The following is a 71,885-nucleotide window of genomic DNA, read 5'->3' as shown; positions in this document are numbered from 1 at the left end:
AGGAGATGATGCAATGTGCTTTCTATTCAGATGATGGTGGATGATTTGAAGATGGGATACTAACTTATAGAAATTGTTGGGATAAATGGATAATAGTATTGGGTCTGAAATCTTTACAGTAGGTTTCTAGCAATATTAGCGGCTCACTGTAATTTTTGTAGCTTCGAAATAATTAGTTTGCTAAATAGATAATAAAGTCCTTTTGCGAATAAAGATTAAATTGATAAAATAGGATAAAGAAGTAACTCGGGTTTGTATAACTAAAACAATTGTTGGGAAATGACGTCTTATTCGCCAACAGTGATACGTAGATAAGTACGATCGTCGTTAGAACTAGCTCGTTAACTCGAGAGGCATACGTCGTACTTTACGAGTCAAGATTGTAGTTGATTAATTATGTTTTTGCATTTGCATCGCATTGCATCTCATATAGGTATGATGATGGATCGACGGATCAATTGAATGATGACTGTGAATCCGAAGATGGTGTGATGGTATTCTCTCCAGGAGATGATGCAATGGGCTTGTTATTCAGCTGATGGTGGATGATCTAAAGATGCAGATACTAACTTTTGATATATATCTTACCCAGGCAAGCCCCGGTGCATAACCCCTACTTTTCTGCACTTTAAATTATATTTGTGCATTAAGTTTTAAGGAGTTGAATGAAACCAACTTGCATATATATATCTTTATCCTATGAGTCTTACTAGTATGACAGGATCGTGTAGATTGCTATGCTACAGGACTCCGGTAGAAGTCGAGTCATTGTCTGTCACTCGAGAGAGATAGGAAATATATTACTGTATTATTATCACTTGGAATATACAAATTGTGAAAGGAAAAATGGAGATCGGGCAGGGATATGGTTTGGGTATTGGTGGGTGTAAGAGGTTGTGTCCTATGGCCAATGGGGCATAGCTTGGTTACACTATTTTCCCTGTCTGTGTCGGTTAAGGACTGGCCATTGTGTTGGGTTTTATGCAGGTCACAGACTTATTATCTCGAGCACATACTTGGGTATGGGCGTAGGGAAGACTTGTTACTCTCTTATCGTGGGTTCCAGCTCTTTCCGAACCGACTTTTAGGGTGGTTTTTGGCTAGAGGTCCTTGCACTTGTACTGAGTCCAGGACTCAGGGGCGGGGGCTTGGAGTCCAAGTTTGGATGGGGACCTAGGACCACATGATAGGAGGGTAGTGGATAGGTCCTACTTGTGCCTAGGGTACAAGCGGGGCGTGTGTTTCAGGGGTACCTAGCTGGGTACATTGATTCGCGAATTGCTGGGCAATCCAGTATGGCTTGTCTATAGTCTAGCAACGTAGTAAGAACTGGAAGATGAAAGATGGTAAAATGATTCTGACTGCTTACCACCTGCTTGAAAGTAGCACATGTGCTTACATAGAATGGTTAGTTAATGAACTAATGATGACTGCTAATAAAATCGAATATAAGGATGCACATTTAGTAATGCTCCTATAGATGCAATAATCCCACAAGTCAGATAGCCTTACATACCCTTAGAGTCTTTTTCTTTCCTCCTATCAGGTAAGTCTTGCTGAGTACAATTGAGTACTCAAGGTTTTATTTCCCCCTATTGCCGGTGATAGGTGGATACTAGAGATGACCCTTGTGTGTGGATTCCTCCTAGTGGGCTCAGAGAGGATCCCTTTACGCTACGATCATAGTTTTTATTTATAACTCTCACTAAATGTTTTTATAAATGAAAGTTTTATAGTCTGTTGTCATAGTTTATATATCAATGCTTCATCATGTCAGGAATAGATATTTATTTCCGCTATAACTCTTATCACATGTTTATATTCTGTTGTTCTATTAAATTATTCATAACTCTGATAACATGATTACATTCTGCTGTTATAACAATAAATATTATACTCTGATGTTGCATGAAAAGTAATGTAAGAAATGGCTAAAATGTTGTAAGCTTTATTCTCTCATTTATGATCCTGATGGAAAAATGTGGATTTTCAGGGTTCTCCCTTAGGGTGTGCCCGACGGAACTGCGTAATTTGGTGTCCTCCATTGGGTACTTAGTGTTGAATGGAAGACAAGTACTCCTAGGAGGCATTAGATTAGTCGGTTCAGCCATAACATAGGTCCTTCGACTAAACCTAACATGCCTTAGGTAATTAAAGGAATCAACAAACACATGGATGTGGCATGTGAATAAGATAGGTTCCTCCTAGTAGTGTGGCCACATAGCAAATTGTGTTGCACCTTCTCCATAGTATCCTCCCATTGTTGGTGGTGGTGGTGGCGGCGTGTAACACCCTAAAATTTTAACTTTTGAAAATAGGATTTAAAATGATTATTTTGGTATTTGATGTGCTCATTAAACATAGGAAAAATAATAATTTTCATTAAATTAAAATACAATATAGGGTTTAGCAACACTGCTGATGTATTCATGCCATTGCATTGGATTTATTGAGATGAGTGGTTTTGACCAAAAATTCAAAATGAATTCAAATGCTTTTGAAAGAAGTTGAAAAGTGCTTTCAAATAAAGGAAAATGAAAAAAAATATACCACTCCCCTCACTCTTTTGGCCCAAAGGCCCTTGGCCTCTCTCTCCCCAACTCCTCTGTCTTTTGGCCTAGAAGACTAGTAGCTAGCCAGCCCACTCGGCCTCCCATCCCATAGACCCTAGCCAAGCAGGCCACCGGAGCCCTACTCCTTTCCCCTCATCCGCTGCCTGCTCCCGCTTTTCCCGTCTCCTCTCTCCCCATGGCCTAGCAAGAGCCAAAGACCACACGTGCCTCCTCTCTTCCTCTGAATGGCTAATGCCTTGGCCCCACTCCCTTTCTCGCTAATGTCCTAGGCCCACTGGTCAGCTCCTTCCCCTTTCTTCCACCTCATGCCCGAGCAGGGCTCTAGCCGTAACCGCATGAGCGGAAGCCCCTATCTGCCCTGGACTCTTGGCATGAGCGCCATGCCTAGGCCCTATACATCCGAGCCCTCAGCCTCTACCTAGCTCCCATGCGACGCCACTTTGTGCCCTAGCCGCCGCACCCTAGCGCCGCCGTCGTTGTTTTGGTCCGCCATTCTATAGCTTCGCCGCCGCTCCGAGCTGTTTACAGAGCCTCATGTCAAGGTAAGAAAGTCACAGGTGCCGCATATGCCCTCTCTCTTGCTACCTATTGTGTGTGCACTTGCTGAAGCTATGCCGGACTTCCTGAGCCGCTCAAGCAAGTCCTAAGCCACCTTGGTGCCCTCGCGTCCCTCTCCAACCCCACGGATGAGTTCGTCAGTCTTCTTCTCTACCTCCCTATGTTTTTTCCGTCGAGTTTGGAGTTCAGAAGCTCACTCCTGATGGGATTCCGATGAGGTGCTCGCCATTGTCAATGGAGCACCGCTATGCGAAGCCACCATAGCCGTCCATCACGTGATCAACATCCCATATTCAAAGATACCCTTTCGACTGCCATCTTGCTAAAGACCCTTGCTCTTTTCTATTATTGAACCCACCATCCCTGGTTTCTTTCAAAAGGATCCGTACCTTTTATTTAAATAGTGCCCATAGTCCTTGGCCAGATTTAAAGATCAGATTTTATTTATTTTAATTCAAAAATCAAGTTCCATCTATTTACAAAATTGCCACTACCTTTAGTAGGCCATATCTTCTCCGTTTTAACTCCGATTTGACCCGTTCAAGTTGTGTTAGGTTCGTAATGACATAATCTACGTGTTAGTAACATTGTTTAGCATGTCTAGAGCTTTTGAATAAAATAGTAATGTGATTAATCTATATGAAGCTATTTTTTCAATTAAAAGCAACTTAGGCTTTTTACCTCTATCTTTTGTAAATAAAATAAGATTAATCTTATATTGGTTTTCTAATACAAATATAATTTGGCTTAAAACAATTTAGATATTCTTATGTATGTTTTATAATTAAAATAAATGAAGCCTAAAGTTTTCTTTTTCATGTATAAAGCAAATCTATCGGCAAATGTATCTTTTTTACCGTAGCTCCGATTAGAGTGCTTTTCGTGTCTGTGTGTTCGTAATAACATGTAGAGCATCCTTAAAAATATTTTCACTTGCTGTTTATTATGTTTGGTGTACTATTCTAATTTAGATCTATTGTTGCTTCGTGTATGATTGCATGGATGCTTGTGTGGTGCTTTATGATCATATCCAGTCGATGAGCTTTGCGTTGGTGATATAGAAGAAGTTGGTGATCTAGAAGAAGTCCTTTGGAGGTTACAATTTAGTAGAATAAGGATCGGTGTTTTCAGGAAAGTATAGCATGGGATCTTCCTTGTTGCCCTATATACCTTTATTCATTTAATTCATGTTGCATGTGTCTACCTTGACTACCACTAAGGATTTCCTAGTACTTTGTACCTTGTGCCTTGATACCTATGGGGTATTGCATTGGGTAGTATGATGCTAGTGCTCAACTACAACTATGATCTTGTAACTTGACTAATGGTATATGCAATAAACACTAAAAGATGCTTTTTAGCAACATGGAACAAGGGGGCTAGAGCATTGGGCTATTTTTACGGTGCTCTAGATTCCTCTCCCTAAGGACTTATATGTAAGTGACCATCCGAGACTTACAGTACAACTGTGAGGGATACATAGCTCTAGTTTTAGCTCAGTATGAGGACCTTTTCTAGCTTGTTAGAGGTTACCTTTATTGGCGTAAGAATGGCTTGCTGAATTGGGTATAGGATAGCCTCTACTCTTATGTGTATAGCCATGATGGAATTATGCCATTCGACAATGGGAATTCCTATATCTATTTGCCGAGTGAATCTAATGGCCCTAACTTGTTAGATGAACCTTTGAAAGGCTTCATAGTGAACCCTACCGACCTTCCTTGGTAGTGGGTCAAGAGGCTGATCACCTCGGGCGAAAAGGGTAAATCACGACTCACAGTGAAAGTGTACAACCTCTGCAGAGTGTAAAACTGGTATATCAGCCGTGCTCATGGTCACGAGCAGCCTTGGAACATTTATGAAATAGATGATGAACACTGATGATACTAATGATAAAGATGCTCACTAATGATTATTGTTTATGCTATTCATTATTCATGTTTACCTGATCATGTATTTATATGGGCTTGTGAATAAACTTGTTGCCACCCAAATGCTAAAAGATGACTCATTAAAAGCTAATCGTAGTTAAACTAGTGATAGCCTTTTACGCCTCATGAACCCCATGTTATATTTGTTGAGTACGACATGTACTTATGCTTGCTTTATTTTTCAATTATTTGGATAAAAATTCCGGATGGGTACTAGATTGCTAGAGTTTTGAGGAATTAGGCTTGTGATCAACCAGTCAGTTGTCCCTGTGGAATTGGAGTCTTCACCCGAAGATCAGAGTTGTCTTTCTGCTATTTGCTATCTAAGGTTATATCCTTTATACTAAGTATGTTATATATTGAGCATTGTCTTTTGATATTACCCTTATTTGTAGCTATATGTGAGATTTGACTTCCTGGGCTCCCATATGGTGTGTATCTGGTTTTGTTCTTAAAACCAAGTGCTACACGAGGGTGGTGGCGGAGTCCCCTTGTTCTTATGATTAGGGCAGGTGCAGTATGGATCATTGTAGAGTGCCTCATGTGAATCAGCGCCTTTGTTGTTGCCATCGTCTTCGTCGTCCTTGTAACCACTGCTAACTTCCATTTCTAGCTCGAAGATACGGTCCTACAGGTAGTAGATGTACTGCTGATGCGGATAAATTAGACAAAGATTGACCCACCTAGTGAACCCATAGTTTTCTTCAGACTTGTTAGACTAGCAATAAGTATGTCATGTAAGTTTTAGTGCAATCGAGAAACATATTTAACAAACAAATAGTAATAGTAATTACCCATGCTCATGGGCATTTGAAGAAGCAATGGCCTCCATCCATCCCCTTGGTGAACATCTACACTAAGTAGTCCTCACCATGCATGCATTTGGGCCAATCTTCTTTTTGGTTATCGTATCCTCTGAGAGGGCACTCTTTGGTGAAATCACTCTTGCTCTCGGGGGAAAACTGATCAACTAGTTCCTCAAAGAAATTAGGACCAAGAGACCCCTCCCACACTATGGGAATTCCCTTCATCCCCCCCCTTTCCTCTCCCACTACTGAAACCCTTTCCTCTAGATGACCCTCCAGACATTCATACTCCAACGAAAGCAAATACTAGTTTTGGTTTTGGTTAGCAATGCATATATATAGGCGAAGGCAGGTTTACTATCCGTTGTATTGTGTATCCACTGTTCCTAGAAGGCCTACTTAGAATCACTGAAAAGTCTACATCGAAGGACAATGGAAAGCCTAGATTCCTTGACTGAAAAGCCTATTCAAATTCAATCATTGTTTCAAGGCAGACTGAAAAGCCTATTTCAAAGATCAACTGAAATGGCTACATTCGTATGCGCAATCAATGCATCTGTAAAAGTCTATGTACGATACGACGGTGACATGATAAATCACTGTAAAGGCTAGATGCTATAGGTGTACTGCACACATGTACTTTAACTAGAAAATTTTGGCAGAGTTTCTCCTATATTTTGATGCAATCCATACACAAATATGACATGAATATATAACCTCAATACAACATGTTTAGATATACAAATATATACCACATTAATCTCAAACCATACACATGAGCATATTAATAGTGCACATAGTCCATAATTATAGTCCATAATAAAAGTCCATACAACACATAATAGCTCAAAATAAAAGTCCATGAAGTCCATAACAGTCCATAATAACATCTACCACAAAAGCCTACTACAAAGACTACCACAAAGTCTACCAAAAGCCCTCAATGCCTCCTAGTCTTACCCTTACCCTCATGGCCAAGAGCGTCGGTGCCTGGAGTGAAAGGGTTAGGTGGACGGCGTCGCCTAGTGCCTGCAGGTTGGGTAGGTTGAGTCGACAGAGCATCCTGAAGCTGAGATGGTCCAAGCTCCTCATAACCACGCTCGTCCTCATTCTCACCTCCGTGGCCCTGAAAAGTATCCACAGTGGCGCAGGACGAGCTCTGGCCTCCCAAAGAGGTACCTCCATGAGTAGAAGTACCGAGCCGTACACTCGTGTTCGATAGTCCTGTGGCTGGTGCGTGTGCCTCCATCACCGCTCTAGTCCCACAACCACAACAAGCAGCAGCATGACCCAGCCGACGTGCTAACCTCTGGATTTCAAAATTTTATTAGTCACACACAATTCAATAAGGTTTGCATGTCAAACTAGTGGATGTTGTTGTTCAAACTTACTGTAAGAAAGTTATGTGTCATTGTCCTATCGTGTACGCCTATTTTTTAGAAGTGTTCGATGTCAAGCACGGACTGTTTCAAAGTGTTGCCCTGCAAACAACAGCATTAACAGTTACACTGCTAAAATTAGAGGAACCATGGTCTATATGCATTGCTATTAAGTGTTCATTAGCTAAAACTATAGATATCATGGTCTTTATGTGGTACTAGTAAGTTCTAAATCTCTTAAAACATAGCTATCTTGGTATTAAGTGTTGATTCGCTAAAATTATAGATATAATGGTCTTTATGTGTTACCAATAAGTTCTAAATCTCTAAAAATATAGCTATCTTCGTATTTAAATGATGGGATTAGAGTTGACATTACCACTCGGTCCAAGACAGGTGCAGCCTCCACCTACGTCCCTACCCTCATTGCAAGGTCGTACGACGTATCTTCATCATCTGAGGACTCAATGTTGGCATAGTATGCTTGGGTCCATTGCCCCTTTAGCTTGGTCCTTGTTGCACGTGTGTACCAAGATAGGTACGCTCTGAAGTTGTTTTTTGTGCGCGGCTAGTCGTTGACATACAAGTTCTCATGTAGGAGTTCCCAATTGTCGATGTAGTCACGATGGAAGGTCTCGAAGTCCATCTACTTTTTCTACTTCTGGCGATCGATCCTGTAGGTAAAATAAATGAATATGTAAATTTTTAGGCCCAAACACAATATCTTAACAAAATGAAATTCAGTAGCAGGCCATAAACTTATAGAGGATAACATTACGCATGGCTTAAAAAGCAAACAATTTTTTGAATAGTTTGAAGACGCTTACTTGTGCAAGTCTATGGATGTCGAGAACGTCTTGACGGGCCACTCCTACCTCAATCCAAACTGGCATGCAACCATGTGTGGTAGGTGGAACTCAACCATGTAGAAATAGATCAGCGGAGCACCGCATCAGGTACAAGTCTTCATCCTAGCTTGCACATGGTGCTCAACCCAATGTGCTGGAACTGTTGGTTGTCATACGGCTCCCAAGTAACCTGCTAATGATTTATTAGTGAATTAGTGCTTACATTGCAAAAATAAATTAGTATGTCAAACGCAACTAACTCACCATCCCCGGCGTAAGTGTGTCAAGCTCAGTTGCCGAACTTGATGTAGGCGCAGTTTACTACGGACGATGGGACCCTTCACCTAGTCCCAAAGGCATGCATACGTTGGGCGATGTCGCATGCCAGGCACCTGTAACTAGTCACAAGGAGGCAGAACTGTGGGCCGTCCCACCGGTAGATGTGACCACATCCAAAGCTGAAGCAGGTAAACACAGCCTCCTAGCGAGGAGTTCTACGAACTCCGGTGGCACTGCCTCGCAAAGCTGGCGATATAGGAACCCCAACACTCCAGAAGCCTAGCTATAGCCCCCTCGCCGTGTCCTAGTCAGTGAGATAGGGGAGGTACATTCTGGACGCGGTGTCTCCCGTCTCATTGGGGAAGAGAACACAACCAAACAGGATGCATGATCCATGCCCTGCAGTAGTAGTTAATTGTATGCTCGTCTGCAAAGTCAGGACACTGACCAAAGTTCTGCCTTAGCCAGCTGATGAGTACTTTAGAGGTGTGGGTACTTGGTGTCTCTGGAGGAACCTCTCTCCTGAGGAAGAGCTGCACTCAAGCTCTCCAACCACTAGCAGCGCACTGGACGATAACTGGCCAGCCTCTTATAAGGAGACCGACGAACTTCTGCACGTCCTAAAGAGTAATGGTCATCTCACCGTAAGGAAGGTGGAAGCTGTGAGTCTCTAGCCTCGACCTATAAAACAAAGACCAAGTACTACAGTCATGTGCTCATCAACAAGCAAAAATATAAATGTAAGTGGATTAGTTCATAGTTCTTTTACCTGTCGACCAGAGCTGAGATCGCCATGGGGTTGATGGCGAGCAACCCACGAAGAACCTGGAATGATACAATGTCTAGGCCAGCCCACACAAGGATAGGAATGTACCTATCATCGTATCGCATGTCCTCGAACCTATCATGGGTTCGAGGACAAAGAGGGTGCAGTTCCTATAAACAACGGAATTTATTAGATTAATTCGTGAACACAAATACATATGCAGTGCAAAAAAATAAAGAAGTAGGACTTAATAAGCTACCTCCTCCGTGATTAGTCATCCTTGGTGGTGCTCCTCATAGTACGGCTCTAGTAGGTGGAATGGCTCCATCCTAAAAAAAATTGAGAAAGTCCAAATTAGTTAAATGTAAAGAAATAATGAACTCTTCCATACTAGTAAACATGCTTCTCAAATTGGACAATTAAAAAATGAAGTATAGTGAATAGCATCGGCAATTCATAAATGAGGTTCATTTGTTATTTGCACCTGACTAAGCGGCCAATGGCATGTACATGAATTATGCCCAAGTCTCCCGCATTTGCCACATTGGTTCTACTCGGGGTCAGTAAGAAAGGGGGTTGCTCTGCCTCGTCTCATTCTACCGAAAACCTAGTCCATGACCATATTGTGTCTCGTCCTCTTCCTGGTTCCACGTTTGTCCCAATGTGTACCTGGGTCCGCAATTGCATTGAACATTGTAGGCAACTGCTCATACCCCTCCTCCCAGTCCCCATATATCATCTTCCAGGCCCGTTGCTTTGCCCCCCATTCTTTCCCATACTTTATGTCATACTTAAATATCTCCTTAGTCATCTCCATAATTGTCCTAACCTTCAAGTTGGGATGACCCTTCAATGTTGTGAACAACCTTCTCGCAATGAGGGTAGAGGTCAACTGTCGATGCTTCTGATTTACATCTTTCTTGGCACAAGTGTGTGGACCTACAATTTTGATTATCTTGAACTTCCCTGTGGCCTTCTGTTTCCGAGCATAGACCCTCCAATTGCAATCTGCATTCTCGCACACCACTATGTAACAGTGCTCCACATAGTGTAGGGTTGAGATGGCGAACTAGAGGGGGGTGAATAGTCCTTTCTAAAATTAATCACGTCAGCTAACCAAAACAAGTGCGGAATTAGAACTATCGGTCTAGCCAAGACTATACCCCTCTATCTATGTTCTCTAGCACCTTCCAAAGATACTAATTAAGCAACAAAGGTGTCGGCTAGCTAGAGCTCACCTAACCAATTCTAGGAGCAATGTCACACAAACCTATGCCACTAGTACTTTAAGCAACAAGGGAGCTCCTACACATGCTAGTAAGCAAAAGCACAAAGCCAACTAAGCTCACTAGCAATGCTCAATAGCAAGGCAATCAATGCCAAATTAGAGAGCGCAAATACTTAGCTACACAAACTAAGCAAAGTGACTAACAAGGTTACACAAACCTAATTAGCCACGCAAGGGAGCTACTTCTATGCTACACAAGCAAGAAGGTAACTAGTAAGCTACACAAGCTAACTAATTACAAGAGCAACTGCACAAGCACAATGTATATAAAAGTAATCACAAGCTTGTGTAAAGGGGATTGCAAACCAACGGGAAGAACAAGGTTGACACGGTGATTTTTTCCCAAGGTTCACATGCTTGCCAACACGATACGTCCCCGTTGTGTCGACCGCTCATTTGGTGGTTCGGCAGCTAATTGGCATCACCCGCCAAGCCCACACATCGGGCGCCGCAAGAACCTACCCCAAAAGTGAGGGTAGCTCAATGACACGCTCAACTAGAGTTGTTATTCGCGGCTCCCGCGGGGCGAGCACAATGCCCCTCACAAAGCTCTTCTCCGGAGCACCGCACAAGCTTCTTGCGGGCTTCGATGGAGACCACCACCAAGCCATCTAGGAGGTGGCAACCTCCAAGAGTAACAAGCACCACCGGCTTGCAACTCAATCACCTAGTGCCACTCAATGCAACCTCACGATGCAATCGCACTAGAATCGCTCTCCCGCACAATTGGATGATCACTATCAAGCATATGTGAGATGGAGGGCTCCCAAGCACTACTACACAAGCCACCAAGGCTCTAGTGTGCTCAGCTTGTCTAAGCTTATGGCCAAAGGCCAACCACGGCTCCTATTTATAACCCCATGAACAAAAAGAGCCGTTACCCCTTCACCGGGCAAAAGTCAGGATGATCGGATGCTCTGGTTAGATCGACCAGACGCTAGACCCCAGCGTCCCATCGTGCGATGCATGCCATGTGTCCTCTTCTTTAAACGCTGATCGCCCGTTCTCAATGGTCATCCGTCGAAAGGACGTAGCAGCTTGAACTGACCGAACGCAGCAACCCTAGTGTCCGGTCGTTTCTGGTAAGGTACCAGACATGACCGGACGCTTCCGGTCGGTCCCAATCAGACGCACCACCAGCGTCCGGTCACTTCCAGCTTCTCTGCTCTACCTACGTCATCACACGTCACCCTGACCGGATGCATATGGCCAGCGTCCGGTCACTTCTAGCACCAGCGTCCGGTCGATGACCGACACCTGCCCACTGACTGCCACTATTGACCGGACGCTGGAACCCAGCGTCCGGTCACTGCATGACCAGAGTCCGGTCCACTCTGTGGGACCCTATCTTTCCTATATAGGGTGCCGATGGAGTTTCTAACCCTTCTCGCCACCGTTTCATCGCCAAGTTGATCCACATCAACTCCAACTCCAACTCCTTTGTAAATGTGCTAACACCACCAAGTGTACACCATCATGTGTATGTATGTCAGCATTTTCACAATCATTTTCCAAAGGATTAGCCACTCAACTTGCCACGCCACTAGATCCTAGCGATGATGCAAAGTTAGATCACTCGAGTGGCACTAGATGACCGATATACAAACAAGTTTGCCCCTCTTGATAGTATGGCCATCTGTCCTAAACCCAGTCATCAACTTCTCTACACACCTATGACCGATAAAATGAAATGCCCTAGGTTATACCTTTGCCTTGCGCATTCCATTCCATCTCCTCCAATGTCGATGCAACACATGCACCAACATGATCAACAATGATATGATCCACTTCATATCATCACGTGATCATATTGGTTCATCGATCTTGACTTCACTTGCTTTTCACCATTGCCTTCGTCCATCGGCACCAAGTCTTGCTCAAGCTTCACCGCCACGCAGTCCATCGCTCCAAAGCCTTCGACTTGCCCTTCATGCTTGCAACCGATCCATCAAGCCAAGTCATGTCTTGATCTTCTCCACCTTGGTCACATGACTCAATGTCATGTCTCATGTGCAATGAGCTCCTTCATCATCACATGTGTGAGCTTTGCAACATCTCCAAGCCATTTTCACCTTCATGGCATATGTTGCTCACACATATGTACCTATGGACTAATCACATGTGTATCTCACATAAACACAATTAGTCCACCTAGGTTGTCACTCAATTACTAAAACCACACAAGGACCTTTCAATCTCCTCATTTTTGGTAATTGTTGACAACTCTACAAAGATATGGAAATTAAGCTCTTTTAGATTCATGTTGCTTGTCCAAGCAATTTTACCATGTGAAAATGATTTTGGACAAGTACCACAAACCCGAGATGGTTGTATTAGCTTCCCCTAAATATGTGCTTGAGTGTTTGATTTGAAGCTCGCACATATGCATAGATTAAAATTGTGGGAGAGCAATTACTACTAAATGATGCTAAGGTGTATAGAATAAACCTTTGAAGCGTGTACCAATCGGAGTTGCACCTTTAAGTTCATCCTTAGCACCATGGTTAGCTAGATATCACTTGGAAATAAAATCACTAGATACCTCATGAGATCAACATTAAAACCAAGGTACTAGCATTGCTTGAAAAGCATACCAAGTGTCTAGCTATCATCCTATGCATGCTAGTTATCAAATCATCATTCAAGTTCTACAACTAGCATACACCACACAAGCATGCATATTGAATTTGAAAGCTTATGCAATGCAAGCAAGCACATGAATATGCACATATCAAATGCAATCAATCAAAGTTCATGAGCTTGCTCCCCCTACTTGTGTGCTTCTCTTGTCCAAGAATTTTGATCCATCTCTTTTCTTCAATGTTGCTCCCTCTTTGTCCATGTCCATGTCCATGTCCATGTCCAACCTCTACTTCTTTGAGCTTTTATATCTTATCTCTCCCCCTTGTACAATCTCAATCTCAAATCTTTCATATCTTTATACAATCTCTCTCCCTTTGTCATCAATTTCCATAAAAGGTGTGCTTCTCATTGATGCAAAGGTATGCATTTGGGGTAGATGGTTGAGTCTTGAATCTTGCATTTTTTATGGACATCCACTTGTATCTTGTGTAGGGCTTCTTGAGATACCACACATAAGATTTTTGATCATGAGATCAATTTGTGGGACACCTCCCCCTATATGATAGCATGGGTCATACATTTGGTACACTTGAGCTCTTGTAGGTGAGGGATGCATTCTTCATTTGATGATCACTTAAAGTTGAGGATCACTTGTGGAACCATCATCTTGCATGATTGATACCATGTGTAGATGTGATACTTGAAAGAATCTTCTAGTATGGAACCACTTGTTGGATTTATCAATAAAAACTATTTCTTGAACATTTGCTATCTTCATGAGTACCACTTATAGGATATCACTTGTGAGTTGATCTAGACATCACTTGTAGATTCTTGATGAAATACTTGAGTCTATATACCACTTGTAACAAACAAACTAGATATCCATTTGCATTGTTGTCTTGTGCTTGTACTCTTATCACTATCATGAGCTTCTATGGTTGACTTGAACTAAATTGATTTGCTTAAGTTTCCAAGTCCGGTTTGAACCAATGACAAGCTTCTTCACACCTCTTACAAGGGTTATCTTGCCAATGTTGTACTTGTCACTTGTTGGCAATCCAAATTAAATGAAGTACTTGGGTTCACTAGCTCATGAATAAATTCATATACTAACCACTAGATCAACTAATCATTTAAGCAATAGTGGTAGGTTATGAATTTAAACATTTTATTTGTTATGCATGATCCTATGAAGTATGAACTATATGCACTAACCGCATACTAGTAAGGGATGAAATGATCATGCACATTACAATGATACCTTTGCTATGTTGGAGTAGAGGATAGTCACATAGATTCCAATTCATTACTCCAATAGCAATGTGAAGTCCAATTATAAGCTTGATGAAGACCAATAGATACCGTTTTGAATTCCATTCTTCACCCATATGAAATGAATACCACTTATGATCAAGTGCACTTTCTTGTTGTGATTGGCTTGCTTTATCTTTTGATTCAGCATCAATTTGAGAATACTACTTGAAATATCATGACTAGCTCTCTTTTGGGTGTTGCTTGTTTTTCTTGATCAACCCTTTTGATTGCTTCAACTAAGCATCTCAAATGTTCCTTGGATCACCACTTCCATGTTAGCCTTCTAAGTACCACACTTGGTTCACCTACACATAGGCGGCAAGCCCCTACACTAGGGAGAAGTGACCTCTCTCCAAGAATCATTCTTGATACTCACTTGAAATGACTTGATTGATTGATCCAAGTGATGGACTTAACTTAGTGAGTAACCTTGATTCCTTCTTTAAGTCCTTTTCTTTCTTCTTGTTTAAGTCCTTTTCTTTCTACCAAATGATTTCCAATAGCCACTAGAACTTAAACTTCAACTTCATCTTGAGTTTGATCTTGATCTTTCAATTTGAGTACCGAATGTGTGCAAAGTACACTCCACAATCAAATAGCCTTGTACTCTTTGCTTGTCATGCTTCTAGATCATCTCAAAACCAAACTTAGGTACCTCAATTACTTATAAACATGTTTCCAACTTGAGGACCTTTCAATCAAAGTGACTCTAGGTCAATCCAACATTTGTCACTTTTCTAACAGATTTTGTACCCTTCAAAGGAATAAGCATATTTCCCAAAGTACAAATTCAAATACTACGAAATTTGGTGGAGGTGTGCATTACTAAGTTATCTAGTAGCTGTAAAAATTTGAGACTCATTTGACTTTTAGATTGCTACCAGACTTCAATTCTTCCACCACTGCTACATGCTGAAAACTGCTGCACTATAGCTGACAAGATCCACTCCAAAACATGAAGCATTTCTTATCCAATTCTCATAAAAATTTTACAGCATCTTATACCATAAGTCTAGAGCATGACACCAATTTTTATGCCAATCCAATAAGTGTTGATTACTCAAACATGGCTAAGATCACAGCTAGCTCAGATTCTCAATTATAGGATAGATTTCAATCACTTGAGCTATACTTCATCAAATATGAATCAAACTTGAAACTAACTCGTTTAAATACTTTCACAAGACATAAATCTATTTAATCCACTTACTAAATGTCATCTTATGAACTTATCCAACACAAATCAATCCAAACTTGACGACTAATCAATTATCCATTCAATCATCTCATAGCAAGCAACATTGCATATTTATCCAATTTAATCAACTCATATGCACCCAAATGAAATGATCAACAAGAGATATTCCTTGGTTAGCTCATGATCATCCAACTAGCAAGCTTCAACTCAATTATTTGCAAGTCATCAAGTGTATCCAATGAATCACCAATAACTTGAATTTGTCACTTGTATGTTGTAGCACATTTGGACTTCACTCAATTTGTCATGGCATTGGGACAATGATCATCTCTTAGCAATACTTGGCCCAACTATATGATCAACAAGGTGAATATCATTTGAACCAAGTCTCCAATGCCGATGGTACCTACAAACAATCATCCACTTTTTGATGGTACCCAAACAACTTTGGGTCCTCTCAAGTTAGGTGCAACATACTTAGGCATAGCCTTAGTATGAATAGCGAGATGTTTTGCAATAGCAACCATAGAGGTACCATTACCATCCTTTCTAAGCATATTATTATCAACAATTGAAATAGGCTTAGAAATGTCACCTAGGGGACATGAATGTGCCATGTGTCCCCTTTCCCGGCATGAGTAGCCCTTTCTCTTTGCTTGAGCCTTCTCTTCTTTGCTCATGTGGTGCTTCTCATTGCCTTGCCTCTCATGGATTGCTTGAGCCTTCTTCTCAAGCTTGGTAGGACACTTAGAGGCAAAGTGTCCCACACTTAAAGCACTTGATGTGAGCATAATCTTTCTTCTCATCTTCATTCTTGCTCATCATCTTGGCATCTTGAGTTTGCATTGGATGCCTTGCCTTTCCACCCCTTCTTGTTTTCTTCTTCTTTATCATCAAATCACCACCATCTTCATGGTTGATCTTGATTTGAACTTGGGGTGTCCTCTCTTGCTCAACTTGTGGCTTTGGTTGAGGCTTCACTTGTTGCTTCACCAATTGCTTGGTTGGGCACATTGAGGTAAGATGACCCCAAGTGCGGCACTTGAAGCACTTGACATGCTTTAGCCTCTCTTCTTCTTTTATATTCTTGATCTTCTCAATGTTAGGGTAACCATTTGCATGGTGTCCTGCTTCATGACACCGGTAGCACATGGTATGAGAGAGCTTTCTTTGTTGTAGCTTCTTCATCTTTCTCTCTCTCTTTCTTTCACCCTTTGTCATCTTCTTCTTGAAGCCAAGGCCACACTTGTCACCATAGTTTCTTTGAGTCTTCAACATATGCTCAAAGGTGACTTTTGAGTTGTAGCACCTCTCTAACTTGTTGCTCAAATTCTTCACTTCATGTTTTAGCTCATTGTTCTCCTTCAAAAGGTTAGTCTCACAAGACATAGAAGTAGAACAAGCATCTAATTGTGAAGAACATGGCATTTCTAATAAATCATCACAAGAGGTGGATACATGCTTCTTTCCTACATCACAAGGGTTAGCAACAATATGTGATTGATCAATTGACCCATGTGATGAGCTATCACTAGTTTTAGTTTTTCCATTAGAAATCTCCTTAGTGAGAAAAGCATGGTCCTGTACCAAGTTATCATGAGCAACACTAAGTTCCTCATGAGCCAATTTTAGTTCCTCATGTGAACATGTAGTGACATAAAGTAGATGCTTTTGTCGTTCACATGTGTTCTTTAGAAAAGAGTTTTCAATTTTCAATTTCTCAGTTTTAGCCATCTCTTTCTCTAAAGCTTTGATCATGCAACCATATCTATCTAGAAGCTCCTCATATGAATCAAGATCAATCACATTTGCATTAGATACCTTAGTGTCACCTTGCGACATGAAGCAATGTGATATAGTTGGAGAGCTTGAAGAAACATCACTCTCATACCTCGAGCATGATCCATCATTATCACCATCAAGTGTGCATGGAGTAGCATCATCATTGGCATCACTTGTGGCATCATCATCAATCTTGTCAAGTGATCTTGTGATATGATCATTATCATCATCACTTGACCATGAGGTGGAGCAATCTTTCTCAATCACCACATTGTGATCATGCTCGACACACTCATGTGCCTCCTTCTTGGGCTCATCATCATCATCGGAGACCGTCCCATAATTCTCATTGAGATAACTCCAAATCTCATGGGCGGTCTTCATATCAATGATCTCTCCAAAGATATTATTATGCAAGGATCTATACATGATGTTACTAGCTTGGATATCGAGATCTAGGCATTTCTCTCGTGCTTGAGTTAGATTATCTTCATCCAACACATGAGAAAAGCCTACATCTACCATCCACCACATTTGAGGGCAAATAAACTTAAAATTGCATATCATCCAATTTTTCTATCGTGTAAAGTGTGTGTCATCAAAAATGTGTGGACAATCAACATCTAGCCCATAAGCCGCCATACTCTTGGGTCGGTGAAGACCACAAACGAGAGACCTAGCTCTGATACCACTTGTAGGGTCGAGATGATGGACTAGAGGGGGGGGTGAATAGTCCTTTCTAAAATTAATTGCATCGGCTAACCGAAACAAGTGCGGAATTAGAACTATCGGTCTAGCAAAGACTACACCCCTCTATCTATGTTCTCTAGCACCTTCCAAAGATACTAATTAAGCAACAAAGGTGTCGGGCTAGCTAGAGCTCACCTAACCAATTCTAGGAGCAAGGTCACACAAACCTATGCCACTAGTACTTTAAGCAACAAGGGAGCTCCTACACATGCTAGTAAGCAAAAGCACAAAGCCAACTAAGCTCACTAGCAATGCTCAATAACAAGGCAATCAATGCCAAATTAGAGAGCACAAATACTTAGCTACACAAACTAAGCAAAGTGACTAATAAGGTTACACAAACCTAATTAGCCACGCAAGGGAGCTACTTCTATGCTATACAAGCAAGAAGGTAACTAGTAAGCTACACAAGCTAACTAATTACAAGAGCAACTACACAAGCACAATGTATATAAAAGTAATCACAAGCTTGTGTAAAGGGGATTGCAAACCAACGGGAAGAACAAGGTTGACATGGTGATTTTCTCCCGAGGTTCACATGCTTGCCAACACGCTACGTCCCCGTTGTGTCGACCGCTCACTTGGTGGTTCAGCGGCTAATTGACATCACCCGCCAAGCCCGCACGTCGGGCGCCGCAAGAACCTACCCCGAAAGTGAGGATAGCTCAATGACACGCTCAACTAGAGTTGCTCTTCGTGGCTCCCACGGGGCGAGCACAATGCCCCTCACAAAGCTCTTCTCCAGAGCACCGCACAAGCTTCTTGCGGGCTTCGACGGAGACCACCACCAAGACGTCTAGGAGGTGGCAACCTCCAAGAGTAACAAGCACCACCGGCTTGCAACTCGATCACCTAGTGCCACTCAATGCAACATCACGATGCAATCACACTAGAATCGCTCTCTCGCACAATCGGATGATCACTATCAAGCATATGTGAGATGGAGGGCTCCCAAGCACTACTACACAAGCCACCAAGGCTCTAGTGTGCTCAGCTTGTCTAAGCTTATGGCCAAAGGCCGACCACAACTCCAATTTATTACCCCATGAACAAATAGAGCCGTTACCCCTTCACTGGGCAAAAGTCAGGACAACCAGATGCTCCGGTCAGATCGACCGGACGCTGGACCCCAGCGTCCGGCCATGCGATGCATGCCATGTGTCCTCTTCTTTAAATGCTAATCGCCCGTTCTCAACGGTCATCTGTTGACCGGACGTAGCAGCTTGAACTAACCGGACGCAGCAACCCCAGTGTCCGGTCGTTTCTAGTAAGGTACCAGACATGACCGGACACGTCCGGTCGGTCGCGATCGGATGCACCACCAGCGTCCGGTCACTTCCAACTTCTCTACTCTACCTGCGTCATCACACGTCACCCTGACCGGACGCATACGGCCAGCGTCCGGTCACTTCCAGCACCAGCGTCCGGTCGATGACCGATGCCTGCCCGCTGACTGCCACTACTGACCGGACGCTGGAACCCAGTGTCCAGTCACTGCGTGACCAGAGTCTGGTCCACTTTGTGGGACCCTATCTTTCCTATATAGGGCGCCAGTGGCACCGTCGGACTGTCCACACTCTACGGGCGGACACTCCACCGGTGGAGTTCCTAACCCTTCTCGCCACTGTTTCATCGCCAAGATGATCCACATCAACTCCAACTCCATCTCCTTTGTAAATATGCCAACACCACCAAGTGTACACCATCATGTGTATGTATGTTAGCATTTTCACAATCATTTTCCAAATGATTAGCCACTCAACTTGCCACGCCACTCGATCCTAGCGATGATGCAAAGTTAGATCACTTGAGTGGCACTAGATGACCGATATGCAAACAAGTTTGCCCCTCTTGATAGTACGGCCATTTGTCCTAAACCCGGTCATCAACTTCTCTACACACCTATGACCGGTAAAATGAAATGCCCTAGGTTATACATTTGCCTTGCGCATTCCATTCCATCTCCTCCAATGTCGATGCAACACATGCACCAACATGATCAACAATGATATGATCCACTTCATATCATCATGTGATCATATTGGTTCATCGATCCTGACTTCACTTGCTTTTCATCGTTGCCTTCGTCCATCGGCACCAAGTCTTGCTCAAGCTTCACCGCCACGCGGTCCATTGCTCCAAGCCTTCGACTTGCCCTTCACGCTTGCAACTGATCCATCAAGCCAAGTCATGTCTTGATCTTCTCCACCTTGATCACATGACTCAATGTCATGTCTCATGTGCAATGAGCTCCTTCATCATCACATGTGTGAGCTTTGCAACATCTCCAAGCCATTTTCACCTTCATGGCATATGTTGCTCACACATATGTACCTGTGGACTAATCACCTGTGTATCTCACATAAACACAATTAGTCCACCTAGGTTGTCACTCAATTACCAAAACCACACAAGGACCTTTCACATAGGAGTGCCTCACCTTGAATGGTCTTTTACAACTCACAGAATATTCCTGTAACCACCTTCTCAAGGTGCGCAAGTCCTTGAAGACCATGCCGTTCTGAAATTCCATGCAGTCACCAGCCTCAGGAGCCTCTAGCAGTTCGTCATCTCTTCCTTCTCCATAAGCATGTTGAGAATGACTGAGGTCGTTGAATTCATGAACTAGTGGATCACAATCAGGACACAAACGCCTGTTGTGCTCCATTTCTGGTTCGCTCAAAGGTGCAACTGGGCGGTCATCATCAGAATCAACTGCTCTTATTGTGCCATAAGGATCCTCATCATCCACACTATTAGAGGCTATGAACCCTGGGTCCACGTTGGTTGATGGAGGCACAGGAGGACAACCATCATTATCAGGATTGTCTCCTGCATATAAAGCACAAATATGGATACAATTGAGACAAAGGAATGGAATGAAAGAAGAATAACGAAAGCGAAAGTGCTACTACGTCACTTACTTGGATGATTCTGGGTCAAAGGGGTCTCCTGAGGGGCAGCAACTCCATCATCGGACCGACATACTGCACGAACATCAGGATGTACTCCAACCTCATTCAGGGGCGGATTGAGCATCGAGCACCAGAACCACATCTTCCACATCCACCTCGCGGTTGGGTAACGGAGGGTCAGAAGGTGCCGGATTCCCCGGTTCTGGAGAGAACCCATGAGGGGGTGAATGCCCATTAGGGGGTGAATACCCATTAGGGGTGAGATCATTGGACAACTTCCGCACAACCAAATCCAAACATTGAAACTCGTTCTTCATGACAGTTTTGACATATTTGTCCCATTGAGCCTCTGATGCAATTGGGACCAACTGCCTAAAAATATGGCTTGATTTACCATAGTGAAGTACCCCCTCAACTGAGATGACATCCTCATTTGAATTGTAATGAAGCTCATCACGAGCACTACCAAACAACTCAGAAAACAACGGCCGATAATCGAACATGAGAGGCACCCTTTGCATTCCAACAAAACTGACATTCCCAAACTCATCTTCCTCCACACTTCCTCCATGATACAGGGTGACTACGTTGTCCATCTAGTTGGTATGCACAACATCAAAGTTACTACGAGTTTAACTAATAAGGGTATAACTAAATTACATATATAATTAAGTATTCCACAGTCTACCTAAATAAATAAGTATCTAAACTACCTAGCTATCTATCTAACTATATAACTAATTTTACTAACTACAGTTATTACAAGTACTACCTATATATAACTTAATTACCTAACTATCTAACTTACAAATAAACTAAATAACTAAATTAACTATGTACAAAAGTATATAAATAACTAACAATCAAAGAATCTATCCAAATTACCTAAATATATAACCTCTACATAACTAAATTGTCTCACTAAATACCTAAATTAACTAACTAAATTACATCACTATGTAACTAAATTAGCTAACTAAACTATCTAAACTAACTAAATTGTAAAACAATTTAAAAAAAAATTAAAAACATACCTGAGGCTGCCGGCCGGCCGAGGATAGGGGTGGCTGCGGCCGGTGGGGGGGGGGGGCGGCGGTGGCGCCAGGCATTGCCACCGGCGGCTGGCTAGCCGGCGCCGGATGCCCGGGAGAGGCGGGGGCCGCCCTCGCCGATAGTGCACGCGGAGGAGGACGATGGGGCGACGAGGGCGGCCGAGGGAGCGGAGAAGGGCGCGGAGCCCCTCGGAGCTGGTGCCACGGACTGCTGCGGTGGCGCTGCCGGCCGGAGGTGGTGGCGCGGGCGGCCGGAGGCTGGTGGCGCGGGCCGCAGCTAGAAAACATAGAGAAAGAGAGAGAAGGCGCGGGAGGCGGTCAGTCGGAGTGGAGAGTAGGAAGAAGAAGACTGGCTCGTGGTATAGGTATAAGACCTCGGCGCCAAGATATGTGGCTCCAAGATCGGCGCCAAGATTTGTGCCGCCAACCTACCTACCACTGTCAGCGCCACTTGGATGCCGCGTTTTTCCCTGGTCAGGCATCTCGGCGCCAAGACCTACGGCGCCGAGACGTGTCACCTCGGCGCCGTAGGCCACAGCGCCGACCCACAGGGTCCAAAGATCAGTTTACGTCGCCCAGGGGGTTAAACGTAAATTTTCTTCAAAATAAAGGGCTAAATTGCAAAAAATTAAGTCAAAGCCACAGCACAGGCCGCCTCAACAAAAACCTGTGACACCCTAGCTCAGATCCACCAGATGCTGCATAATAAGGCCGCACCATAGCGTGCCTCTGCCCGAATCCTGCATCGATATGTCCAATTTTGCAGCTCATCTCTCTCCACCTTATGCTGCACAGACCCCGCTGAATTGTAACACAAACCAAAAAAAGGGCAACCTAGCAACTCCACCTAGCTATATCAAATCGCAGAAATAGTAGGGGACGAATCGGATTGAAGTAACAACAAAGATTTGGTTTTTGTTGCCCCTATAAGGATGAACTAATCCAAGGCCAGATCTGCACTTCCTGGGCCAACCGAGCGGAAGAGGGCTGAGACAACACCCATAAAAAGATATAGGGAAAGGAGTAGAGCGCTGTGAAGCGGGCATGGTGTGGTGTAAGAGACAAACCTTGAGGGTTGTGTTCAGGTGACCATGTCATGTGCCGCTAACAGCTATCAGGAAAAACAGGCTGCACGGAGGAAGATTGAAGCACTCATCGACTGTCACTTAAAATAAAATGGCAGGACTGTGATGCGACTGGGTTGGTAGACAAGGTAACCGACTGGCATATTTATTATTAAACAGCCCTGGAATTTTGGTGGTATTGAAGTGAATTAAGATTGTTTGATGGTATAGTTCTAAAATTGAGATGTTTCAATGTCACAGATCCAATAAAAGGAGATATTTTGCACAATACGTACACATTGGTGATTATTACAAGAATGCTGATTGCAGGACATTATTAAACATAACTATCTAGACCAGCAAGCTACATGCATGTGGCTGCTTCTGATCTGCAAGCTTCACACGCACGGGACGCCCATCCAAAATCTGAAAAATTGATCCAACATGAACAGTTATCATGCATCGATGATTGGCTAATTAGCTATTAAAAAATTAAGTAAGCACCAATAAATCTGTACCTGTCCATTCAGCTTAGCAATAGCTTGTTCCTGCTCATGATCGACTAGGGTCGCCATGGTCACAAACCCGAACCCTCGTGAACGCTTGGTTTTTATGTGGTACATGACCCTTGCTTCTGCTACTTTGCCATACTTGCTGAAGAACTGTCCCAATCGATAGCTATCCACATTCCGTGGCAGATTGCCCACATAAATCCTGAAATAAGGCCCGAATCGTGGCCCTCCTGCAGCCTTTGTGTGTGAAGGCTCAAGCCTCTCTCTAATTTCCTGCAAGCAAATGAATGTTACTAATAAATGCTTGGATAAGGAGAATATATGATATGATAAACAGATTAGCTGTTGGACAAGGTAGAAGCTAAGATATCTAACTTTTTGCGCTATGAAACGAAAACAGCTAATAGCCGGAGATCTGCGGAGATTGCCGCTAAACTGGGCTTATTTTAGCGGCAGCCAAAATTTTCACGGGCCCAGAAAATGAGTCAACGGCCCATCTTATCCCAATTTCCCCCCACCCCCACCGTAACCTAGCAACCCTAGCTCACTCCCACGCTCGTGACCCGTCTCTCTCGGTCTCTCACTCTCTCTACCGCAGAAAAGGAGGCGGCGGCGGAGGCGGCTTCTGCTTCGGCGGCGGCGGCTGTGGCGCGCCGGCGAGGGCCCCCCAAGCGGCGTGGCCAGCCGGAGGTCCAACTTCAAGCTAGCCCCCCCCCCCCCCTTCTGATTCGGCGGCGGCGGCTGCGGCGCGCCGGCGAGGGGCCCCCAAGCGGCGTGGCCAGCCGGAGGTCCAACTTCAAGCTAGCCCTCCCCCCCTTCTGATTCGGCGGCGGCGGCTGCGGCGCGCCGGCGAGGGGCCCCCAAGCGGCGCGGCCAGCCGGAGGTCCAACTTCAAGCGAGCACACCCCCCCCCCCCCTCCCGAAGCGGCGCAGCTAGCCGGAGCTTCAAGCAGCGCGGCCAGCTGGAGATCCAAGTGGCGCTGGCGGCGGTGTGCATCATGAGTACGGGTGAGGCAGCACGAGCAGTTCTTCGTCTTCCCCAACCCCAAGCAGCGGCTTCATCTTCAGTTCTTCCTCTTCCCCAACCCTAAGCAGCAGCAACAACGGCACAAGTCGCCGGACACCATGACAGATCAACAAAGTAACTTTATTCTCTTTTGATCTGCTAGTTTTGAACTTTTGATTTTGTTCTCTGTATTTTGTAGCCTGCGTGAACTGGTTATGTTATGGTTATGAAGTTATGCCAAGGTCATGTCTTTTTCTTTCTATTTTTTTGCAAAAACAGCTAAATGGCATAGCTGCAGCTATCTCCCGCTATAGCCGCGCTTAGCTGTTCAGAAGGCCAGCAGCTAAGACGCATAGCCGGCGATTTAAAACTTTGAAACAGATACGATGATACTGTTGTTCTTCTAGAAACACTACAAATTCAGTATAAATAGTTAAAGATGAGATCGTGCAAGCTAAGATTTGCACTTGATTACCTCAGTTGAAGCGATGGAAGGTTGTGGTGGCGTGACCCACATGCAGGCGTCGTCGTCCCATTCAGCCGGGAGCTGCTCGACGAATTCCGACCTATCGTCCTGGAAGCTGTACTTGAACACACGGCACAGCTTGATGGCCATCTTGCTCCAGATGCCCCCATAGAGCTCGCTCTTCATGACGAAATAGGCGCAGCCACCACTGCTCACGCCAAACCGTGCGGCATCCACAGCAAAGCTGCTTGGCCTCCCAAGGAACATGACGCGATCAGCCAAGCTCCGGCCGTCCCTCTTCACCCACTGTGTTTCTCCGCCTTCTGCCTGCTGCAGCACGTGGACTGAAACCGACAGCCCGTCCACAAAGCTGCCCACGGTATGGCGGTAACCTTGCGTATGATTGGCTAGGACATTTGCGAGAAGAAGCTCGCCTCGAGACTCCAAGAGGTAGCTGGACTGCAACGCTTTGCCATATTCAGATGGCAATGGGGTATCGGTAACCCACTCCTCCCACCAGTGGACCTGCCTCGTCTCGATGCAGGAGGAAGACCAGTAACCGTTCGCGTATGACGATCTTCCCATCGTGATGGGCAATGCAGCTGTTTATGGAGGATATGCCGTGGTACTCTTTACGCACCATTGTCCACTGCCGCATCGCCCGGACGCAGGAGGGCAGCATTGAACGGCCACAGGTAATACCACCTGCAGCGGACGGGAACAATCAAATATAGAAAGATTGTGCCGTCGCCGGAGACCACGCCGTTGGCGTGGTCCACCCACCACTTGGTCTCTTGGTCACATGAAAAGGGCGGTAGGGGTAGGGGTGTGCCCAATGCAGATGCAGATTCAGTGAGAGGGTCGGTGAGGCCGCCGGAACAGATACTGGTGAGGGTAGAGATCACAGTGCCGTCTACCAGGCTGATCACCCACCTCCAATCTGGAACCGATGTATCAGTGGCGGCGCCGGTGCCACGGCGAGTCGACTTGGACGAGGAGAAGACGCAGCGAGCCTTCCGGTGCTTGGTGGAGTCCGGCGGCGCGAGCAGCCATGGCAGGAACGCGGGATAGCACTGCGCTGGCGGAAGCGTGTCGCGCCAGGGCTTGCACGTGGCGTGGAAGCGGACGTAGTCGGTGGTGGCGTGGAGGCGGCGCGAGATGTCACGAAGGAGATCCAAAGGGAGGTCCGCCCATGGCCGCCAAAGCGCGTCGTCCGGCAGAACTGCTGCGACGGACATCACGGATCCCTCGGCTGCGTCGTGGTTTGAGGTCTTCCTATATTATCGAGTTCCGATTCTTAACGTCAAGGGCTGGGCTGGGCTGTTCTCTGGGCCGTCAGGACTCATGACTTGCTAGGCGTCTAGCAATTTTCTCTTGACAGCATGGCTCAAGTTGAAGGTTCAAGTTCCAAATAACAATATACTTAATTCCCCTAAAAAATTAAAAATATACTTAATAATCCTTTTATATTTTATAAAGGCATGTGGTCTAGTGGTTGGCGGAAACCATCCCTGCCGATCACGGAACCTGCGCCGACCACCCCCCAATTCCGCCGTATACGACCAGCAGCGATGCAGACAGCCCAGGTCAGCCCAAGTTACGTAAGTTTTTTTTTTTTTTTTTTTTGGGAAAATGGTGTTCTTGCCCTTATGCATGAGTCCAATTGTGATTTTATCCTTGTTGTTTTCTCAACTTTGTAATTTTGCCCTTGCTATATTTTGAATTGAATCATCCGTTTGCCCCTGATTTGGATGCAGTCAGATGGTCATGGAATAAATGAATTAAAATAATTCAAAAATCTGAAAAAAGAAAGGCGAAAAGACCAAATTGCCCCTTATCCTTATATTCAGCCTCCATAAGGAAATTGTGCCTTTCTCACGGGCCGGCTGCATCGACCGGGGCGTCGGGAGCATCCGGCAGCGGCGGCGTTGGCAGCGCACAGTGCGCGATGCGGCAACGGCTCCCGGCGGCGGGGCTCGGCACGTGCTGCGCGGTGTGGGGGCGCGCGAGGGCCGCGGGGCTTGGCACGCGACGCGCGGTGCGGGGGCTTCAGGCATGCAGCGCTCGGAAGCAGCCGCGGCTCGGTCGCTCGGGCGCGGACGTGCGGTGGCCGGCGTACGGTGGCAGGCGGCGGCGGTCGTGCTGGTGCTGCCTACGGCCCGGAGCCGTCGCCCTCCCGCGCACCGCGTCTCTGGTGGCCGCGCCATGGCTGGACGGTCGACGATGTCGGAGTCGCTGTCGAGCACCTCACGATGAAGCCGAGGTCATCCGCCGCCGCTGCCCTGCCCTGCGGCTCCGCCCAAGGCCGAGCGCCACCGCGCTCGCCTCCGTTGGCCGGATCCGAGGTTGCGCTGCTCTGCTTCCCCCATCCCTCTTGCCCTTCTGCTTCCCTGCTTCTCTCTCTTCTCTCCATTCCGCGTCGAGCGCTCTGCTCTTCCCCTCCCCTTGCTGCCTCTTTTGGAAGAGGACGGCCGCAGGTCGCCGGGGCAGTCGCTGGTGCTCCCCGGTCTTAACGCCGCCCTCTAGTCTCCCACCGCCTTTCTCTCCCTCTCTCTTGCTCTGTCTGATCTCTTCCGTAGACCACTCAGAAGGAAAAGGAGCAGATGCGCCTCGCCGACGGCACCCAATGCCCAGCTCTCAGCATCGTCGCCAGGGCCAACTAGGGCGCGCCACCTCGCCCCGTGGACCCCGCGCGTCAGTGGCTCTGTCTTCCTCTTCCCCTGTCCATAGACTCAGCTCACATAGGCTAAAGACAGAGAGCGCATGGTTCACCGATCGGTGCATAAAAGCAGCAGCAACAGAGCGCCCACCTGCCTCGGCCAGACAGGGGCAAAATCGCAATTAGGCATAATAAACGAGGGGCAAAATCGCATGGGTATTCATGTCCTTTTGTACAAAGTTTAACACGGTTAGTGGTGGATGACGGAGCAGGGGCAAACTGGTGCTTCGTAAATGGCACAGTAGGGGTAAATTCACAAAGTCAAAAAAATAGGGGCAAAATCACAGTTTCGACACAAAACAAGGGTACAAACGCAAGAGCCCCTTTTTTTCTATTTCTATTTCTTTTCTTTCTACTATTTCTTTTTTGATGTCTACGAGTAGAAATATGATGTTCTACGATGTATTTTATGATGTTCAATAAGTATATGGCGATGTTGTAGGACATTTTTTTATGTTCGGTAGCGTTTTTTCTTCTTTTTATTTCAATCTAATTAATTACTTCACTAATTTTATTATTTTATTTTATATTTTCATGATTTTTGTAATGTTCACACAATATACTTACTATGTTCTATGCTATATTTAGCAATGTTTCTATAGTATTAATATGATGTTTTACGATGTATTTGTAATGTCCGGTAGTATTTTTTTTCTTTTTATTTGACTATAATTAATTACTTCACTAATTTTATTTTTAATTTTTTACATTTCATGATATAAATGTTCCTGTAGTGAAGTAATTAATTATAGTCAAATAAAAAGAAAAAAATTCTACCGGACATTACAAATACATCGTAAAACATCACATTAATACTATAGGAACATCGCTAAATATAGCATAGAACATAATAAGTATACTGTGTGAACATCACAAAAATCATGAAAATATAAAATAAAATAATAAAATTAGTGAAGTAATTAATTAGAGTGAAATAAAAAGAAGAAAAAACGCTACCAAAAATAAAAAAAATGTCCTACAACATCGACATATACTTATTGAACATCACAAAATACATCGTAGAACATCGTATTTCTACTCGTGGACATCGAAAAAGAAATAGTAGAAAGAAAAGAAATAGAAATAGAAAAAAAGGGGCTCTTGCGTTTGTATCCTTGTTTTGTGTCGAAACTGTGATTTTGCCCCTATTTTTTTGACTTTGTGAATTTACCCCTACTGTGCCATTCACGAAGTACCAGTTTGCCCATGCTCCGTCATCCACCACTAACCGTGTTAAACTTTGTACAAAAGGACATGAATACCCATGCGATTTTGCCCCTCGTTTATTATGCCTAATTGCGATTTTGCCCCTGTCTGGCCGAGGCAGGTGGGCGCTCTGTTGCTGCTGCTTTTATGCACCGATCGGTGAACCATGCGCTCTCTGTCTTTAGCCTATGTGAGCCGAGTCTATGGACAGGGGAAGAGGAAGACAGAGCCACTGACGCGCGGGGTCCACGGGGCGAGGTGGCGCGCCCTAGTTGGCCCTGGCAACGATGCTGAGAGCTGGGCATTGGGTGCCGTCGGCGAGGCGCATCTGCTCCTTTTCCTTCTGAGTGGTCTACGGAAGAGATCAGACAGAGCAAGAGAGAGGGAGAGAAAGGCGGTGGGAGACTAGAGGGCGGCGTTAAGACCGGGGAGCACCAGCGACTGCCCCGGCGACCTGTGGCCGTCGTCTTCCAAAAGAGGCAGCAAGGGGAGGGGAAGAGCAGAGCGCTCGACGCGGAATGGAGAGAAGAGAGAGAAGCAGGGAAGCAGAAGGGCAAGAGGGATGGGGGAAGCAGAGCAGCGCAACCTCGGATCCGGCCAACGGAGGCGAGCGCGGTGGCGCTCGGCCTTGGGCGGAGCTGCAGGGCAGGGCAGCGGCGGCGGATGACCTCGGCTTCATCGCGAGGTGCTCGACAGCGACTCCGACATCGTCGACCGTCCAGCCATGGCGCGGCCACCAGAGATGCGGTGCGTGGGAGGGCGACGGCTCCGGGCCGTAGGCAGCACCAGCACGATCGCCGCCGCCTGCCACCGTACGCCGGCCACCGCACGTCCGCGCCCGAGCGACCGAGCCGCGGCTGCTTCCGAGCGCTGCATGCCTGAAGCCCCCGCACCGCGCGTCGCGTGCCAAGCCCCGCGGCCCTCGCGCGCCCCCACACCGCGCACCACGTGCCGAGCCCCGCCGCCGGGAGCCGTTGCCGCATCGCGCACTGTGCGCTGCCAACGCCGCCGCTGCCGGATGCTCCCGACGCCCCGGTCGATGCAGCCGGCCCGTGAGAAAGGCACAATTTCCTTATGGAGGCTGAATATAAGGATAAGGGGCAATTTGGTCTTTTCGCCTTTCTTTTTTCAGATTTTTGAATTATTTTAATTCATTTATTCCATGACCATCTGACTGCATCCAAATCAGGGGCAAACGGATGATTCAATTCAAAATATAGCAAGGGCAAAATTACAAAGTTGAGAAAACAACAAGGATAAAATCACAATTGGACTCATGCATAAGGACAAGAACACCATTTCCCCCAAAAAAAAAAAAAAAACTTACGTAACTTGGGCTGACTGGGCTGTCTGCATCGCTGCTGGTCGTATACGAGCGGAGATTGGGGGGTGGTCGGCGCAGGTTTTCCGTGATCGGCAGGGATGGTTTCCGCCAACCACTAGACCACATGCCTTTTATAAAATATAAAAGGATTATTAAGTATATTTTTAATTTTTTAGGGGAATTAAGTATATTGTTATTTGGAACCTGAACCTTCAACTTGAGCCATGCTGTCAAGAGAAAATTGCTAGACGCCTAGCAAGTCCTGAGTCCTGACGGCCCAGAGAACAGCCCAGCCCAGCCCAGCCCTTGACGTTAAGAATCGGAACTCGATAATATAGGAAGACCTCAAACCACGACGCAGCCGAGGGATCCGTGATGTCCGTCGCAGCAGTTCTGCCGGACGACGCGCTTTGGCGGCCATGGGCGGACCTCCCTTTGGATCTCCTTCGTGACATCTCGCGCCGCCTCCACGCCACCACCGACTACGTCCGCTTCCACGCCACGTGCAAGCCCTGGCGCGACACGCTTCCGCCAGCGCAGTGCTATCCCGCGTTCCTGCCATGGCTGCTCGCGCCGCCGGACTCCACCAAGCACCGGAAGGCTCGCTGCGTCTTCTCCTCGTCCAAGTCGACTCGCCGTGGCACCGGCGCCGCCACTGATACATCGGTTCCAGATTGGAGGTGGGTGATCAGCCTGGTAGACGGCACTGTGATCTCTACCCTCACCAGTATCTGTTCCGGCGGCCTCACCGACCCTCTCACTGAATCTGCATCTGCATTGGGCACACCCCTACCCCTACCGCCCTTTTCATGTGACCAAGAGACCAAGTGGTGGGTGGACCACGCCAACGGCGTGGTCTCCGGCGACGGCACAATCTTTCTATATTTGATTGTTCCCGTCCGCTGCAGGTGGTATTACCTGTGGCCGTTCAATGCTGCCCTCCTGCGTCCGGGCGATGCGGCGTGGACAATGGTGCGTAAAGAGTACCACGGCATATCCTCCATAAACAGCTGCATTGCCCATCACGATGGGAAGATCGTCATACGCAACGGTTACTGGTCTTCCTCCTGCATCGAGACGAGGCAGGTCCACTGGTGGGAGGAGTGGGTTACCGATACCCCATTGCCATCTGAATATGGCAAAGCGTTGCAGTCCAGCTACCTCTTGGAGTCTCGAGGCGAGCTTCTTCTCGCAAATGTCCTAGCCAATCATACGCAAGGTTACCGCCATACCGTGGGCAGCTTTGTGGACGGGCTGTCGGTTTCAGTCCATGTGCTGAAGCAGGCAGAAGGCGGAGAAACACAGTGGGTGAAGAGGGACGGCCGGAGCTTGGCTGATCGCGTCATGTTCCTTGGGAGGCCAAGCAGCTTTGCTGTGGATGCCGCACGGTTTGGCGTGAGCAGTGGTGGCTGCGCCTATTTCGTCATGAAGAGCGAGCTCTATGGGGGCATCTGGAGCAAGATGGCCATCAAGCTGTGCCGTGTGTTCAAGTACAGCTTCCAGGACGATAGGTCGGAATTCGTCGAGCAGCTCCCGGCTGAATGGGACGACGACGCCTGCATGTGGGTCACGCCACCACAACCTTCCATCGCTTCAACTGAGGTAATCAAGTGCAAATCTTAGCTTGCACGATCTCATCTTTAACTATTTATACTGAATTTGTAGTGTTTCTAGAAGAACAACAGTATCATCGTATCTGTTTCAAAGTTTTAAATCGCCGGCTATGCGTCTTAGCTGCTGGCCTTCTGAACAGCTAAGCGCGGCTATAGCGGGAGATAGCTGCAGCTATGCCATTTAGCTGTTTTTGCAAAAAAATAGAAAGAAAAAGACATGACCTTGGCATAACTTCATAACCATAACTAATTGATACATAACCAGTTCACGCAGGCTACAAAATACAGAGAACAAAATCAAAAGTTCAAAACTAGCAGATCAAAAGAGAATAAAGTTACTTTGTTGATCTGTCATGGTGTCCGGCGACTTGTGCCGTTGTTGCTGCTGCTTAGGGTTGGGGAAGAGGAAGAACTGAAGATGAAGCCGCTGCTTGGGGTTGGGGAAGACGAAGAACTGCTCGTGCTGCCTCACCCGTACTCATGATGCACACCGCCGCCAGCGCCACTTGGATCTCCAGCTGGCCGCGCTGCTTGAAGCTCCGGCTAGCTGCGCCGCTTCGGGAGGGGGGGGGGGGTGTGCTCGCTTGAAGTTGGACCTCCGGCTGGCCGCGCCGCTTGGGGGCCCCTCGCCGGCGCGCCGCAGCCGCTGCCGCCGAATCAGAAGGGGGGGAGGGCTAGCTTGAAGTTGGACCTCCGGCTGGCCACGCCGCTTGGGGGCCCCTCGCCGGCGCGCCGCAGCCGCCGCCGCCGAATCAGAAGGGGGGGGGGGGGGCTAGCTTGAAGTTGGACCTCCGGCTGGCCACGCCGCTTGGGGGCCCCTCGCCGGCGCGCCACAGCCGCCGCCGACGAAGCAGAAGCCGCCTCCGCCGCCGCCTCCTTTTCTACGGTAGAGAGAGTGAGAGACCGAGAGAGACGGGTCACGAGCGTGGGAGTGAGCTAGGGTTGCTAGGTTACGGTGGGGGTGGGGGGAAATTGGGATAAGATGGGCCGTTGACTCATTTTCTGGGCCCGTGAAAATTTTGGCTGCCGCTAAAATAAGCCCAGTTTAGCGGCAATCTCCGCAGATCTCCGGCTATTAGCTGTTTTCGTTTCATAGCGCAAAAAGTTAGATATCTTAGCTTCTACCTTGTCCAACAGCTAATCTGTTTATCATATCATATATTCTCCTTATCCAAGCATTTATTAGTAACATTCATTTGCTTGCAGGAAATTAGAGAGAGGCTTGAGCCTTCACACACAAAGGCTGCAGGAGGGCCACGATTCGGGCCTTATTTCAGGATTTATGTGGGCAATCTGCCACGGAATGTGGATAGCTATCGATTGGGACAGTTCTTCAGCAAGTATGGCAAAGTAGCAGAAGCAAGGGTCATGTACCACATAAAAACCAAGCGTTCACGAGGGTTCGGGTTTGTGACCATGGCGACCCTAGTCGATCATGAGCAGGAACAAGCTATTGCTAAGCTGAATGGACAGGTACAGATTTATTGGTGCTTACTTAATTTTTTAATAGCTAATTAGCCAATCATCGATGCATGATAACTGTTCATGTTGGATCAATTTTTCAGATTTTGGATGGGCGTCCCGTGCGTGTGAAGCTTGCAGATCAGAAGCAGCCACATGCATGTAGCTTGCTGGTCTAGATAGTTATGTTTAATAACGTCCTGCAATCAGCATTCTTGTAATAATCACCAATGTGTACGTATTGTGCAAAACATCTCCTTTTATTGGATCTGTGACATTGAAACATCTCAATTTTAGAACTATACCATCAAACAATCTTAATTCACTTCAATACCACCAAAATTCCAGGGCTGTTTAATAATAAATATGCCAGTCGGTTACCTTGTCTACCAACCCAGTCGCATCACAGTCCTGCCATTTTATTTTAAGTGACAGTCGATGAGTGCTTCAATCTTCCTCCGTGCAGCCTGTTTTTCCTGGTAGCTGTTAGCGGCACATGACATGGTCACCTCAACACAACCCTCAAGGTTTGTCTCTTACACCACACCATGCCCGCTTCACAGCGCTCTACTCCTTTCCCTATATCTTTTTATGGGTGTTGTCTCAGCCCTCTTCCGCTCGGTTGGCCCAGGAAGTGCAGATCTGGCCTTGGATTAGTTCATCCTTATAGGGGCAACAAAAACCAAATATTTGTTGTTACTTCAATCCGATTCGTCCCCTACTATTTCTGCGATTTGATATAGCTAGGTGGAGTTGCTAGGTTGCCCTTTTTTTGGTTTGTGTTACAATTCAGCGGGGTCTGTGCAGCATAAGGTGGAGAGAGATGAGCTGCAAAATTGGACATATCGATGCAGGATTCGGGCAGAGGCACGCTATGGTGCGGCCTTATTATGCAGCATCTGGTGGATCTGAGCTAGGGTGTCACAGGTTTTTGTTGAGGCGGCCTGTGCTGTGGCTTTGACTTAATTTTTTGCAATTTAGCCCTTTATTTTGAAGAAAATTTACGTTTAACCCCCTGGGCGACGTAAACTGATCTTTGGACCCTGTGGGTCGGCGCTGTGGCCTACGGCGCCGAGGTGACATGTCTCGGCGCCGTAGGTCTTGGCGCCGAGATGCCTGACCGGGAAAAACGCGGCATCCAAGTGGTGCTGACGTGGTAGGTAGGTTGGCGGCACTAATCTTGGCGCCGATCTTGGAGCCACATATCTTGGCGCCGAGGTCTTATACCTATACCACGAGCCGTCTTCTTCTTCCTACTCTCCACTCCGACGACCGCCTCCCGCGCCTTCTCTCTCTTTCTCTATGTTTTCTAGCTGCGGCCCGCGCCACCGCCTCCGACCGCCCGCGCCACCACCTCCGGTCGGCAGCGCCACCGCAGCAGTCCGTGGCACCAGCTCCGAGGGGCTCCGCGCCCTTCTCCGCTCCCTCGGCCGCCCTCGTCGCCCCATCGTCCTCCTCCGCGTGCACTATCGGCGAGGGCAGCCCCCGCCTCTCCCGGGCGTCCGCGCCGGCTAGCCAGCCGCCGGTGGCCATGCCTGGCGCCACCGCCGCCCACCCCCCCACCGGCCGCAGCCACCCCTATCCTCGGCCGGCCGGCAGCCTCAGGTATGTTTTTATTTTTTTAAATTGTTTTACAATTTAGTTAGTTTAGATAGTTTAGTTAGCTAATTTAGTTATATAGTGATGTAATTTAGTTAGTTAATTTAGGTATTTAGTGAGACAATTTAGTTATGTAGAGGTTATATATTTAGGTAATTTGGATAGATTCTTTGATTGTTAGTTATTTATATACTTTTGTACATAGTTAATTTAGTTATTTAGTTTATTTGTAAGTTAGATAGTTAGGTAATTAAGTTATATATAGGTAGTACTTGTAATAACTGTAGTTAGTAAAATTAGTTATATAGTTAGATAGATAGCTAGGTAGTTTAGATACTTATTTATTTAGGTAGACTGTGGAATACTTAATTATATATGTAATTTAGTTATACCCTTATTAGTTAAACTCGTAGTAACTTTGATGTTGTGCATACCAACTAGATGGACAACGTAGTCACCCTGTATCATGGAGGAAGTGTGGAGGAAGATGAGTTTGGGAATGTCAGTTTTGTTGGAATGCAAAGGGTGCCTCTCATGTTCGATTATCGGCCGTTGTTTTCTGAGTTGTTTGGTAGTGCTCGTGATGAGCTTCATTACAATTCAAATGAGGATGTCATCTCAGTTGAGGGGGTACTTCACTATGGTAAATCAAGCCATATTTTTAGGCAGTTGGTCCCAAGCATCAGAGGCTCAATGGGATAAATATGTCAAAACTGTCATGAAGAACGAGTTTCAATGTTTGGATTTGGTTGTGCGGAAGTTGTCCAATGATCTCACCCCTAATGGGTATTCACCCCCTAATGGGCATTCACCCCCTCATGGGTTCTCTCCAGAACCAGGGAATCCGGCACCTTCTGACCCTCCGTTACCCAACCGCGAGGTGGATGTGGAAGATGTGGTTCTGGTGCTCGATGCTCAATCCGCCCCCGAATGAGGTTGGAGTACATCCCGATGTTCGTGCAGTATGTCGGTCCGATGATGGAGTTGCTGCCCCTCAGGAGACCCCTTTGACCCAGAATCATCCAAGTAAGTGATGTAGTAACACTTTCGCTTTCGTTATTCTTCTTTCATTCCATTCCTTTGTCTCAATTGTATCCATATTTGTGCTTTATATGCAGGAGACAATCCTGATAATGATGGTTGTCCTCCTGTGCCTCCATCATCCAACGTGGACCCAGGGTTCATAGCCTCTAACAGTGTGGATGATGAGGATCCTTATGGCACAACAAGAGCAGTTGATTCTGATGATGACCGCCTAGTTGCACCTTTGAGCGAACAAGAAATGGAGCTCATCAGGCGTTTGTGTCCTGATCGTGATCCACTAGTTCATGAATTCAGCGACCTCAGTCATTCTCAACATGCTTATGGAGAAGGAAGAGATGACGAACTACTAGAGGCTCTTGAGGCCGATGACAGCGTGGAAATTCAGAACGGCATGGTCTTCAAGGACTTGCCCACCTTGAGAAGGTGGTTATAGGAATATTCTATGAGACGTAAAAGACCATTCAAGGTGAGGCACTCCTATGTGGAGCACCGTTACACAGTGGTGTGCGAGAATGCAGATTGCAATTGGAGGGTCTATGCTCGGAAACAGAAGGCCACAGGGAAGTTCAAGATAATCAAAATTGTAGGTCCACACTTGTGCCAAGAAAGATCTAAATCAGAAGCATCCTGTAAGGAAAATGGACCCTAGGCCCATTTACTTTGGATTTTGGTGTTTGATGACCAACATAACCAAATTGGACTAATAAATTTGCAAGTGTTTGTTTTGTAGTCCAACAGGGTGCAAGACGTGACTTGGACGAAGGCGGCTGTAACACCCCAAGTGTTTATCACCAGTTAAGCAATGGATTTAAACTCAAACATGGCATCTTAAGTGGTGATGAAGATGTCAAGGTCAAACCTATGGAAATGAGCCCCAACCTAAACTTGGATATTGCACCCTTGCTTTACATATAGGTCTTTTCAAGATATATGCTTGGCTGGTGTTATTGGAATATCTTCATGTGTCTCACGTCAATACCCATCTATATGGATCACTAGAAAAGTTTCATGAAGTTTGGAATCAAAAAGTCACATGAAATGATAAGTCATATCTTTGCATTAATTGCTTTATCAAGTGGATGGAAACCTATGAAGTCAACCAAACCTTGCAACCTTGCCCAAATGACTCTATATGAACTCTACAACAAAAGTCATGAAAGGTTCAGGTTGAGCAGGTGGCCAGAAAATGCTCCAATAGATCAAAAAGGGTGATTTAAGCTTTATAGTGATGCGACTTTGACTTGGTTTGCACTGCAGCTTAGGATGTTTGCATGGCAGTGGAACCTAAATAAAAGTTGGAGTCCATGTTATGTACAACAAACTTTATGTTTGGACCAAGAGCTAGATCAGCTTGTAAGCAAGTCAAAACGAGGCTCAAACTTTGAATCAGCAGCTGTTTTCAGCACTTGAAATTTTTCTAAGTATGGGAACGGGAATTTCAGTTTCAGGTTAGCTTATTTGGTGCTCTGTATATCTCAAACCAGGCCGAACCAGTTCATGAACTTTTAATAGAAGTTGTAGTACTCCCTTAGATATACAACTTGTATTACTGAGGTTTTTGCTTAAACTGCTTGGATTATGGTGTATAAGGGGGCGAAGAATGCAGTTTCAGTCAGCCGGTAACTGAACTGCAGAATTTGGTTTTGAGGTACCTTACTTTGAAGATCCATATCTCCAAATCTAGGACGAGTTAGCTCTTGATCCTTAAAGCAATGTTGTTCAACTCAGAAAGATATACAACTTTGACTCTTGCGCCGTGATCACAGGACCACCGGATCGGCAGTTAGAAGATGCGAAATTGGGAGCTTCAGTCGTATTTTCGCGGTGGTATTTCTAAATCAGCCGAAGCAGCAGCAGCAATGTCTGATCGCACAGGGTTTCGACGCCGCGTGGCTCCCTCGGCTCGCTTCGCTCGACACCTCGCTCGCTGCATGCGCGCCAACTCGCACTCGCTGTGTTTTAGAGGCCGAGCCCGAGCCCTTGCTCCCTGCGTTCTCCATTCTCCCCCTCCCTCTCGTTCTGTCTCTGTCTCTCACCGCCATGGACGCCGCAGCCGCTGCTGCGCCGCCACTGCCCGGCGTGGGTGTGTGGCCGTGCCACCATGAACCACCCCGCGCCAAGCTAGTCCGCCCTACGCGCGCGCCAGTCTCCTGAGGCTCTCCTCGCCCCGCTCCGCGCCGAGCCACGCGACCGCCATGGCCGCCAATGCCGAGCGTCGCGAGCGCGCGTGGACAGAGAGCCATGGGCCTCCTCTGCTCTTGACGCTAGCCCCAACGCTTTCCACTACCAGCGTCGTCCCTCCCACGCCACTTCATCAGCCGGAACCGCCACCGTAGCGCTGCCGTTGTTGGAGCCATGGCCGCCCCGCCTGCTCACGTGGCCGGGTCAACTCGGGCCGCCTTGGGCTGAGCCGAGCTATCCCCTGGGTGCGCGTGGCCCTGCTGATGCTCCACCACCACTCCACCGCCGCCGACGAGCCTCCTTCGGCCAGCAACAGCAAGTCCGGCATGCTCCTCTGCATTTAATTCCGACCAGGGGTCTCAGGCTCAAATTTGACAAAATGTAAGGGTCTAACTGCGAAGTCTGTGACTCAAAGGAATAGTGCCGATAATGACCTATTTGCAGTAAATTTGTTGAATCTTTGGAAATTCATAGTAATTCATAGGAAATTCGTAAAATAGCAAATGAGGACTTTTTGGAATCCTTGTGAAATTGTCTATGCATTAGATCTATAATATGGCATGTTTTAGTTTCAATATTTTGCGGTAAAAATAGATTTGTGCAGTAAGGTTGTAATGCTAGTTGAATTTGTTATTTTCCATAACTGCAGATCTAGGGCTCCAAATGAAGTGAAATTTTTGTGGCATGCTACTCATGTGGTAGTTGATGTGTGGTAAAAATTTCATGAGTATTGGATGAAGTATGAGTGAGTTATTGGTTTATCTTGCTCTCACATGATTTCTTGCTTTAGCAATTTCTCTTTTTCATAGAGGTTGCTATACATATTCAAATGGAGTGAAATTTGTACAGTAGACTATTGAGAGGATATGTGAGCCACTGTAATTTTTATAGAATTTATTGTATAATTTTGGTATATGTTCATTAAGTCACCTTGTTATCTAAAATAAATTAAGAAATGCATTAAAAGAATTTATTTGGTCATGGACACTAGGTTTTCTGGTGTTCTTTAGTCATGTGTGAAATATTGGTAAAGTTGGTTTTGCCTAATTATGAATTTGCAACATAAGTTAATAATTATTTTCTTGCCGATGTGGTTTATGGACAGATCTGGGAACTTAGCAAAGTTCTTCATGACAATGTGCTTTATTGCAAAACTTGTTTATACAAAAGTTGTAGATAATTTATGTATCTAGCTGCTGTTAAAATTTGGTATCATTTGGCCGAGTAGTGTTTGAGTTACAACTGTTTAAAGTTAGAATACAGGATTTGTTGCTCTCTGTTTTGTATGAACCAGTTTCTGTAAAGGTATAATTTTGACCTACTTAACTTGGGAATCATGCTGTGATGGTTATAGATGAAATGTAGATAATTTCATAATCTTTCCAAAATGTCTTCTTGCAAGTCATTTGGATTTGTGTAACTCCAGTTATAGCTAAATCTTGTAGCTACTGTTTGCATATCCAGAAATTGACAGATTCCAATTATAGTTGTTTGCTTGTATATTGCTAAGTGTGGCTCATACCTTTGATGATGGTTGAGTTAGAGTACCTGAGATCTTGGGAAATTTGTGTCATGCTTGGTGTTGTAATCTTCTTTGCTATCGTGGGATGATAAATTGTGCGATATTTAAAGTAGGCAATGCGAAGTGCTTGTGCATGTTAATGTAACCTTGTGCTTGTCTTACTTACTGCATGTGATGCATTGTCTATTGCACTTCCATGTATTCATACACTTGCATATTGCATCTCATCTAGGTATGCTAGATGCACCACGTGAAGGATGCGATGTTGGAGCTAAACCCGAAGATTTGGTTTGGTGGATATATCCCGAAGATGGAAGGACTAAGCAAGTGCTAGGACCGGAGATATCACCATGACGGTGCAAGCTAACTGAACTGACTTGTGTCGCATCCCAGGCAAGCCCCAGAGCATATTCAGCCTCCTAATTTCTGAAATGCAGTTAAAGTATTATTGTTACATATATATTGTTGCATTAAGTTTAGGTGCTGGGTGCAAACACTTGCTGCATTGGTTATCCAATCATTGTCCAGATATTGATACCCTGAATCCTATGTAGCTCAGGCTCGTGTAGTGCTCAGCCCTGCTTAAACGCGGTAGAAGTCAGGTGGTTTCCTGTCACCTGCGAGATATAGGAATATACATATGGCACGGTTGGCTATATTTGCTATCGTGGAAAAGAACCTGTCTTAATTTGAAATGAAGACCGGGCGGAGGCATGCCAATTTGTAGTGACTCCTTCTGTGTCGCTTAAGGACTGAATCTTGGAGCCTTTCCTGTTCATGTTGAACGCATGCCTCTCTCTTAGTTGGCCGGGTCTGGAGACCGACCACGAAGTCGAGTAGCTCACCTTAGGCCGGGAGTCGATAAGTATAAAGTGCGCCTCGGAAGGGAGCCATAGGCGTGAGTCCAAGGGCAGGTGATTTAAAAGTCCTGATCGTCCTGGCAGAAGGGTAATCCCTGAGAGTGCTGGCGCTGATCGAACCCGCGAATTTGGTTGCTAAGTTGTCCCAAAGGTGACCCACGGCTACCCTTGCAAAGTATGCCAGGGTGAGAGTTAGGAATACCCCCTCAGCTGAGTTGTAATTCGATTCGAGTCGTCGTCTCTCCCGGTTAGTGAGAACTTGACGGGCTTATCTCCAAAGTAGATACACTAAATAACATAATGGTTCAGAAATGATGATATGCTGATGACAGCCTTATTATACCTGCTCTGATTAATATTGATTGCTCCTAACAAGTGAGTGCTCTAGTACAGGTGCTAATCTAGTGGACAGGTAAATGATGATAAACTTGATGCTAAGTTATATTGGTCACTATATTCATAAGCTCTTTTATGCAACTGTGTCAAGCTAGCCCACCTCATAAGTCCTTGCATGACCCTTGGTGTCCTTTATTTCTGGTTTTGACGGGTAAGTCTAGCTGAGTACATTCTCATACTCAGGGTTTATCCCACCATGTTGTAGGTGGAGTTCTCGGCCTGTGAAGATGGTGGCTAAATGCCGGTGGCTCGATGATTCTATAGTTACTTCTCATCTATATGCTTTTGTCGGATGATGTCACTTATGCTAGCAATGTATTTGGAACATATATCAATGTAATCTTTTGAAAGCTATGTTGTTTTCACTAATCGATTTTGAAACCCAAACTGGTACTTTTAATTGTGAACCTAGTTGTAATATTATTTCCGCTGCAACCCTGTGTATGTGATGTGTATTTGCTTAATCACGCGATCTTGGTTGTGATGTTGATTTATCGAGATCTTTCGGGACACTCGGCGGACTATCGGGTTTATATGAGTGAAAGTATGCGCGTGTCAACGTGTTAGCGGGGACAGCCGTACTTGATCTTGTATAAATTGGGCGGTTCTGTTACAGCTGGCATCGGAGCAAGATTAAGCATAATACTATCATGTACATTGTTTTAAAAACAAAGTTTTGGTTTTAAAAAGCCTATTTTAACTAAAACTTTAGCTACAGGCAAATTTGTCAAAAACTAATTTGCAAAACTATGCTAGCGACATCCTCCTTTATGCCCAGTTAAGGACTATTAGGTGGCTATCTAAGTACTAACATGGGGGTTTTTACTTTCGTCGTCCATACGGCGTGCTATTGTATGGATGACATTCGCTTGAATGGTAATGTATGGATCAATTGTCTCTACGCCCAGGTAAGTGTGAGTTGTGAGAGCATGATCGTCTAATTGTCGGTCTAGGGGAGAGTTAGCTATGGTTACTGGAATATTTACATGTTACACACATGTATATATGAAGGTACTTAATTGTGGGTATATCTATTGGGTAGCTATGGATACTGAAGTATATATATCTGGGGATGTATATATGGAGAGTATCTTAGTTTACTGCTTTCATTGTGTGCTTATTTATATCTTGTGGGATGGGCTGCAATGAATTTGTCTGCAGGTACGCTAACCACGAATGCGTAGATTGAATGTAGCTGACGACTAGCTATATATCGAGAGAGTACGTGCTATGCCACCGACATAGAACGTGATTGCCACTTAGGCTGACAATTTTGTGAGGACGAATAGGACGAGCATGCATCATGATTGTGCTTGTGCATAAATATGCTTCCCTCACCTTGTTCTAATAGTAAGTAACTTGTGATCCATGTGATGTTACTATCTTCCCTATGTGAAGCTAGCCAAAATGCCTTGTCCCATGCTACTTGAATAGCTATGCTTGAAGTTAGTGTGTGATTAGCTTTGCCTCGTTTGTTGGCTTCCAAAGGAAATAGATGATGAGTTAATAGTTAACAAAAAGTTCACCCCTTTGAAAACTAAATTGCTAAATGTAAGTAAAACTTGTTTTGTAGAGATATCCACCTACTCAGTAAAAAGGAAACAAAAGATAACAGTGCCTTACCACCATGTTTTGCCTAATATGTGTAGTGGTGCTGTTGTAGGTGACTGCTTGTTATGTACAAGCTTTGTGCTTTCGTAATAGCCATTTAAGCTAATTGGATTGAGTGTTTCGAAATGCTCGCTTAAGACCATGATGTAGGCGTGGATGCTCATTATCTAGGTAGTGCCGTAGTTGTCACCCTTTTGTCCTCGGTAAGCATATGAGTGTGGAAGAGCGCTATCCTGGAGCAGCGTCCAAGTTTTGGTGATCTTATGGTTGTCGTCTCCAATTAAGTTCTCTCTTAGGAGCCTGAGCCTATACACATGGTTGCTAGCCCTTGAATGTTGCGCTACGAAGACCTTTATCCATGCCTTTGCTTGACCTTAGGCCCTAGCTTAGTTTCCTTAATTACTTGCATGTTTATGGTTGTCCCGCTCCTGTGTGGGAGGACCCTGCTGCAAAAATCCTTGTCAGACCTCATTGCTCTTTCTCCTACAGATGATCTGGTGCAACGCTAATCGCTATCTGCCCTGGCTTTGGAACCTTTTTCCTCGCAGATCATGTCATTGCTTTATCGACTCAATCCCTAGTCAGCACAATGGCTCTGTCCCTCGAATCTCGTTTATTTTGCCTCCAACCCGTTCAAGTCCCTGGATGTTTATCAGTCTTGATCTCATGTTGTTGCTCGACAAGACCAAATCTCATGTTAGTCTTTATCTGGTAATCACTTTGGTGGACATGAGGCGTATATGGAAATTAGGCAAGAAATCCACTGCTCAGTTGTCTTTGGCAATTAAGCTATGTTCTCTTACGCTGTGTTTTGACCTTCAGATCGCATCCTTGTTAATTCCTAACCTTGTGACTATCCTTGTTTGCTATCCCTCTTTTGCACAATTCTTGTTCTTACAATCTAATTGGCGCCACTGGAAATTTCACTTTGGTTGTATGTTCAGTAATGGTGCCACAATTAGCGATCTACGATGCCGCGATGGAACCTAGGGCCTCCTTGTGGGCGGCCGACGCATGGTTGTGCTGCTGGGTGCGCGCTGGTATCGAGGTTTCTAGTCATGATCCATTACCGAACTGTACCGATGTGTTATTTTCACGTGAGCTCTTCCTTGGTTATCTCTCCATATCTTATCGAAGATCCCTATATCAGACCAAAAGTAGTAGAGCTTCCTGTTGAAGTCACAAAAGGATAACCTTTGAAGAACTAGGTCACCGACATAAACATTAACCGACTACAAGAGGTGGTAGACAAGTGACTCCACTTGGTTGTCCCAGTATTGATGTTCCGTCACCTAGTGAACAACTTATGTCATCATTGTTGGATCAGAAAGGCATACAACACTTAATGTTGGACAAATGGTTAGTCGGAATAAGAATCGAACGTCACATTATGATTATGACCTGGCTATCCAAGTCTTGACTATTATGTGCATGCTGATCGCACAGTCGAGATCAACAATCTCTAGTGTGACCCCTTGTCTACTGACTTCGATGGCAACCATCTGTTATGCATTAATCACAACTATTGTTGGCAAGAGTGAAGGTTGAGAACTTCTAGTGTTAAGAGACAACTGATTAGTTACTAGTAGGAAGCTTAACCTCCGGCTAGGTGATAACTTTTTGCTAATTATGAAGGCCAGAGCTCACAAAACAATGTTAAGCAAACGAACAGCAAAACCGGTCATCGATGCTAGTACTAGCTTCCTTCTCCAAGCCCTATGTTGTCAAGTCAAGTCCATCTTGGACAATCACACAGATAGTGCTGGATGCTATATCAGCTAAGTAAAGAGCTAGAGAGAGCACGTTCCTAGTTTCGGTCAGCATCGTTATGTATATGGTGCTATCAAAGGATTGTTCCGGATTCTATTGGATGAGGCACAGAAGGATAATAAGATACGTTCCCTTATCTCTGTAGGACAGTCCCTCCATGAAGAGTATGCTTTGTGTTCCGAAAGCATAGTCACAAGTCCAATGCTTGTGCATAGTCAAGTTGCTTGTCTAAATCAAACGATTTAAGTTGTTTCCTGAGAATCATATATGGAAAATCTTAGTCTACATCCTTAGAGAAAGGAGCTGCTGCTGCTGCTATACAAAGAGATCGAGAGTATAGAACACACACCACAACGTATGAAGCAAAGAAAGAGAAGAACGAGAAATCTGTCTAGATTTTAAGGTACAGAACCGAACATCTTCAAGCCAACGATTAGTGACTCAAACGAAGTTGGATTGACCCCAAACTTGGTGATCTCCTTCCTTGCTTAGGACCCTTCAATGTCTTAAGTTGGTTTGAGTATTGGTTGAGTAAAACATCGGATTTGAGAGATATCTTGTCGGCTTGGTTTGCTGCTATTTTAGAACAGAGCAGTTTTGGTAGATGAATTGTTTGGATGGTCAAACGGTGTCTGGTTGAGTTGAATTTTGGTGAGTAGTTAGAAGACCCATGGATCTACATTCCCACCAAAATTTGTGCATATTGGAGCAGTAGTTTGTGAGATATGAATAGAAAACAAAAGGGTACAGAATCTGCAACTTCGCTGTGACTACGATCATCCTTTGCATTAGACGGTTGTGTTTGTAATTCATGCCAAGAAATTACAACTTGTAGGTGTATTGCTGTTAGGCAACCCTCCATACCCTTGAGGAGACTAATTGCACCCCTATGTGCCTTGCTTTTGCCCGCTTAGATCAGCAATGCTGTGAGCAGTCAAGGTGTTCTAGAAGTCAAATTGTGCCCTTGCAATTCGAAAGTAATTGGAAAGGTGTCAAACCATAGATTTTTGGATTATGGTTTTTGAGATATTGATTGACCTAAGAATGGAAGCCACGACGTCAAATATAGTTTAAGAAAGCTGGTTTTGCTACGATGCAAGTCAACCCAACTTGCTGTGCAACTGCACCACGAAGGCAAATTTTACTTAACCTGCTTGGTAGTGAACTAGTCCCTAGTTTTGTGATTACTTGCAACTTGTGTTGCCCTCCAAGCCTCGCTAACATCCTTCTGCATCAATGGTTCTCCAATGCTGACATGCCTAAGGTGTCTTCCATGTGTTTTACCCAAGGGGTTGTCTCAGATACAACTCAGATAACTGTTGCCGTTTGGATACGAGAATTCCCTTAAATAATGGTCGTCGAAAATGCTGAGTCAACAGAGTCAGCTATCACATTCACCGCTCACTCAACTGACTCAGGTAATACAGTATTGTTATCAGAGAAAGAGCACTGCACACATAGAACATTATGTAGCTTTCCATCAGTGGACATATGAGTGAGTGCACCGCTACAACCAGTTTGGATATTGGTTAACTAGCTTCTCATGCCCTCAAAGGATGTTTACCCCGTCTATGATCACATCCTTTATGAGAAGTTGTGCTCAAGCCACTTTAGTAGAGAACTGCTTTTCAACACTTGGGAACAAATATAGCACCGTTGCAAGGAATATCCGTCAACCGACTGCGATCTAGTGCAAAGTCCATAAGTTCTGTGCTATATCCACTAGGGAAGTAGATGCTACAAGTATTTAGTCTACGTTTGTATAGCTCTTCATACATCGAGGACGAAGTACGTAGGACAGTGCTATCTTGGATTCCTTCCAATGTAACAATGCTTTATGGACGCCAACGAAGGAAATTCTTCAGCCAACAACTTACGACGAAGAGCAAGTATCAGAAAGTGTCGTGACCAAATTAGCCTCTCTGATACTTTGAAGTTAAGTAGTCTAATGCTATCACTGATGTTGGAAACTGGATGACAAGTTTCTCTTCCCATAAAAGTCTTTCGCACCGAATCTCGGGACGTGATTCCTTTAAGGGGGAGGGCTATAACACCCCAGGTGTTTATCACCAGTTAAGCAATGGATTTAAACTCAAACATGGCATCTTAAGTGGTGATGAAGATGTCAAGGTCAAACCTATGGAAATGAGCCCCAACCTAAACTTGGATATTGCACCCTTGCTTTACATATAGGTCTTTTCAAGATATATGCTTGGCTGGTGTTATTGGAATATCTTCATGTGTCTCACGTCAATACCCATCTATATGGATCACTGGAAAAGTTTCATGAAGTTTGGAATCAAAAAGTCACATGAAATGATAAGTCATATCTTTGCATTAATTGCTTTATCAAGTGGATGGAAACCTATGAAGTCAACCAAACCTTGCAACCTTGCCCAAATGACTCTATATGAACTCTACAACAAAAGTCATGAAAGGTTCAGGTTGAGCAGGTGGCCAGAAAATGCTCCAATAGATCAAAAAGGGTGATTTAAGCTTTATAGTGATGCGACTTTGACTTGGTTTGAACTGCAGCTTAGAGTGTTTGCATGGCAGTGGAACCTAAATAAAAGTTGGAGTCCATGTTATGTACAACAAACTTTATGCTTGGACCAACAGCTAGATCAGCTTGTAAGCAAGTCAAACCGAGGCTCAAACTTTGAATCAGCAGCTGTTTTCAGCACTTGAAATTTTTCTAAGTCTAGGAACGGGAATTTTAGTTTCAGGTTAGCTTATTTGGTGCTCTGTATATCCCAAACCAGGCCGAACCAGTTCATGAACTTTTAATAGAAGTTGTAGTACTCCCTTAGATATACAACTTGTATTACTGAGGTTTTTGCTTAAACTGCTTGGATTATGGTGTATAATGGGGCGAAGAATGCAGTTTCAGTCAGCCGGTAACTGAACTGCAGAATTTGGTTTTGAGGTACCTTACTTTGAAGATCCATATCTCCAAATCTAGGACGAGTTAGCTCTTGATCCTTAAAGCAATGTTGTTCAACTCAGAAAGATATACAACTTTGACTCTTGCGCCGTGATCACAGGACCACCGGATCGGCAGTTAGAAGATGCGAAATTGGGAGCTTCAGTCATATTTTCGCGGTGGTATTTCTAAATCAGCCGAAGCAGCAGCAGCAATGTCCGATCGCACTAGGGTTTCGACGCCGCGTGGCTCCCTCGGCTCGCTTCGCTCGACACCTCGCTCGCTGCATGCGCGCCAACTCGCACTCGCTCGTGTTTTAGAGGCCGAGCCCGAGCCCTTGCTCCCTGCGTTCTCCATTCTCCCCCTCCCTCTCGTTCTGTCTCTGTCTCTCGCCGCCATGGACGCCGCAGCCGCTGCTGCGCCGCCACCGCCCTGGCGTGGGTGTGTGGTCCGTGCCACCACGAACCACCCCGCTGCCAAGCTGGTCCGCCCTACTGCGCACGCCAGTCTCCTAAGGCTCTCCTCGCCCCGCTCTGCGCCGAGCCATGTGACCGCCATGGCCGCCAATGGCCGAGCGTCGCGAGCGTGCATGGACAGAGAGCCGTGGGCCTCCTCTGCTCTTGACGCTAGCCCCAACGCTTTCCACTACCAGCGCCGTCCCTCCCGCGCCACTTCATCAGCCGGAACCGCCACCGTAGCGCTGCCGTTGTTGGAGCCATGGCCGCCGTGCCGCCTGCTCGCGTGGCCGGGCCAACTCGGGCCGCCTCGGGCCGAGCCGAGCTATCCACTACTACAAAAAGCATTTTTAGGGGCGGCTGGTAACCCTTTGTAGGGGCGGTTTGGCCAGCCGCCCCTACCGAACCGTCTCTACAAATCATGCATTTGTAGGGGCGGTTCCCAGGCCGCCCCTACAAATCGATTTATAGGGGCGGTTGGTGATTGAGCCGCCCCTACAAATCGATTTGTAGGGGCGGCTGGTATTACGAACCGCCCCTACAAATCTATTTGTAGGGGCGGCTCAAGAACCAACCGCCCCTACAAATCTATTTGTAGGGGCGGCTGTAGTGCCAGCCGCCTCTATAATACCTGTTTGTAGGGGCGGTTCAATCTAGAACCGCCCCTACAGTACGTTTTCCCGCCAAAAAAAATTCAAATTTACAATTCAAATTCGACCAGAACTATTTGTTTCTGCATATCCCATCCAGCATCCGCGTTGCCGAATGCCCCGCGACCAACGTTCCGAACCGCGTTCGCGTTGCCGAACGCCACGCGACCAACGTTCCGAACGCGACTACAAGCACAATAGTATTATATAAAGTACAATTACAAGTCCAATTCGTAATGATATATATATACAATCCATCATTAAATATACAAATTTCATACACATTGTTATCAACGTCCTAGAGCTAGCCTTTCAGTCTCACGAAGGTGTTGGTACTGAGGATTTGTACCTAAGTCAGACTCTCGATCATGGTAGGCGCCTCTGACGTGTACAATCTGGTCCAATATGAAGTTGCAAAGGTCGCCGACGAGCTCTAAGAGTTGGTCATCCTTGTATGGGTCTCTTTTCATTCCTTTCTCTTCTCTCCACTACAAGAAAACAAGTTTCAGTTTAGTATTTCATACCATTTATGAAGTTTTTATACTACGGGTGAAGAGGTTCAAACTTACCCTTAAGGGGTGTCTCCTGTAGGCACCGGTGTTACTCATCATAGAACATATATAGTATCCACAATGTACACTCCCAGGCCTCTGCTTGGGGCACTGTGTGTTTTGCATATGAAAATATTAGGTAATGCTTTTGACAGCCATGTAACGGAGTACTGAAGAAGTAAGTTACACTTACCGCACATAGTGTTTTTATAGCCAGCTTTTCCTTCCTCGCTGGATCATGCCTTCCGTGATGATGAGAGACATAGAACCTAAATGCCCTGTTCGAATTATTTTAGCAAATACAACTTGTTAGTATGCATAAGTGAACGTTACAAGTATGTATACAGACATATAAGCTAATGAGGATTGTCGATATGTATACGTCTTGAGAATCGATATGAAGTCTTTGTATGTCGCCGGGTCCTTATCTATTGAATCAAAGACCCATGCCATGCTCTTCCCGACATCGACGGCTATACAAATCCAGTGGTTGCTGCATGGATTTAATCATAGAACTAGATAAGCTCTTTTACATCGAATAAAATATATCGAACATAGCTTTAAGTTATAGTTGAACTTACTCGAAGTTGTATGGTAGCCATATAGTAGAGTGTTGTTGGAGATTTTTGAAAGCCAGAGCAATGTATGCCGCAACCTTAAGGGACTCTTCCCTTAGCTTCGCACTACGGATGCGCTCTTTCTCCCGAAGAGTCTTTGCAGCTGCTAGCTCTTTGGCATCCAGTGTCCACCGTTTAGGGTAATTAAAATTTGTTTGGGCTATAGCTTGAGGGTCTACATACCCGGCTTTCACACTTGGCATTTGTTTGACAATGTGCACTTGCATTCTACAAATCACGGCGTGGGTTAGTTACAACAAAATTCAAAGATTACATTCATATCATATCGGGAGGACAAGGACTTACAGGCACCACGTGCGAATTAGATTCATCTCCATTTCTCCCAGGTGAAAGCATGTGTGCATGTCATTGAAGTCAAAGACAATTTTCCCGGCTGGGCTTCCAAATGTGCCGGTGGGAAAGCATGCTTGTATGATATCTATGCTCGTTGGGAGAACACGCAAGTACCAATCATGGAACCTTCTCATTCCAAGTGGTAGGCGCTGGATGTCCCGGTTTGGTAGGAAGGGCTTGCCTCTTTCATATTTTTTCGGGCAATCCTTTGACCATTCGATGGCATCAACATTTGGATACTGCTTTGCAATTTGGTGAAGTTTGCTACTGACGGCCTCCTCAGAACCCCGTGATGGGACTTTTTTAACTTGGTTTTCAGGCTTGAACTGATCATGGGAATACCACTTGGACACCGACGAGACGTCTTTGATCGGAACATAAACTGGCCTTATGTGGATTGGAATCTTCTTTCGGAGTTCCCATTCAGGCACGTCCTCATCTTCTTGTGCATCACCTTCTTCAGGAGGCACTCGTTGTTCATGTATCGGTTGTGCTTGTTGAGAAGACTGTGGCATCTCATGATGCACTTGCCCGGTACGAGCTAGAGAAGGTTGTGGCATCTCATCAGGCACATGCTCGATAGGAGGCGGGGAAGAATGTGGCATCTCAGGAATGTGGGGGTCACGAGACGGTGAAAATATCTCCCTGGCCTCAACAACTCGCTCCAAATTTGGGAGAGGGGGAGGCGGCGAAGAAGCAGTCAATATAATGTCCCGTTTGTGCCAGAGGATGAACTGCCCCATAACGTCTCCGAGTAACACCAGCCCCTCGGGAGTTGCGTAGTCTATCCTCCACTGCATGAACTCGGGCTTCACTGTATGCACCTCGACCCTAGTGTAGTCCGGCGGTATGTTATTATTGTGGTGTAAGCCACCTGGGAGGATGTGCAACACCCGTTGCCACCTCCATCACAGTGTTCTGCCGGCCGCTGAGAAACACCAAGGTGCAACTAGTAGGTTCCCGTATGAGATCGACTGAGGTTGTGGCTGTAGTGGAACCTTGGCTGCTAGGAACTTTCGGAGGGCTGCCAACTAATGCCAGTTCTCCCGGTGGCGTCACTAATATACGTGGCTCCATAGACATTCCTTGCTCCTCCAGCGCCTTCGCAACTAGAGCCTTCACTTGGAGCTCAAGACTAGTCTCCCGGTCTCGGCCATGTTTCTTGTACATGTGCCTGTCCTCTTCGAATCCTTGCTTCCAAGTCATCCTTTTCCCTAGCCCCCTGGTGCGGCCTGTGTGCTCCTTGTTTCCCAAGCCAAGGCTAAGCTCGTCCCTCTCTCTGGAAGGATTGAATGAGCCCTTCTCTTTGTCTTCAGCATATTTCAGTATCCTTGATACCGCCTCTTGGGTCTCCGGCTTATCAAACTTAAGATTACTGCCGGATGGTTCTGTACTCCTCACATATATCCAGTTCCTTGAGCGTACCTTCAACTTCGTCACATCGATATTCCCAGCAGCTGCGGCCTCTTCATCCATCTTTCTAAACTGCTCTTCCTTGGCATAGTAGCCACCGGGGCCTAGATGATGGTGGTGTTTGTTCCTCTTCGCTAGCTCGGTGTTACGAGCACTGAGCTCCAATGCCTCCGCTGAAGTCTTCTGAGCCACGAGCTCCTCCCATTGACTAGGAGTTATTTTGCCGAACTCGTTGAAGGGAGTTAACCCCTTTTGGATATACTTCGTGTTAAGCTCCGACCTCCAACGTCGCAATGACTCTCCCATCATCCTGATAGCATTTTTTTTACCAATTCGTGCTTACCCTCCGGAAATCTAAAATTGACCTTCAGCTGCCTATCCCATAGTGCATTCTTTATGTTCTCTGGTACCTCTTTCCAGTTAGGGATTGCTGGGTTCAATTTATCTCTTACTAGGGCCCCGATCGCATTACGGAATCGTCCTCTTAATTCCTTCGGCTCAAGGATCTCCCCTGCTGGCCCAACCTCCGTTATCACATAGCAAGCCTTATCTGGATATAGATTTCCTTTTCTATCCCCTCGTTTCCTCTTAGGCTTGGTAGTCGTGGTTGTGTCTTGAGTTTGTGGAGCAGAGGCATCGTGATCCGTCTCTGTGGTTGTTGCCTCTGCTCTCCTTTCCTCTACTCCGTCTTGTCCAGCGAGATGTCGCGGACGTCGACGTCGTCTTTTCTGAGTTTTAGGAGGGACCTGTATATAGGACAGGTCAAAGTGTTAGCAGAGGTAACACAGCCAAAGCTTTAGCAAAATTTACAAGCTAAGGCTTCTTCCCTACCTCCTCGTTCGGGTCAAAATCCTTGTCCAAATCTTCCTCCAGTTGGCCTCCTTCTTGCTTCAGGTGGGAAAGGATCCTTGGGACTTTCATATCCCTCTTCTGACTCATCATCCTCTTCTTCTTCGCCTTCAGCAGCCTCTCCTTCAGGGCCTTCCTCCTCGTCACACTCCTCCTGAGTAAGCATCACTTCTAGATCTTTTTCTACCTCGTTATCGAACTGTTCCTGAGTAAGCTGGTCCTCTAGTGCTTGCTCCTCAAGGGTTGGCTGCTCATCATGCTCGGGGCATCGAGCTGCACGGTCTGTTGTCCGCGACATTATTTCGCGCTTTGTTCTAAAAGATGCAAGAAAGTGTGCTTTAGGTACGCGAGAAGGTATAAGAAATCAAAAAGGTCTATAAACCAAAGTAGTCCTATAAAACAACAATATAAAAAAATGAGAAGTAGCAGTGGTAGAGGCCTCAGAAACATGTCAATCATCATCTGATCTTGAACTTGGAGCATCAAGGCATCATAACAGAGAAGAGAGGAGAAGGTAATGTAGGGGCGGCTGCTAATGATGCCAAGTTCCTCACAAGTTCTTGATCATCAGCTCATATTCCATATAATGTATGGACTTGGACAATTTCATCATCGGCAAAACAAAGGAGAGGAGAGGAGAGGGGAGATTTGGCAAAAAAAAGCAACTGCTGCTTAACAAACCAGCAGTATATAAGAGGAGTAGTAGGAGTAGTAAGAGGAGTAGTAGTAGGAGTAGTAAGAGGAGGAGTAGGAGTAGTAAGAGGATTAGTAGTAGGAGTAGTGGTAGGAGTAGTAGTAGCAGTAGCAGCAGCAGCAGCCACTACACACCAGCAGTATATAAGCAAAAAAATAGAGGAGTGGTAGTAGTAGAGTAAGAGCAGCAGCCACTTAGGAGTAGCAAGTAGTAGTAGTAAGTAGAAAGTAGTAGAGTAGAGTAAGTGTAGCAGTAGAGTGGTAGTAGTAGAGTAAGAGAAGCAGCCACTTAGGAGTAGTAGTAGGAGCATCAATGAAAGAAGAGCAGCAGTAGGAGTAGCAAGTAGAGGGAGGAGGAGTAAGAGGAGGAGGAGTAGAAGGAGGAGGAGGAGTAGGAGCAGGAGGAGTACTAGTAGGAGTAGTGGTAGGAGTAGTAGTAGTTAAGTAGTAGTAGTAGCAACAGCCACTACACACCAGCATAAGCAAAAAAAATAGAGAAGGAGTGGTAGTAGTAAGAGGAGGAGGAGTAGGAGGAGTAAGAGGAGTAGGAGGAGGAGTAGTAGTAGTAGTAGTAGTAGTAGTAGTAGTAGTAGTAGTAGTAGTAGTAGTAGTAGTAGTAGTAGTAGTAGTAGTAGTAGTAGTAGTAGTAGTAGCAGCAGCAGCAGCAGCAGCCACTACACACCAGCAGTATATAAGCAAAAAAAACAGAGAAGGAGTGGTAGTAGTAGAGTAAGAGCAGCAGCCACTTAGGAGTAGCAAGTAGTAGTAGTAAGTAGAAAGTAGTAGAGTAGAGTAAGTGTAGCAGTAGAGTGGTAGTAGTAGAGTAAGAGCAGCAGCCACTTAGGAGTAGCGAGTAGTAAGAGGAGTAGTAGGAGTAGTAAGAGGAGGAGTAGTAAGAGGAGGAGTAGTAGGAGTAGTAAGAGGAGTAGGAGGAGGAGGACGAGGAGGAGTAGTAGTAGTGGTAGGTAGTAGTAGTAGTAGTAGTAATAGTAGTAACAGCAGCAGCCACTACACACCAGCAGTATATAAGCAAAAAATAGAGAAGGAGTGGTAGTAGTAGAGTAAGAGCAGCAGCCACTTAGGAGTAGCGAGTAGTAAGAGGAGTAGTAGGAGTAGTAAGAGGAGGAGTAGTAGGAGTAGTAAGAGGAGTAGGAGGAGGAGGAGTAGTAGTAGTAGTGGTAGGAGTAGTAGTAGTAGTAGTAGCAGCAGCAGCAGCAGCCACTACACACCAGCAGTATATAAGCAAAAAAATAGAGAAGGAGTGGTAGTAGTAGAGTAAGAGCAGCAGCCACTTAGGAGTAGCAAGTAGCAGCAGCCACATGGTCGAATTATACAAAATCTCAGAACTGTACAACACACCAGCAAAGATAGGATAAAATCATGAAATTTTTAGGACAACAAAGATACTTAAATTATCTACAACTTTTATATTATCTAGGTTCACATAAAAGGTCATTTAAAGCATGAAAACATTTTTCTAACCAAAACTATACCAGCAGGAATTTTTTAAGCACACAAATCAAATGTTCTTTTATGCATTTCAGTACTCTTAAAGACAGGTCATTTAAACTGATGAAGCAATAGTTTAAAGGGTGGGGGCTCAATCTTCAGGGGGAACTTAGAAAGCTTAGGAAAGAACTTCAAGAAGAATTGATTACTCTTGAAAATTTAGAGGAAACAAACTCTCTTTCTACAGACCAGTGGCAAAGGAAAACCTGGATTATCAGTGAAAATCTTAGACTTCTTAAACAAGAAGAGCTATATTGGTATAACAGATCCCATGAAACATGGTTGTTGAATGGTGACCTAAACACCAAATATTTTCATAGAGTTGCTAGTGGAAGAAAAAGGAAAAACATGGTTGTTGAATGGTGACCTAAACACCAAATGATCATTCAGACCATCAACTACTAGGTACCACCAGCAGAAATGAGCCAATAGCAGCAGCTAGCTCATAGTTACAAGGACAGATTCAACTTTCATTGAACAACAGACATTTTAAGATAGTGGATAGCTGCAGTTTAGGTAACTAAAAATGTTGGCATGCAACATCCCAAGCAATAAAACAATCAATGTTGCCATAACAGCGACAAGCAGTTCTTTGAAAAAAAAATAGTTCCTAGCTAGATGTCAGTAGCAAATGTCCTAATAATATCATGGTTTAGTTTTGTGTATTGCGGAAGAGAAACCTTTAATAGATACATATCTAGCATACACAGCGGCAGAAATTTCTAGCACAACAATAACCCCTTGGAACCTTAACCCTTTTACCAGAACAGAAAGAGTGCAGGTTAAATCATGATGTACAGCATAAAGAGTTAACAACTGGCACAAAATGGAGGAAATGCTCAACAGATGTATGGCAACCTCAAGAACAAGCCAGCCTACTTCAGAATGACATCTAGCAGGCAAAATTACTAAGAATAGATCATGCAAGATCAAATAGCTTCATGGTTTTCACGAATCATTTTCACCATAGCCTTGAGTGAAGTTGCATCAAACCAGATCTAACAGCTTGATGACCGAGCAGTTCTACTAGATTAACACACAAGCTATTGAGCACACTCGCAAGGCAAAGCTACCAAGAATCACCAGGCGGAGGCAGGGGCGGAGATCACCTGCGCGGCTTGTGGCAGGCGGGGTTGAGCTCGCCCGTGCGGCGCAGTGGGGCCCAAGGGTGGTGCTGGGAGGCGGGCGCCGGAGCCGGCAGTCGTCAGCGTGCGGGGGCCGGGCGCGGGGCGCCGAGAGCCTGCGTCGTCGGCGTGCGGGGGCAGGACGTCGGGGGTCGGGCGCGGGGCGCCGGGAGCCTGCGTCGTCGGCGCGCGGGGGCGGGCACCAGGGGCCGGGGGCGGGACGCCGAGCGCCGAGGGCTAGGTGTGGGCGGGCGCGGGACCGGCTGGCGGGCCGGCAGCGTGGGCAGCGGTGGAAACCCTAGGCAGCCTGACGGCAGTCGGAGGAAGAAGACAGCGCCCAGACGATGACTCCCGTGCGCTACCCTCCAATTTATACTAGGTATCATTTGTAGGGGCGGTTCCTGATCTAGCCGCCCCTACAAATACATTTTTAGGGGCAGTTCTTGATCCAACCGCCCCTACAAATATTTTTTTTAAATTATAAATTCTATATTTTTTATATCATAAAAACACAATTATAAATTCTACATTTTGTTCAAACTTTTCTCAAATGAAAAAATGGACTATATAAGTATTGTAGATCTTGATGAGATGAACAACCTTGTTATTCAGAGTTTTTTCATCTGAGGTCATTTAGTGTCTCATTTGAGCAAGTTTGACCAAGTCAAATTTGGTCAAATGAAAAAACAACACTTTGACTCTAGTATTATGAACTCTAAATAACTTCAAATTGAAAAGTTTTGAATACCAAGTTTGATCATCTCAGCAAGATCTACAATTGTTGTTTTGGTCAACTTTCCATTTGAGAAAGTTTGGATGGTTCAAATTTGTGATTTTTAAATTTCGACGCCTACAAACTAGTTTTCGGAACCCTAGGTTATCTCAAATTGAAAAGTTTTGAATACCAAGTTTGTTCATCTCATCAAGATCTACAATCCTTATATAGTCCATTTTTTCATTTGAGAAAGTTTGAACAAAATGTAGATCAAATTTCACAAGTGTGTGACATAGTTTCAGAAAGTCTATATGAGATTCAAGAATTTGTGACTAGTGTTTGATAAAACTTTCTCAAATGGGAAAATAAGCTATGTAAGGATTGTAGATCTTGATGAGATGAACAACCTTGTTATTCAGAGTTTTTTCATCTGAGGTCATTTAGTGTCTCATTTGAGCAAGTTTGACCAAGTCAAATTTGGTCAAATTAGTGTCTCATTATGAACTCTAAATGACTTCTGGATGTTGCAATAGAGTGGATGTTCAAATAGAGTCATCTGGATGTTGCAAAGGGTAGTCTCACACACATGCATAAAATGTAGTATCACACACATACAAAAATATGTAGTCTTACACACGTACACAAATATATAGTCTCACACGCATGCATAAATGAAGCCTTACAAACACACACAACTAGCTAGCCCGCTGTAACGACTTTCCCATTGACACCTTTTCGTTCCCATGGCATTATATCTTTGGGGATGTTCTTTTCCACAACACTGATCTTCTTAGGAAAGTCTATGAATAACGGCATCTCATCATAGTTATTGTAAGCTTCAACATCGTCCACGCCATCAACTCCAATAATGTGTTGTTTCCCGGAGGCAACCACGTGCTTTGTCTTCTTCTTCGGGGGGAGGTTACTTTGTGGGTCAGACATATAGAAAACTTGTGCGACACGTGAAGCGAGCACCCAAGGGTCATCTTGGTAGCCTAGATTCTCGAGGTCCAGGACTCTCAATCCGATCTCGTTCAGTTGGTGTTGTTTGATCCAGCGGCATCGAAACAGGGCCACCGTTATATCCCTTCCATAGTCAAGTTCCCATATCTCTTCAATGATGCCAAAGTATTGGATCTTTCGCCCTAATCCATCGAGAGCCTCTATTCGAACGCCGCTGTTTTGGTTCACATATTTACTATCCTTTGCGTGGGTATAGTACGTGTACCCATTGATATCATAAGTATTCCAAGATGTAACTTGTCTCGATGGCCCCTCCACCAACCTACTGATGGTAATAGAGTCTATGGTTTCTCCAGGCGGTATGTTTTGGTCCTTCAACCATATAGTTAGTCGTTGCTTGTGCTGTTTCATGACCCAATCATCCGAACGGCCATTTCTCTCCGCCATAATGATAGCCAAGTGTTCATCAATATACGGTTGCATCAGTTGTGTACTCTGCAAGACACTGTAATGCGCCTGACTCACCTCTTTGTAATCATGGTCGATGAACACTTTTCTACCACTGGTGCCCTTCCCAGCCAGCCTACCCTTGTGACGAGAATCGGGTTTACCAATCCCTTTCTGTACTTTTAGGTACTCTTGACAGCACTCGACGACTTCTTCAGTACTGTAACCCTCTATCATGGAGCCCTCTGGGTATGCTCGATTATGCACGTATCGACTTAAAACCGACATGAACCGCTCATAGGACCACATTTCATGCAAGTAGCAAGGGCCAAGCGCCTGTATCTGATGAACCATGTGAATCATGAGATGTGGCATTATATCAAAAAAAGCAGGAGGTAAACACATCTCCAGTTGGTTTTGTGTCTCCACCACAAATTCATGTAGGTCACTCAGCTCTTCCTTGCCAATCGTCTTCTGTGAGATCTTCGAAAAGAAGTAGCACATGCGGGTGATGGCCATTTTCAAGAACTCTGGCTTTATAGCCCTGATTGCAATAGGTAGAAACACTGTCAGCATCACATGGCAATCGTGAGCCTTGCAGTGTGTTATTGACAAGTCCTTCATCGACACTAGCTTCTTCACATTTGCTGAAAACCCAGTCGGGACTTTGATCCCCCTCAGGAAAGTGCATATAGCTCTCTTCTCGTCTGGTGTTAGGTTGAAGCACGCCGCGGGCAGAGTGTATTTTCCATTAGCCTCAGGTACCGGGTGAAGCTGTGGCATCATGTTTAGCTGCACCATGTCTTTCCGTGCTTTCAGACCATCCTTTGACTTGCCTGTGTCCATCAAGGTAGCAATGAGACTCTCAAAGACATTCTTCTGTACGTGCATAGCATCAATGGCATGGGGGACCTCCAAGTCTGGCCAATAAGGTAGATACTGAAAGAAGATCGATTGTTTCTTGAAAGGTACGCCTTCGATAGGAGGTGTGCTTCTATCTCTGTTCGTCCCATCTGGATTCTTCTTTCCATAGACGACGCGTATATTTTTCACCATTCTGTACACATGTTCTCCGTTATGACGTCTCTCCGGAGGGGGTTCAATCTCCAGGGCGTTGTCATAAAATCTAAAGAACAATTTGCTGCGGTACTTGTGACTTGTCTTTAAGAAGCGTCGGTTCCTTAGGTAAACTATCTTCTTGGATGCATCCAGGTACACCCATGTAGTACCATCCAAGCAAACCAAGCATCCCGTCTTCCCTTTGATCTGTCCAGACAAAGCAAACAACGTGGGGTAATCATTGGTAGTAACAAATATTATTGCTCTACATATGAAGTCCTCCTTTCGGAACTGCATCGTACATCTGCTCCCCATGCCTCCATAGTCTCTCCATTTCTTGCATCAAGGGCTCGAGGAACACGTCTATATCAATGCCTGGTTGTTTAGGGCCAGAAATAAGAATAGTGAGGAGAAGGTACTTTCTCTTCTGACACAACCATGTTGGGATGTTGTACATGGTCAAGATCACTGGCCATGTGCTGTGGTTGCTCATCCTCTCATTGAAGGGATTCATTCCATCGGTGCTCAGGCCAAACCGTACATTCCTTGGGTCATCGCTGAATTCTTTGTGCTTCTCATCAAACCTTTGCCACTGACTACAATCAGCCGGGTGTGCAATCTTATCATCATCCACCTTGCGCTCATCATCCCACCATGTCATGAGTGCGGCTTCTTTAGGGTTTAGGAACATACGTCTCAAGCGGTCGGTCACTGGCAGGTACCACATTACCAGGGCAGGAATTCTTCTCTGCTTTGCATCGTTGCCTAATGGAGTGTCCTCTGGGGGCTGAGATTCTTGTACCACCTTTTTTGTACCCTTCTTATTCCTCTTTTTCCCCGTGGATGGTTCGTCCCCACCGTAAAGGTCATTGTTCTTGTACCGGCTGGCCCCACACCGGGGACATTTATCCAATGACTTGAACGTTTCACCACGAAAAAGTATATAGTGGTTGGGGCATGCATGTATTTTTTCAACCCCCATTGTCAATGGACTTATGATCTTCTTCGCTTGGTATGTGTTGGCGGGAACTGAGTTTGGTTGTGGCAGCACCCATGACAGGAGATGCAATAGATCATTGAAACTACAGTCTGACCAGCCGTACTTAGCCTTCAGGATGAGCAGCTCAAGCACGAAACGTAGCAATGTCCAATGTGTCGGACAACCCTTTTCAACACCATACACAGTCTCCTTCGATGCTTTTGTCACTCTTTCCAAATTTTCTAGACCTTTCGGGCTATTTAGTAAAATCTCTGGTCCAAGGGTTCGAATCATGTCATCTAAATCATCTTCAACTCCGACACGTGCTCCACCATCATTATTGGCACCACCTTCGTCGTTACCATCCCAACCACCAGCATCACCACCTTGTTCATTGCCAAACTCGAAATCCATTTGTGCATCAAGCTCGGCTGAATATTGGGACAGGGATTCTATGGTTTCATCGTCGTATTCCTCCTCATCCTCGTCGTTAACAATAACCGTTTCACCATGATGAATCCACACTGTGTAGTCCTCAACAAATCCTCGTATAATCAAATGTGATCTGATGATAGTCACATCTGTCCATGCCATACGGTTCTTGCAATCTTTACAGGGGCAAATAATTGTATCCTTATTCTCTTTCAATGTCGTTGCATGCTTCGTTGCGGCTTCAATAAATTTATCCACCTCTTCATGGAAACCTGCCTTGAACCTTAACGAACCATACATCCAAGAGTTCCTGTACTCCATCTTTTACAACAACAACAAAATAAACATTAAAGGACTACTTATTCAGATATATATAAAAATTAATCAAAGTAATAATTATTTGAGAATAATTGTATATACCTCAGATATATATGAATATAAATCTAATATAATTACATGAAGCATACAAACACACCATGGTAGAGGAAAATTAATTAATGGCCCATTTATCCATAAATAATTAAAATACATATTTATTGATTACAATAAACAATTTCAAAGACAACAATTAGCAATAATTATACTTTACACAATATCTTTCGTACAAACCCTAGTCCAATTTTATCAAACATAAATTTACAAAAACGAAATTAATAAAAAAACCAAACCCTAGATCTAGATCACATGCACATGAAACATCCATAAAACTAACTAATGGTTCACTAAAATCAAGAAACATGGACCAAATAAGGGTATGATCTTGTTCCCCTCCCTAATTTACCCTAGTACATTTAAAAGTTGGGTCTAATTTGCTCATAAATAGCTCAAGCACCATAGAAGAGAGAGAAAAACAAAACTCTAATTATTCACTAATCAACCATTAAAACTTTAAAAAAAAGTGTGGAATAGCATTTTCTTACCTTCTACAACCTCTCGACCAAAGGATTTGAGACCAAAACCTTTCCCCCTTAGTAGAGCAATTTTTGGGAGGTGCCCAAGCCCTCCCCAACTTTCTTTCACGGGTTGGAGTGAATGACCCGAGGAGAAAGAAGGTGCTGCTTCAGTTTTATATGGGGGTCATTTGTAGGGGCGGCTGGTGATTGAGCCGCCCCTACAAATAGAAGCTATAAATACGGGCCATTTTTAGGGGCGGCTCAATCACCAGCCGCCTCTACAAATACCATTTCTAGAGGCGGCTGGTGATTGAGCCGTCCCTAAAAATCATACTCCATTTGTAGGGGCGGCTCGTATCACCAGCCGCCCCTGCTGTTCCATTTGTAGGGACGGCTGGTGTCTGGGCACCCGAGCACGCCACTGTAGGGGCGGCTCCATCACCAGCCGCCCCTACAAAAAAATTGAACCGTTGCTACAAATCGTTTTCTACGTAGTGATCCCCTGGGTGCGCGCGGCCCTGCTGATGCTCCACCACCACTCCACCGCCGCCGACGAGCCTCCTTCGGCCAGCAACAGCAAGTCCGGCATGCTCCTCTGCTTTTAATTCCGACCAGGGGCCTCAGGCTCAAATTTGACAAAATGTAAGGGTCTAACTGCGAAGTCTGTGACTCAAAGGAATAGTGCCGATAATGACCTATTTGCAGTAAATTTGTTGAATCTTTGGAAATTCATAGTAATTCATAGGAAATTCGTAAAATAGCAAATGAGGACTTTTTGGAATCCTTGTGAAATTCTCTATGCATTAGATCTATAATATAGCATGTTTTAGTTTCAATATTTTGCGGTAAAAATAGATTTGTGCAGTAAGGTTGTAATGCTAGTTGAATTTGTTATTTTCCATAACTGTAGATCTAGGGCTCCAAATGAAGTGAAATTTTTGTGGCATGCTACTCATGTGGTAGTTGATGTGTGGTAAAAATTTCATGAGTATTGGCTGAAGTATGAGTGAGTTATTGGTTTATCTTGCTCTCACATGATTTCTTGCTTTAGCAACTTGTCTTTTTCATAGAGGTTGCTATACATATTCAAATGGAGTGAAATTTGTACAGTAGACTATTGAGAGGATATGTGAGCCACTGTAATTTTTGTAGAATTTATTGTATACTTTTGGTATATGTTCATTAAGTCACCTTGTTATCTAAAATAAATTAAGAAATGCATTAAAAGAATTTATTTGGTCATGGACACTAGGTTTTCTGGTGTTCTTTAGTCATGTGTGAAATGTTGGTAAAGTTGGTTTTGCCCAATAAAGAATTTGCAACATAAGTTAATAATTATTTTCTTGCCGATGTGGTTTATGGACAGATCTGGGAACTTAGCAAAGTTCTTCATGACAATGTGCTTTGTTGAGAAACTTGTTTATACAAAAGTTGTAGATAATTTATGTATCTAGCTGCTGTTAAAATTTGGTATCATTTGGCCGAGTAGTGTTTGAGTTACAACTGTTTAAAGTTAGAATACAGGATTTGTTGCTCTCTGTTTTGTATGAACCAGTTTCTGTAAAGTTATAATTTCGACCTACTTAACTTGGGAATCATGCTGTGATGGTTATAGATGAAATGTAGATAATTTCATAATATTTCCAAAATGTCTTCTTGCAAGTCATTTGGATTTGTGTAACTCCAGTTATAGCTAAATCTTGTAGCTGCTGTTTGCATGTCCAGAAATTGACAGATTCCAATTATAGTTGTTTGCTTGTATATTGCTAAGTGTGGCTCATACCTTTGATGATGGTTGAGTTAGAGTACCTGAGATCTTGGGAAATTTGTGTCATGGTTGAGTTAAAGTAGGCAATGCGAAGTGCTTGTGCATGTTAATGTAACCTTGTGCTTGTCTTACTTACTGCATGCGATGCATCGTCTATTGCACTTCCATGTATTCATACACTTGCATATTGCATCTCATCTAGGTACGCTAGATGCACCACGTGAAGGATGCGATGTTGGAGCCAAACCCGAAGATTTGGTTTGGTGGATATATCCCGAAGATGGAAGGACTAAGCAAGTGCTAGGACCGGAGATATCACCATGACGGTGCAAGCTAACTGAACTGACTTGTGTCGGATCCCAGGCAAGCCCCGGAGCATATTAAGCCTCCTAATTTCCGAAATGCAGTTAAAGTATTATTGTAACATATATATTGTTGCATTAAGTTTAGGTGTTGGATGCAAACACTTGCTGCATTGGTTATCCAATCCTTGTCTAGATATTGATACCCTGAATCCTATGTAGCTCAGGCTCGTGTAGTGCTTAGCCCTGCTTAAACGCGGTAGAAGTCAGGTGATTTCCTGTCACCTGCGAGATATAGGAATATACATATGGCACGGTTGGCTATATTTGCTATCGTGGAAAAGAACCTGTCTTAATTTGAAATGAAGACCGGGCGGAGGCTTGCCGATTTGCAGTGACTCCGTCTGTGTCGCTTAAGGACTGAATCTTGGAGCCTTTCCTGTTCATGTTGAATGCATGCCTCTCTCTTAGTTGGCTAGGTCTGGAGACCGACCACGAAGCCGAGTAGCTCACCTCAGGCTGGGAGTCAATAAGTATAAAGTGTGCCTCGGAAGGGAGCCATAGGCGTGTGTCCAAGGGCAGGTGATTTAAAAGTCCTGATCATCCTAGCAGAAGGGTAATCCCTGAGAGTGCTGGCGTTGATCGAACCCGCGAATTTGGTTCCTGAGTTGTCCCAAAGGTGACCCACGGCTACCCTTGCAAAGTATGCCAGGGTGAGAGTTAGGAATACCCCCTCAGCTGAGTTGTAATTCGATTCGAGTCGCCGTCTCTCCCGGTTAGTGAGAACTTGACGGGCTTATCTCCAAAGTAGATACACTAAATAACATAATGGTTCAGAAATGATGATATGATGATGACAGCCTTATTATACCTGCTATGGTTAATATTGATTGCTCCTAATAAGTGAGTGCTCTAGTACAGGTGCTAATCTAGTGGACAGGTAAATGATGATAAACTTGATGCTAAGTTATATTGGTCACTATATTCATAAGCTCTTTTATGCAACTGTGTCAAGCTAGCCCACCTCATAAGCCTTGCATGACCCTTGGTGTCCTTTATTTCTGGTTTTGATGGGTAAGTCTAGCTGAGTACATTCTCGTACTCAGGGTTTATCCCACCATGGTGCAGGTGGAGTTCTCGGCCTGTGAAGATGGTGGCTAACCGCCGGTGGCTCGGTGATTCTATAGTTACTTCTCATCTATATGCTTTTGTCGGATGATGTCACTTATGCTAGCAATGTATTTGGAACATATATCAATGTAATCTTTTGAAAGCTATGTTGTTTTCACTAATCGATTTTGAAACCCAACCTGGTACTTTTAATTGTGAACCCAGTTGTAATATTATTTCCGCTGCAACCCTGTGTATCTGATGTGTATTTGCTTAATCACGTGATCTTGGTTGTGATGTTGATTTACCGAGGTCTTTCGGGACACTCGGCGGACTACCGGGTTTATATGAGTGAAAGTATGCGCGTGTCAACGTGTTAGTGGGGACAGCCGTACTTGATCTTGTATAAATTGGGCGGTTCTGTTACAGCGACGTGATGATCCGATCATCAACACCTTAAGCAAGACCTTAGGAGCACAAGAAAAGACCCAAGATATCAAGCAAAGTCCAAGCATGAAGATAGGAACCAAGCCGTATGCAAGATCACGAAGAAACGAGCTCGCAGAGGCGACCGGACGCAAGGACCGGACGCTGGAAGCACGACCGGACGCTGGACCGGTGGCTCGGTAGACAGGCGACCGGACGCAAGGACCGGACGCTGATGACAGCCAACCGGACGCTGGAACACAGCGTCCAATCGAGTATAGAAAGGTTCCAGAGCGGCATATCTGCGATCGGACGCGTCCGGTGGAAGACGACCGGACGCTGGCCAGCATCCGATCTGTGTATTGCCGGCTCAACGGTCGGGAGGACTGGACGCGTCCGGTCAGGACGATTCAGCGTCCGGTCAGTAGCAGTTTCACGGGAGTTTGACCCCAACGGCTACGTTCTTAGTGGGGCTTATAAATACAACCCCCAACCGGCCATTTGAGGTGTGTGGAGCTGAGGAAACAAACTAAGGGTGTTGATACACCATTTTAGTGATCTCCACATGCATAGTGCTTAGTGTTTTATTAGGTGATTAGCATAAGTGCTTTGCAAAGTGCTTAGGTTGATTAGACCACCGCTTATGCGCTTGCTCTAGGTCTATGCCTAGTGTTTAGTGAGGTTTGCATACCTCTTGCCACCCCGTGCTTGCGAGCACAAGTGTTGTACATCAGAGGGGCTTGAAGTCTTGCGAGATCACACCAACCGCGTTTGTGGTGTGGTTGCCACCGTGTACCAGAGGGAACAAGGCCCGCGGCGTTTCGGCCGGAAGCTTGATAGTGAAGACGGCGGGGAGCGTCCGAGAGAGGCTTGCCGAGAGGCACATCGGAGACCCACTTGCGCGTGGGGAAGGCCCGAGGCTATCCACGGAGTTACCCGACCAGGAGCTTGGCCCTTGCGAGGGATTCCTTGCTAGGGGCTCCAACGAGGACTAGGGGGAAGCTTGCGTGCTTCTCGATACCTCGGTAAAAATACCGGAGTCGTCGACGGGAGTTTGCATATCTCTACCTTGCTCTTTAGCTTCCGCATTTACGTTGATTACTTTACTACGTTTGCGGTAGAGATAGCAACACACTAGCAAAACTATAGTTGCACATCTAGATAGTTTATCTATTGCATAGGTTTTGCTAGGGTTAGAAAAAGAGGCCATAGTTTAGAGTTAGACTTTTAAGTTGCCTAATTCACCCCCCCCCTCTTAGGCGTCACGGTCCCTTCAATTGGTATCAGAGCCGGTTGGCTCATATTTGGACCCTTGGCTTAACCGCCGTTGAGCCGACGCTATTGTAGAGTGGTTGGGATGGATACCGCTAGGCCTCCACAATTTGACGGCACTAACTTCCCATACTATAAAGCTAGAATGGCTTGCCACCTTGAGACGGTTGATTTAGGTGTATGTAGAGTCACTCGTGACGGGATAAAACCCATTAAGAATCCCGAAAAGCCCACAAAGAGTGACGAAAAAGAAATGCATTTTAATGCTAGAGCTAAGAATTGCTTGTTTGAATCATTTAGCATGGATGTGTTTAACCAAGTGTTCACCTTAAATACGGCACATGAAATTTGGTTAAAACTCCAAGAGCTCCATGACGGCACAAGTAATGTCGTGAGCAAAAACATTGTCTAGCTAAGCAAAATTATGATTCATTTGCTATGAATGATGATGAGCTTGTTCATGATATGTATTCTCGATTGAATCTAATTATCAATGAGCTCCATTCAATAGGATTATTAAAGCTAGATGATGCGGACATCATGAGGAAGATCATCTCCGTTCTACCACAAAAGAAATATGCAAGCATCATCACCATCCTTCACAACATGGAGAACTTGAGCACCATGACCCCAGGCATTGTCATTGGCAAGCTAGTGGCATTTGAAATGTCACGTAAGATGGGTCAAGGAGAAGCATCTTCATCAAGCAAAGGCAAAGCTCTCACTTGTAGCGAGAAGAAAAAGATGAAGGGCAAGAAAGTTGAGTCAAGCTCAAGCTCAAGCTCCTCAAGTGAAGAAGAAGAAGATGAGGATGATGATGATGATGAACAAGAATCAAATGATGATGATCAATCTTCCTCCTCCACCTCCGACCTTGATGAAGAATCAATCAAACTTATCAAAAAGGTGGAGAAGATGATTGTAAGGCTCAATGTCAAGGGTGTGCCCATCCAAATTCAAGACCTCGTTTTCACTAATCAAAGAAACGAGCAAAGAAAGAGAGGATGCTATGGATGCGGCGAGATGGGACACTTTGTGGAAGTTTGTCCAAACAAGCCCACACCCAAGACAAAGAAGAAGGCATGCAAGAACCAAGCCCTCACATCAATAAGGTCATGGGATGATTCTTCAAGTGAAGAAGAACCCCATCACAAAAGGCGAGGCCGCAAGCAATCATCATCAATCTCTTCTCGTGTGTGCCTTATGGCACGAGGTAATGAAAGCTCTTCCTCTAGTGAGACTAATAGTGATGATGATATGCCATCTTATCATAAACTTGTGCAAGAAAATCTTAAATATGCTAAAGTTTGCACTAGTCAACAAAAGAAGCTCAAAAATTTAAAAGAAGAGCTAGGTAGTTCACAAGAAGCATACAAGAATTTGCTTGAACAATATGAAAACTTTGCAAATCTCAATGTTGAACTATCTACTAAAATTGAGCAACTTGAGGCTAGTGCAACAACAAATGAATGCACAATCAATGATAAGCAACTTTTAAAGAAAAATGAAAAATTAAAAGAAAAGTTAGCTAGCTCACAAGAAGCATATAATAGTTTGCTTGCTAAAATGGAAACCATGTGCAAACATTGTGATGAGCTAACTAATAAAGTTGCTAATCTTGAAGCCGTTAGCACAAACCCCACCAAGGCATCTAAAAAGAAAAGTTCTATCTTTAACATATCTAAAAAGGATGCCTCTACTTCTTGTAATGATTTATGTTTAGACTCACCTTTGTGCAACCAAGCTTGTGTTGAGAAAGTTATTGTAGATACATGCACACAAAAGGTTGCAAAGGAGAATGAGCAACTCAAGAAAGAAGTAGCTCGCCTCACCAAGGACTTGACTCAAGTGAAAGGCAAGGCCAAGCAAACCCAACTTCATCAAGATAACACCTTCAAGGGAGTGAAGAAGCTTGATGAAGGACAAACCGTGGTTTGTTACGTATGCCACAAAGAAGGTCACAAGTCCTATGAGTGCAAGGTGAAGAATGGGGGAGGAGCAAAGAAGAAGGAGAAAAAGGAAACAAGCAAGCTCTCCAACACCTACACCAACAAGGTGGACAAGAAGGCCTCCACACCTTATCTCTTGAAGAAGAAGAAAAATGACAAGGTAGTGGCCATCAAGGTGAACAAACATGCCAACAATGGGGTCAAACGCTTTTGGGTGCCGAAGGAAATCATTTCAAACATGAAGAGCACCAAGAAGGTTTAGATCCCGAAAGGGAAGTGAGAAGTCCGTCGGACTTCGGGGAATTTGGAGACTTGGCAAAGTTTGGGTGCATTTCATGGGATGCATCAAGTTGGACAAAGTCATTGCCAAGTAGGTTAGTGAATACTATGGACCCAAATTCCCCTTCCCATGTTAGGTAACTAGATGTCATTACTTCCAATGTGTATTCATTTCAATTGGTTTGTTTTTCAATTGATATTCTATTAAAGCATCTAGTTATCTTTTATGCCTATGTTTGCATTTACATGCTTTCATCTTTTGTTATGCATTCAATAGGTATATCATATGGTAGGCTTGCTCGGTTTCATTATCAACCCTTGGAGCAAACCTACATGGTTTAAAATTGTTTAGGAGCACGGCACATAGCTTGTTTTACAATTAATTATCTAATATGTGCCAAAGTCCAAATTGTAGATAATCTCTCCCAAATATCATCTTTCAAATGGTATTTTGACACTTAAATCAATGTGCACAAATTTTACAAGTATTCAACACTTGTGTGCACAAATTTAGGGAGAGCTTAATCTACAACTTGGATACTTTGAGACTAACACTTGTTCAAATGGTATCATTTTTTTTCAAACCTATCACATGTGTAGTAGTCTCATTGTAAGGAAATTGGAGTCCCCGGAGTTAAGCATCATTCTTCAATTGGAATCATCATGTTGATTTCATTTCAAATTTATATGCTTTCTCCATGCATTATATAGATTAAACTCTCTAGTAAAATAAATTGCTAATTATGCATATGCCTTGCTTTCTTCCCTATGTATGCATATATTTAGGAGGAGCTTAGTCTATATAATGTGAGAGTCAAATCTTGTGATCCATTTCACTCTATACTCAAAGGATCATGAAATTTGACCCTCCCTTGTGCTACTAATGTCTTCCTTTTCGGTGTTTGATGCCAAAGGGAGAGAATTTGAAGGACCAAAGACAAGCATTTAGATACAAGAAGTAATGGTCCGAGAAAGGGAGGGAAGTAAATTATGGGTTAGTCTAAGTAATGGGAGATTTTTTTTAGAAAGCTAGGCTTTAATCCATAATATTACATGGGGACATTTTCAAGGGCAAGACAAGCTTTTAAGTAAAGTTTCAATTGGTATCTGTCAATTAGTATCATATAACCTTGCCCTTCGCATTGCATCCTAGCAAGTAGGTAGTTTTTTTAACATCCAAACTCTTATTATTTGCTTGCTTTGGTCGTGTTGGCATCAATCACCAAAAAGGGGGAGATTGTAAGGAAAATGGACCCTAGGCCCATTTACTTTGGATTTTGGTGTTTGATGACCAACACAACCAAATTGGACTAATGAATTTGCAAGTGTTTGTTTTGTAGTCCAACAGGGTGCAAGACGTGACTTGGACGAAGGCGACGTGATGATCCGATCATCAACACCTTAAGAAAGACCTTAGGAGCACAAGAAAAGACCCAAGATATCAAGCAAAGTCTAATCATGAAGATAGGAACCAAGCCGTATACAAGATCACGAAGAAATGAGCTCGCAGAGGCGACCGGACGCAAGGACTGGACGCTGGAAGCGCGACCGGACGCTGGACTGGTGGCTCGGCAGACAGGCGACCGGATGCGAGGACCGGACGCTGACGGCAACCAACCGGACGCTGGAACGCAACGTCCGATCGAGTACAGAAAGGTTCCAGAGCAGCATATCTGCGACCGAACACGTCCGATGGTAGACGACCGGACGCTGGCCAGCGTCCGATCAGTGTATTGCTGGCTCAACGGTCGGGAGGACCGGACGCGTCCGGTCAGGACGATTCAGCGTCCGGTCAGTAGCAGTTTCGCGGGAGTTCGACCCCAACGGCTACTTTCTCAGTGGGGCTTATAAATACAACCCCCAACCAGCCATTTGAGGTGTGTGGAGCTGAGGAAACAAACCAAGGGTGTTGATACACCATTTTAGTGATCTCCACATGCATAGTGCTTAGTGTTTTATTAGGTGATTAGCATAAGTGCTTTGCGAAGTGCTTATGTTGATTAGACCACCGCTTATGCGCTTGCTCTAGATTTATGCCTAGTGTTTAGTGAGGTTTGCATACCTCTTGCCACCCCGTGCTTGCGAGCACAAGTGTTGTACATCGGAGGGGCTTGAAGTCTTGCGAGATCACACCAACCGCGTTTGTGATGTGGCTGCCACCGTGTACCGGAGGGAACAAGGCCCGCGGTGTTTCGGCCGGAAGCTTGATAGTGAAGACGGTGGGGAGCGTCCGGGAGAGGCTTGCTGAGAGGCACATCGGAGACCCACTTGCGTGTGGGGAAGGCCCGAGGCTATCCACGGAGTTACCCGACCGAGAGCTTGGCCCTTGCGAGGGATTCCTTGCGAGGGGCTCCAACGAGGACTAGGGGGAAGCTTGCGCGCTTCTCGATACCTCGGTAAAAATACCGGAGTTGTCGACGGGAGTTTGCATATCTCTACCTTGCTCTTTAGCTTCCACATTTACGTTGATTACTTTACTACGTTTGCGGTAGAGATAGCAACACACTAGCAAAACTATAGTTGCACATCTAGATAGTTTATCTATTGTATAGGTTTTGCTAGGGTTAGAAAAAGAGGCCACAGTTTAGAGTTAGAATTTTAAGTTGCCTAATTCACCCCCCTCTTAGGCGTCACGGTCCCTTCACATCGACAGTTGACCTCTACCCTCATTGCCAGAAGGTTGTACACAACATTGAAGGGGCAGCCCAACTTGAAGGTCAGGACAATTATGGAGATGACTAAGGAGATATTTAAGTATGACATAAAGTATGGGAAAGCATGGAGGGAAAAGCAACGGGCCTGGAAGATGATATATGGGGACTAGGAGGAGGGGTACGAGCAGTTGCCTGCAATGTTCAATGCAATGAAAGTAGCAAATCTAGGCATGCATTACGAGTACATCCCGAAGCGAATGAATGGAAGGACGGGAGACAGATATTCTTCCGTGCATTCTGGTACTTTCCCCAGTGCGTCGAGGCCTTCATGCACTGTCATCCAATGTTATCCATTGATGGTACTTTTCTGCTTGGCAAGTACATGGGCACACTCTTGGTAGCCATTTCCTGTGACGCAGACAATGCATTGGTTCCTTTGGCTTTTGCTTTGGTGGAGAGGGAGAACAAAGACAGCTGGGGATGGTTCTTGCATCTTGTCCGGATAAATGTCATTGGCCCTGGTAGGGAAGTTGGTGTCATATCTGATAGACACCAGGGCATTTTCAGTGTCGTATAGGAGCAGATTCCAGGGTATGCACCTTTGCACCACCGTTGGTGCACTCGTTACCTTGCCGAGAATTTACTTCGTAAGGATGGTATGAAGGACGACTTTCCTCTATTCGAGGAAGTTGCTCGCATGCTTGAGGTGTCGTTCTTCGAGAAGTTGGAGCAGCTTAAAATGGCAACAAATGGAGAAGGTAGGCAGTGGCTGAGAGGATTGATGAGAGAACTTGCAAAATGGACAAGAGCCTACGACTATGGTGGATGGAGGTACGAGTTTCAGACTAGCAACATGGCCGAGTCATTTAATAGTGTTCTTAAGGGTATACGTGTCATGCCCGCCAATGCCATTGTATCATTCACCTTCTATTGGTTGGTTGCATGGTTTAATGAGAGACATGCTCAAGCAATGGCACTACACAAGAATAATCAGGCACGGGCACCTAAACCTCTGAAGCATCTAGAGAAGGCAAAGGAAAGTGCTCTCACACATGATATCGAATGTTTTGATCACAACACCGGCAAGTACTAGGTCAAGGAGCTATATTATGGTACTTAA

General features: G+C 45.1%; 3 protein-coding genes across 3 annotated transcripts; 1 reads left to right on the top strand and 2 right to left on the bottom strand.

The window, feature by feature from the left end:
• Window positions 1-23,306: 23,306 nt before the first annotated feature.
• On the bottom strand, window positions 23,307-26,306 carry LOC136490057 (uncharacterized). Its single transcript, XM_066486551.1, has 4 exons — window positions 26,007-26,306; window positions 25,083-25,778; window positions 23,608-23,874; window positions 23,307-23,515 (listed from the first exon to the last, which is right to left on the bottom strand). Exons 2-4 carry the CDS (start codon window positions 25,656-25,658, stop codon window positions 23,441-23,443), a joined length of 918 nt encoding a protein of 305 aa, XP_066342648.1. The 5' UTR covers window positions 25,659-25,778; window positions 26,007-26,306; the 3' UTR covers window positions 23,307-23,440.
• A 4,391-nt stretch (window positions 26,307-30,697) lies between these two features.
• Window positions 30,698-33,711, top strand: LOC136488447 (uncharacterized). Its single transcript, XM_066485378.1, has 3 exons — window positions 30,698-31,924; window positions 33,142-33,408; window positions 33,501-33,711. The coding sequence occupies exons 1-3, from the start codon at window positions 30,698-30,700 to the stop codon at window positions 33,573-33,575; spliced, it is 1,569 nt and encodes a 522-aa protein (XP_066341475.1). The 3' UTR covers window positions 33,576-33,711.
• A 14,880-nt stretch (window positions 33,712-48,591) lies between these two features.
• Window positions 48,592-50,166, bottom strand: LOC136485089 (uncharacterized). The gene is made up of 6 exons (XM_066482035.1): window positions 49,882-50,166; window positions 49,540-49,803; window positions 49,341-49,451; window positions 49,152-49,236; window positions 48,977-49,069; window positions 48,592-48,895 (listed from the first exon to the last, which is right to left on the bottom strand). The coding sequence occupies exons 1-6, from the start codon at window positions 50,061-50,063 to the stop codon at window positions 48,698-48,700; spliced, it is 933 nt and encodes a 310-aa protein (XP_066338132.1). The 5' UTR covers window positions 50,064-50,166; the 3' UTR covers window positions 48,592-48,697.
• Window positions 50,167-71,885: the final 21,719 nt, after the last annotated feature.

Source organism: Miscanthus floridulus, chromosome 10 (genome assembly GCF_019320115.1).
Source record: "Miscanthus floridulus cultivar M001 chromosome 10, ASM1932011v1, whole genome shotgun sequence".
Lineage (NCBI taxonomy): Eukaryota > Viridiplantae > Streptophyta > Magnoliopsida > Poales > Poaceae > Miscanthus > Miscanthus floridulus.
The sequence above is the reverse complement of the archived record's forward strand: the minus strand, read 5'-3'. Positions and strand labels throughout refer to the sequence as shown.

Coding starts and splice junctions, on each gene's coding strand:
- LOC136490057 (XM_066486551.1), bottom strand. CDS start 25,658: ATGGGAAGATCGTCATACGCGAACGGTTACTGGTCTTCCTCCTGCATC. Junction 23,875..25,082: donor CTTCCATCGCTTCAACTGAG/GTAATCAAGTGC, acceptor ATTTGCTTGCAG/GAAATTAGAGAGAGGCTTGA. Junction 23,516..23,607: donor TTGCTAAGCTGAATGGACAG/GTACAGATTTAT, acceptor TCAATTTTTCAG/ATTTTGGATGGGCGTCCCGT.
- LOC136488447 (XM_066485378.1), top strand. CDS start 30,698: ATGTCCGTCGCAGCAGTTCTGCCGGACGACGCGCTTTGGCGGCCATGG. Junction 31,925..33,141: donor CTTCCATCGCTTCAACTGAG/GTAATCAAGTGC, acceptor ATTTGCTTGCAG/GAAATTAGAGAGAGGCTTGA. Junction 33,409..33,500: donor TTGCTAAGCTGAATGGACAG/GTACAGATTTAT, acceptor TCAATTTTTCAG/ATTTTGGATGGGCGTCCCGT.
- LOC136485089 (XM_066482035.1), bottom strand. CDS start 50,063: ATGAGAAGGTTCCATGATTGGTACTTGCGTGTTCTCCCAACGAGCATA. Junction 49,804..49,881: donor CTAATTCGCACGTGGTGCCT/GTAAGTCCTTGT, acceptor CGTGATTTGTAG/AATGCAAGTGCACATTGTCA. Junction 49,070..49,151: donor CTATAAAAACACTATGTGCG/GTAAGTGTAACT, acceptor CAAAACACACAG/TGCCCCAAGCAGAGGCCTGG.